The 72,089-nt window shown below is 33.1% G+C and overlaps 2 protein-coding genes across 13 annotated transcripts; one reads left to right on the forward strand and one right to left on the reverse strand.

The window, feature by feature from the left end:
- Positions 1–22,704: 22,704 nt before the first annotated feature.
- LOC139904624 (serine carboxypeptidase-like 13) lies at positions 22,705–38,558 on the forward strand. The gene is made up of 13 exons (XM_071886553.1): positions 22,705–22,911; positions 26,713–26,858; positions 35,250–35,320; positions 35,449–35,571; positions 36,394–36,534; positions 36,654–36,755; positions 36,837–36,923; positions 37,002–37,076; positions 37,254–37,319; positions 37,406–37,554; positions 37,668–37,781; positions 38,095–38,149; positions 38,327–38,558. Exons 1-13 carry the CDS (start codon positions 22,763–22,765, stop codon positions 38,420–38,422), a joined length of 1,374 nt encoding a protein of 457 aa, XP_071742654.1. The 5' UTR covers positions 22,705–22,762; the 3' UTR covers positions 38,423–38,558.
- LOC139904626 (glutamate dehydrogenase 1-like) lies at positions 25,391–33,142 on the reverse strand. 12 transcript variants are annotated; one of them, XR_011778917.1, is made up of 14 exons: positions 32,714–33,136; positions 32,454–32,602; positions 31,585–31,754; positions 31,422–31,460; positions 30,753–30,893; positions 30,022–30,074; positions 29,733–29,943; positions 29,390–29,406; positions 28,177–28,293; positions 28,033–28,098; positions 27,796–27,954; positions 26,271–26,398; positions 25,757–26,184; positions 25,391–25,624 (listed from the first exon to the last, which is right to left on the reverse strand). XR_011778917.1 is itself a non-coding variant. In XM_071886557.1 (11 exons), coding segments are annotated over exons 8-11 (489 nt in total). In that variant the 5' UTR covers positions 30,024–30,074; positions 30,753–30,893; positions 31,422–31,460; positions 31,585–31,754; positions 32,454–32,602; positions 32,714–32,801; positions 32,910–32,989; positions 33,104–33,142; the 3' UTR covers positions 27,430–27,900. The 12 variants fall into 12 exon arrangements, 7 of the variants coding, with proteins under 7 accessions (XP_071742658.1, XP_071742660.1, XP_071742657.1 ...); XR_011778916.1 differs by having other exon boundaries at positions 29,300–29,406; XR_011778918.1 differs by lacking the exon at positions 29,390–29,406.
- Positions 38,559–72,089: the final 33,531 nt, after the last annotated feature.

Here is a 72,089-nt window from a genome sequence, read left to right on the forward strand (position 1 = left end):
TATTTCGGTTATAATTCTGGTTTTGATTGTAAATAGGTCTTGGCGGTTGATAATTATTCTGATAATTATTTCCAGGCCTTTGGTTTATGTATGAAATATTCTCTCTTTGTTCCATTGTTAATTCAATACTGAGACAATCTTTTGTCAAATGTGGTCCTCCACACTGCTCACAACTAATTCGTATTGAGTGAATATCTTTAGTCATCTTTTCCATTCGTCTCTCCACAGCATCTATCTTTGCGGAAATGGAATCTAAGTCATGGCTAGAATCGGCTCTAGCTGCTTTAGATGATCTAACGATATCTTTTTCTTGGTGCCACTCATGTGAGTGGGAAGCAGTGTTATCAATAATTTTGTAAGCATCAGTTTCGGTTTTCTTCATAATAGAACCACCAGCTGCTATATCTATGTCTTTCCTTGTAGTGATGTCGCATCCTTGGTAGAATATGTGTACTATTTGACAGGTGTCTAAACCATGCTGCGGACATCCTCTTAATAACTTTCCAAATCTTGTCCACGCCTCATATAGAGTTTCATTTGGCTTCTGTGTAAATGTAACAATTTCTGCTTGAAGTCTTACGGCTTTAGATGCTGGAAAGAATTGTTTAAGAAATTTTTCAACTAAAACATCCCATGTATCAATCGCCCCTTCAGGTAACGATTCCAACCAATCTTTGGCTTCTCCCTTTAAAGTCCAGGGAAATAACATGAGATATATCTGTTCATCCTCCACTTCTCGGATTTTAAATAGTGTGCAGATCCTATTAAAGGTACGTAGATGTTCATTTGGATCTTCCTTCGGCGCACCACTAAATTGGCATTGATTAGTCACCATGTGTAGAATTTGTCCTTTGATTTCATAATCTGGCGCATTAATGTCTGGATGAGTAATTGCGTGACCTTGGCTAGTGCGTTTAGCTCTCATTCGGTCTTCCATACTTAAAGGTTCCAGATTCTCCATAATTGAATTTGTTGAATCGAAATCACTAGAGGATTCTGATTTAATGGTTCGTTCCTCAACAATCTCTGTTTGAATGATTGGTGGTTCCGGATGAAAATTTAGTGGTTCAGGATCTATGAATCGTCCCTGAATATTCTCCGGATTCTCAATTATGAGGTCGGGTTCAAAAAATGGATTATCGAAAATTTGAACTGGAGTACTTGGTCGACTGGATGACGATTCTACAGAAAAATCAACGGCGGTAATATTTGCTAAATGTCTTGATCTAGTTACAGGTGGTGAACGTACAAAAGGTGGTGAACGTCTTGCTCGGTGCATTCACTGAATATCCTATTAGTTTTTAAAAGGAAAGAAAAATTATAATAAGTTATCCAATCAATAGACTTTTCTGATTTTGCCCACGTTTCGAATAGCCAAAAGATGCAGCAGAGGGGCAGGATTCGTTTGGTCTTAATATAATTGAGGACTGTTTGGCTCCAATAACCTGGTCCACGTACAAATCCAACTATTACTACGAACCAGAAAATTTTGATGTCTATCAATTTAACCACTTAAAATAAATTTTCGTAATTTTAAGAAATTTAGATAAGAAGTAGAAAAAATTCTAAGTCCTAAAAACTAGAATGACGAGAAATAAGAAAGAAAAAGAGCGCGTCGGAAAAAGGTCGGAAAAGAAAAATGGTTGAAAAATAAAAGGTGACGGAAAAATAAAAGAAACTTATAAAACTTAAAAATACTTGACTAACCTAACCTTATTACTACAACTAACTTAAAATTATAATCGCAAATTGAGATTACTAATTGGAATGATAATTGATACATAGGTAAAAGTCGTCTAAAAATATTAAAGCTTACAAGAAAAACTATATCCCAAATGCAAATAACTTAAAAAGAAACTAAAACTTAAAAAGGCGTCGCAAAATTCTAAAGTACCTAAATCTTAGTCTAAAGAAAAAGCACTTAAGGAATTCTATGGCAAAGCCTAAAAATCTATAAATAAAAATAACTATGGCAAAAACTATGAATTAAAACTAAATACGAGCGAAAAATACAAATATTACGCTAAAACGATTAAAAAGGGACAAAATATAAAAATATACAAAAAGCTGTAAAAAGTACAATTTTTATAAAAATATTATTTTTATATTAATTATTTATTAAAACTATTAATTTTATATTTTATTAAACTAATTAAAACAAAATAAACTAATAAAAACTAAATATTATAATAAATATACCCTAATTAGGGTTTAAGTTTAAATATAATTAATAAAAACCCGTAATTAATGCTGCTACGGCTTCTGTGTACCCGTGTCAGACTGTCTTCGCGAGTCGCGGTATTCGAGGCTGCAAACTCCGCGAGTCGCGGGGTTCCAAAATTCAACTCTGGTACAGTTTTTTAATTCGACGTTTTTTTTCCTGTTTTATATTTTCTGTTTAAATCAAAATATTTATATAATAAAAACTTAAATTTAAAAACTAAAATAAAAATAGAACTACTTTATAATTTTAAAAATATCTTAAAAATAGATTTATATATATATTAAATTTTTTTTTTCGGTTTTTTTTTTATGTTCTAAATAAACACAAAATATTTAAATAAAACTTATATTTTTATAAAATAAAAATAAAGAAACTTTATAAAACTTAAATATTTAACAAACTCTTAAAAATATTTATATTTTTGTTTTCTTTTTATATTTTCGAATAATTAAAAACGTATTTTTTTACAAAAACGTATTTTTATTAAAGTAAACTAAAAATAAAAATCTTTTTTTTTATATTAAATATTTAGCGTTGCGCTTTCGGCGTTTAAGACTTTCCCCGGCAGCGGCGCCAAAAATAACTTGATAGTTAAAGCTAAGGGGTATAAAATACTATTAATTTTTAGCAGGAAATACTATTAAATACGATACAATTTTACACAAGATATTTATTTATTTAGAGAATGGATATACTTAAACCTTGCTACAACACTTATAGGCAGTGTACCTAATCGTACAGTAGTGTAGTTTTTAGTAAGTCCTGTTCGTTTCACAGGGAAAATCTTTAAACAAAGCTTAACGCTATATTAGTTTACTTTTATAAAAATACAAATGTATATATAAGTAATATTATTATTATAAAGGGGGGTTTTTACCGTTTAATGACCGGTTTGTCGATTTTAAAACTTTAGTCGCAGTTAAAACCAAATGTAAAATAATAAATAAATACAAGACTTAATTTAAAGCGTAAAGTAAATAACGATAATGAAATTGCGAATAATAAAAGTGCGATAAAATAAACTTGCGATAATTAAAAAGTACGATAATTAAAAGTGCAATTAAATACAATAACAATAAAAATGCGATAATTAGAAGTGCAATTAAATATAAAATAAAGGAAATTAAATATGAAATAAAAGAATTATGCTTATTTAAACTTCCGTAACCATGATCTTTGACGTGTTGATTTTAGTTTTATGCCCATGGGTTAATTGTCCTTTGTCCTGGATTATTTAATATGTCTGTCTGGTTTTTGTCCATAACAGTCCATCAGTCATAAATATAAAGTGCGAGTGTCCTCGTCAAATTATCCTTATACCCGAAGTTAAATATTCCAACTAATTGGGGACTTAAACTGTAACAAGATTTTAATACTTTGTTTAATAATTACACCAGGATGTCGACTGAGTGTAACCCAAGGTTTTAATATTTTGTTATCAATTATACCAAGTGTCCTTGTACATAATTTCACCCCTGTTTTAATTATTCTAGTGGCTATTAATCCATTCCCGTGACCGGTTAAATGAACGATTATTCGTACATATAAATACCCCGCCCATCGTGTCCGATCGAGTGTATATGGTAATTTATAGGGACGCCCAATTGTAAATCTTTATATTAACATTAACAAACTATCATTTAGTTAAACAAATATAAAGCCCATTAATAGCCCATAGTCTAATTTCCACAAGTGTCGTTCTTTTGTCCAAACCCCAATTCTGGTACAAAGCCCAATTACCCAATTTTAGTAATTAGCCCAACATCATGATTACTTCGGATTTAAATAAGCATAATAATAACTTAGCTACGAAACATTAAATTAAAAAGTTTGAACATAACTTACAATGATTAAAAATAGCGTAGCATTACACGGACAGAATTTCGACTTACACCCTTACAACTTTCGCTAACATACCCTTATTATTAGGATTAAAATTAAAATTAAAATTAAAATATAAATTATAAATATAAATATTACGTTTAGATAGATGGATGGATATATATGTTATTTTTTTACGATCAGAATGCGCGAGCTTTATAGGCAGTTTCTAAATTTGGGGCTCCGCGACTCGCGGCCCTTTTCTTCTTCAAACTCCGCGAGTCGCGGAGATCGTTTTCACAGCTCACCCACATTTGGCTCTTTGTTTGCTTACGATTTATTTTATAAATATAATATATATATATATATATATATATATATATATATATATATATATATATATATATATATAATTAATATAATTAATTATATATTATATTATATTTATATACATAGTTAACTTGTAATTTTTAGTCCGTTGCGTCGAGCGTTGAGAGTTGACTCATGTCCCGGTTCCGGATTTTCGAACGTCCTTGCGTACAATTTTATATTTTGTACTTTGCGTTTTGAATCTTGTACTCTTGTAATTTCGAGACGTTTCTTATCAATAATTGGAACCTCTTTGATTGTATTTTGTACTTTTGAGCTTTTTGGTCGTTTACGTCTTCAATTAGTCGAATCTGTCTTTTGTCTTCACCTTTTAATATTTAAACGAATATCACTTGTAAATAGAACAATTGCAACTAAAAGCTTGTCTTTCTTGAGAAATAATGCTATGAAATATATGTTCGTTTTTAGCATTATCAATTATTATGTTTGAAATTCAATAGTTTGTTACATGTAAATATTTATCTAGGTAATGTTAATATATAGTTATATAAAATATTAAAATAGTTATAATATATATACTAAATACGTTTTATACATAAAATTATTTATTTGTGAAAATAAAAATGATAGTTTTTGATATTAGTGAGTTACTAACAATAATAGCTTTATTAATAATGATCATACTAATAATAATAATGATAACCTTATTTAAAATGATAATATTAATAATACTACTTATGGTGTTAATACTAATAATAATCATAACACTGATAATAATACTAAAATGGTAAAATTAATAATCATAATGATATTAGTAATATTCATAATAATACTAATAATAATATTAAGAATAATACTACTTAATAATAATACTTGTAGTGATAATAATATATATTATATTAATGATAATAATTTTAATAATCATGTTATTAATAACAATTTTGATAATAACTAACAATACCATAATACTAATAATTAATAATAATAATAATAATAATAATAATAATAATAATAATAATAATAATAATAATAATAATAATAATAATAATAATCCTAACTAATAATACTTGATAATGATAATAATATTAGTAATAACAATGTTATTAGTAATTATAATTACTATAATTGTAATAATAATAATAATAATAATAATAATAATAGAAAATGATAATGGTAATAACAATAATAATAATAGCAATAACAATAATAATCATAGTAATAACAATAATAATATTAATAATAATAATCATAATAATTAATAATAATAATAGAAATAAAAGTATTTGTGTATACCCTTAAAGCTTTGTCTAAAAAGAATACTCCAGATGGGACTCGAACCCAAGACCTCCCGCTTAACCCGAAACACTCACAAACCATTACTCCGTAATTGCTTTTCTGTTATAACTTAAAAACCCAAACTATATAACCCATTCCATTCTGTTTACTCTATCTCTTCTTCCCTTTCACAAATTAAATCAACCGGAGATCGAACCCAACAATTAGAAGGTTTACTAAGTAGTTTTTAGGATTTACAACATAAACAGAATAATTACAGATAGTTTAAGTTGATCAAAACAGAATGAAGATTAAAATTTTAACTCGCTGAAGAAGAAGCTTGACTTAAAATCGAATTCGAACTTAGAGGCCGTTATAGCCCAACATTCCTTCATGAAAAAGGTTTTAAAACATCATTAGAAACTTTATAGACATTCAATTTAAATTAAAATATCAAAACGAACCCTAATTTTATGATGAACACTTCGGTTGACTTTTTAGAATATGAACTTTGACTCAAAAATTCTTACTCGATAAATAAAATTGGGATTTGAACTTTTGTAGATAGTTTTCATATGAGATTACTAACAGAACTGCATTAATACTTTTTGAATTTAAATTCAAATTCGAGGTTTTGATGATAATGTGAAGAACAGAGCTAGCGGACTGGGTTTCACTCAGTTACTATTTAATTCACTCGATACTTGCAGTTTAAATTGGTAATGGATATTAGGAATGAGAGAACTGAATGGGGTAATTCATATTACTGACCATTAGATTGATTGTATAGTCCAAGTGAATTCTACAGATTTTATTCGTTCGTACATAAAAAAAATATAAAAATAAAAGACGATAGCAATTGCTAACAGATTCTTGGATTATCTCCTTGATTGGATTGTGATTTGTACGAGCTGGATCATAAAGTGTCAATTACTACAGCTTGATATCGATTGAAAATAGAATACCATTGGTACTTTATATAAATATGTAAATTTTGTATTTATTTATTTATTTATTTATATAACATTATTTATATATAACCATATTTATATGTGACAACCGGGAAATTTCCGACCAAATTTAAACTTTAATCTTTATATATTCCCGACACGATAAGCAAAATTTGTAAGTTGAATCTCAAGAATTTTAAAATGTGTTCATACATTCATTTAACCTCGACCAAATTCCAAAGATTCACGAACCATTATATGAACGGATATGATTATATATGTATATGTATATATATATATATATATATTATAACTTGAAAACGTTGACAACGTATTAGACGTATAATACTTTACATGAACGTATTTGTTTCAATATGTTTATTTACGGAATTAAAAAGATAATATCAAATGATTGAATTATCAGATACATTGAATTATGATTACGAGTCTCTGTTATGAGGTCCACTTTGATTTAGAAACCCTTTCCTTTTTAACAGCATTCGGAATATTTGGTAAAAGTAATTTACAAAAATGTCATTAACGAGAGTTAGTCAAAAGTTAGTAATCATTTCCGTTTAAATTTCAAAAGTGTACCTTACTTTGATAAACTCGTGTTCCTTGATAAATCAACTATTTAGTTTTCATATTAAAAACATTATTTGGTAAAATAACTACTATTATTTAAAACGAGTTAAACAAACTTTGAAATGTAATTGGAATTGAAAGACTAAATATTATATCACTAAATAAATATTTCAAACATATATATATTATGTACAAATTTAGAATTTTAAATATATATATATATATATATATATATATATATATATATATATATATATATATATATATATATATATATATATATATATATATATATATTGACTTAGTCATAAAACGTCCTAATTTAAAATAAAATATTTTGATGAACAATGAGTCACTGATTTATAGAAGTAAATGACCATAACACTCAATTATATAAGCTACATTTTTACAAAGTAATTTATTGATAAAAAAAATCAAACTATTATTAAAGGTACACGTCGCGTAACGTAAAAGGCTAGTTTTCTGAACGTACGAAAGTGCGCTCGAAAAACCGAAAGTGGTACATGAGTCGTGAGACCACGTCCGTGTCATTTTAGTAAAAATTATATTTTTACCATGAACGAGAATATAATATAATATTTAATTAATTCAATAGATTAAATAATATTTATATTATGTTAACTAATAAAATACGTTGCTATTATGAAACAAAACGGTGTGCCAGTATTTGGTAAGTCATGCGCTAGCATGAGGTAGTTGGTGAGACTAATCCCTTTAAATATCGAACGTATCCAGTTTGTGATTTATATTCATTCATTCATCTATCTCGTCTCTTAATCTCTCTATATATCTACTAATTATAATTATTATTATTAATAATATTATTATTATTAAGATTAATATTAACCTTATGGTTAGGAGTATTATTATTATTATTAGTATTATACATAAAATACTACGACGGAGTGCTGCTCGAGTGATCTGAAACAAGTTTTAAAAACTGTTTTGTGAGTGGGATAGGGCTAAGGAAATTATGGGTTATAGCTATGGAGGTGATGGGTATGGTTCATGGGTATGCTCATGAGGTCAATCTAGTGTTTATCGTCTCTGTTGCGTCTACGTACCTTTCCTGCAATATTGAATCTCAATATTGATACGTGAGTATTCGTAAATAAATTTTTACATACTAATAGTGTATCCCTGACTAGTGCTCGAGAATATAGGATTATGCATGCTTGTATTTTTGATATTGCCCTTAGATAGGTTATGTTGAATCTTGAATTAGTTACACCTGTGGTTGAGATAAGGTATAAGATATGCATGTCCTTGAAAAGCTAGCAAAAAATTAAGAACTTTTCCTTTAGATATCGAATGGTTTCGATGAACGGATTAGAAGTTATAGTCAATTGAATTATTGTATTATTATTAAAAATGATTATTATTATCGTCGTTACTATCATCGTTATTACTTTTATCTAATTATTATTATTATTATTATTATTATTATTATTATTATTATTATTATTATTATTATCATTATTATTATTATTATTATTATTATTATTATTATTATTATTATTATCTTTATCAATAAAAAGTGTTAACATTCAAAATTGTTATTTTTATTACTATTATTATCGTATTTATCGTTAAAATTATAATTAGTATTGTTATTATTATCATCATTAAAATAGTTATAATTAGTATTATCATTAATATATTCAGAATATTTATTATCATTAGTATTATTATGATTAAAACTTATATTTGTAACACTTAATTATTATGATTACTATTATTATCATTAATATAATATGAAAACAATATAAAAGACGATTAAAAGCTATTAAACGAATCAATTAAGAAATAATGAGTATGAGTATCATGATGAAATTTAAAAATTGTAAGATAATGATTTAGATAAAATTAACGTTCTTATTATTTTTTTATCATTACTATTATTATTAAAAGTATCGTTATATTAAAACTATCATTTTAACAAAAATTACCATTTTAATAGAAATATCATTGTGACTATAAAATATCATTATTATTATTATCATTTTAAATAGAATTATTATTTTAAAAGATAATATTAAAAAGTATCATAAATATTAATGTTATCATAATTAGAATTATTATTTTATTTTAGTAATTATAAATATTGATATTTTAATTAATAGAATAATAATAATTATTATTATAAAATAATGCAACTTTTACTTACTATTATTATAGATATTATTTTATCAAATACATATGAGATACAAACATATTTTTACTACGTATAATAAAATTTCTTTAATAATACCTATCATATTATCTTTATGATATTAAATGAACTTTATAAAAAAAATTTACTTAAGATATATAAAAAGTATATTTTTTAATAAAGTTTTATTTATTAATAAATGAATTATATTATTTACTCTAATAGATCTTTTAAAAGATATTTAAAAATATAAAACGACGATATTTAAACTATATATTAATCATGTATAGATTTGGAAATCATTTTGAGTCAAATTGACTTTTGTTGATTTTTGCATATTAGTCTCGAGCATTAGGAATGTGGTACACTATGACTTGACCTTAATTGTTAGACAAATATTGACCAACATATAAATATATATAATTAATTTAGGTTCGTGAATCCGAGGCCAACCTTGCACTTGTTCAATGACGTTATATGTATTTTTACTACGAAATACAATAGGTGAGTTTCATTTGCCTTTTTACCCTTTATATTTTTGGGCTGAGAATACATGCGCAATTTTTATAAATGTTTTACGAAATAGACACAAGTAATCAAAACTACATTATATGGTTGAATGATCGAAGCCGAATATGCCCCTTTTTGCTTGGTAGCCTAAGAGTTAGGGAACATCACTAATTTTGAGAATTAGTGCACGCCTAATTGACGCGAATCCTAAAGATAGATCTATTGGGCCTAACGAACCCCATCCAAAGTACCGGATGCTTTAGTACTTCGAATTCGTTTTTATCATATCCGAAGGATTTCCCGGAATGATAGGGGATATTCTTATATGCATCTTGTTAATGTCGGTTACCAGGTGTTCAATCCATATGAATTATTTTTGTCTCTATGCATGGGACGTATATTTATGAGAAATGGAAATGAAAATCTTGTGGTCTATTAAAATGATGAAAATAAATGATTATGATAAACTAATGAACTCACCAACCTTTTGGTTGACACTTTAAAGCATGTTTATTCTCAGGATTGAAAGAAATCTTCCGCTGTGCATTTGCTCATTTTAAAGATATCACTTGGAGTCATTCATGACATATTTCAAAAGACGTTGCATTCAAGTCGTTGAGTTCAATAGAGATTATTATTAAGTAAATGACAGATTAGGTCATTTATAGTTAGATATTATGAAATGGTATGCATGCCTGCCAATTTTCGATGTAAAGAAAGTTTATCTTTTAAAAACGAATGCAATGTCTGAAAAATGTATCATATAGAGGTCAAATACCTCGCGATATAATCAACTATTGAGAATCGTTTATAATGTATATGAACGGGTCCTTTCAGTTGGTATCAGAGCGGTGGTCTTAGCGAACCAAGTCTGCATTAGTGTGTCTAACTGATAAGTCTTTAGGATGCATTAGTGAGTCTGGACTTCGACCGTGTCTGCATGTCAAAAGTTTTGCTTATCATTTCTAGTCGGAAATCATCTGCTTATCATCCTTAGGAAATTACACGTTTATCATTATTAGTCTAGACACGTCTTGCTACATTAATTGCATGAGTAGTGTATAGACAAAATTCATATCTTAGCGTATCTGCTAAATCATATCTTATCGTATCTATTACTGTAAACTTTGCCTGACACATTCCGCAAATTTCTCCGTAATCTACGAAATCTTTTACTCTATATATATGGATATTCTATGTAATTAGAATACCATCCGATAGCCGAAAAAATCATTTCATATCGAAAAATCCTTTATTCAATCGTACAAAATGGAATTTGTCATTAGTTCAAGTCCCTCATATTCCAAAATGGAATCCCACTCAAGCTCCGAAAGTAGTGTGACCGGAATGGACCAACCAATCAGCCATCATCTATTCTGGATGAATTGGGGATGGGTTCGTAGCCTCCTTAATTATTGGAGACAAGAAGAAGGCGATCCTTTCCATCCACCACATTGCTCTCTTGACGAAGAACCTGAAGCACTTACCGGTGAACCTGTCCGAAACACCATTTTTTTCTCTCATTTCCAGGGTATCTCGTCACGATTACATACTACATCAAATTTTAGATTTTATTTATCCGCTCGTTCGAACCGACAATCACCGCGGTGTAATAGAAGAAGTCAACGAGCTTCGCGCTCGGGTAGTGGCTTTGGAGAATATAGTGCAAAGGTTACAAACACCAGCAGCAGCACCAGCAGCATAACCAGTACCACCATCATCAACGCCAACAGTACCATTACTACCTCCAACCACAACCGCGTCGTAAACCTCAACTTCACAATCTGTCCCACGAGCATCAACGTCATATGCCCTATAGATAACAAGGAAGACAAACAACAACAAACAATGAAGTATTAATTCATAACTTCATCGGAGAAATATTTTACGGTGATTATGTAATCTCTAAAATTTTAGAGATTACTTATTCTAGACCTAACCATAAATCAAATGGGTGGACTGAAATGATAAAAAAAAAACCCTGACCAGAATTGTACACGATTTACAAGCTAGACTTGTTTTACCAACAGCATCAACAGTACCGTCAGCGTCACCAGCATCGTTAGTACAGTCAGCATCAGCACTGATAACACCTATGACATCACAAACTCCGTCAGTTTAAGAATCACTGTGGACATCATTACGAATCAACAACGAGTATATTGTATCAACGAGTTATGAAGAATTAACTCATTTCCACTGAAGGATTTATATGTATATTTTATATATATAAATCTTTAAACCATAATAAATTTTTCTGTACTAAGCTATTAGGTGTGAATCTTAACTACTCGGTTAATTCATATTACAAATATACAATGATGTACGTCCTTCGTCAGCAATTTAACTATCGTTAATTTCAACCTCTGTCTCAATTCAATAAATTCCAATTCATAATAAATAAAGAGTATTATTCAAATATATGTTTGATTTTACACTTTCAATATCGATGTACTCGAAACTTTTCCGATAACATCATTCGTACTTTGCGAAGTTCACAAGAATTTAATGAAAACCAACATCACTCCTCAACAAATAACGAAGTATTGATTCATAATTTCAATATTATTGAAGAAATACTTATGTAATCTCTAAATGCCTTCAAGGGATTATTCAATTCTAGTTCCAACCATAAATCGAATGAGTTTAATTTAGTGTTAACTCATTAAAATCTATGTTACATCTGAAGAGAATAAATATATATATATATATATATATTTTTTCATAAAGACTGTAATAAAATTCTTATGTACAAAATATTAATTGTGAAATTTTTTTAACGGGTAGGTAATACCCAAGAGATATATATATATATATATATATATATATTCACAATTAATATGATCTGATTAAGCAAATTATCAACTATACTTCCTACTTTCACAATAATACACATTCTTTCATAGAAATCAAAACAACCATACTCATTCAAACCCAATTACATATTCTGATTTTGAAACCTCAGAATTCAATTCGAGATATAACCGGTACCATCACTTTTAGATTCCTACATCTTTCAAAGCTATATTTTGACTTCAAAACTGTGTTAGAACATCAAATGTATTTTAACGATTAAAATCTGTGTTCAAACCCTTCGAAAATTTCTGAAGACACTTCGAATGATGAGCAATTGAGATTATGATCCAACCACATATTACCCACAGTTATGTACCCGAAAAATTATTTAAACCAAAGTAAAAGTTTAAACAACGTATTCGCGTCAGATTCTTTGGCATCTATTAGCAAAAATAACTTTACAATTCCTTTGCAAAGCAGCAAATTATATCACAACTCCAGCAAGACAACTTCGATTTTTTTTATTAGGAGTAGCTTTATCATAATCTTGATATATGTGATTACCCTTTTGTTACCGGAGAACCTTTCATATTCCGCCACATTAACAATAAACTTACCAACAACTTCACTGATCTTGGGCATTCTGAAGAATCATTATATTTATCGAAACCTCATCATTTACTCATTCACATCTTGTAACGAGAATTGCTATACGAATCATCGGGAATTAGCAATCAGTATTTTGAAATCTCCCAGCATGTCTACGCCAACAGTTATATGTGTACATATAATGTCTATCTCCTGGACTTACATACTTGAATGTGAAGTTTCTGAAAAACACTCCGAACTACGAATTGGTTCTCCGAAAATGGAAAAAATGCTGATGAAGCAGCAAAAACTATAAACGACTTTAAACGGTAAAAGCTGGATGATAATGAAGAAGTATGCTGGCAAAGCGCAGAAAAAGAGAAGTTTTGGAACTGGAAAATGGATTGAGCAAAGTATGAAGGAGACTGTGGACAAATCACAAAGACTGAACCTGACTTCAAAGAATCCAAATGATTCAGTATCTGCTGAAGTCATTAACAAATACCTTGCTCCTGACTCTAAACCCCTGCGGACAATATCCTTCATCATCCTCTGATATTATAAATTCTAAGATATCATCGTATCTTTCATTATAAATATCCTCCATATTTCTGAAGATATTTCCATAATTATTCTTATCTAAAATCATTTATCTCCTCGCGTTATCTGTGTTACATCATAAAAGAAACTATTTTAGTTTCTAAATTCTGAAACCTTCGAGTTTAAAATAAGAATATTTTGAAATAGTGTTGGGAACTGAAGCATGAATTAATATAATATAATGACACTTGATCAACGTGATTATATTACAGTAAGTCATGCTGAGTTTCTAAATGGAACGTGATGATTCACAGATCATAACATCATCATGTGCCATGTTATACGACTCTTGTATTCTATTTAACCTCTAAAATATCAAGAAAATATTTCTTGATGATTTGGCCTTTTCCAAGATATTCTGGTAATTTGACAAGTCAAGATCGTGCCATTGCAATTTCCTTCCTAGAACATTAACAATGTTTATTTCGAAATTCATATCTGCGAATTCTGGACCATTACAAGCGGTGCTTAATCGCAAGAAGAAGAAACGAAAGGACAAAACTCCGGAATAGAAATTGGGGTATAAATTGCAGCAAATAAAAGAAAGCATTAACTGTGGATGACAATGATTATAGAAGACAGAAGCAGAGACTTTGAAATATAAGGGAAGATATAAAGCCCAACGACAAACCAGAAATTATAAACCATATATATCGATGCATATAGCAATATAAAGACACGGGAGAACAAGAAACACTATAAAACCAAGTGTATAGTAGAAGTAAATAGATTCTTCCGGCGGTAAATGAAAAAGAAGAATGACCGATATAAAAGTTAGAAGTATATCGAGAATCAGAACTGGATGGAGCATATTGATGAATACTTTAAAATATGAGTTGAGGGGGAAAGAATAGAAGGTGATGAAACATGACTAGGAACTTAGAAATCAACAGATTTGACTCACATAATGGCAGAATAAGCGAATCAAACCCTCTAGTGAATAGGTTAAGCTTTTTGGGATTAATTTAGTCAAACCACAACTAAATCAAGTATGATTAGATCAACACCTAGAGCTATTATTCACCACCTAGGTGATTTGGGCTGAGTAAGGATCGGAGGAGCTCACCAGATCTGAGTGTGTGTAACAAATGAGAGGCTTAACCTAAAATGAAGAACATAAGACTTTATATACCCCTGCTATTGACTCACCTGTACGATTCATCCATCACACGCACGAGTTGGCTTCATCAGCCGTACGGGTGATCTCTCACTCGTATCTTCTCATTTAAGTTGTAATTGTGACTTAACTCAGTATCAACCGTGCGTATGATCCTGTCAGCCGAAGAGTGAGGCTTCCCTCGTACGTCTGACTAAGTCTAACATAGCCAAACATCCAAATATCGTTCCTGCAGTTCCTGTAACCACATACAAACATGGATAGGATTATAACGAGCGATCATGGTGGCCTGTAAACTGGTGTACCTGCAATGGATGTGGGTAGATGTCTAGGGACTTGCATAAAATGCATCAACAGAAGGTGTGAGTTGTAAGGAAACGAAGGAGGTGAATTTATAAAAAAAAAAAAAATCTCCGACAGAACAATTAAAATGGACGATCGCATTTAAAGCGGATCCTAATTCCCTTGGTTATCGGAGAATCAAATCTTATTACGAAGATTTTCTCTAAATCTCTTGAACTTGAAAATCAATTCTATCTACGTCAAAAGATATGACGAACCTTTACCTACTCATTTCACTCTTTTGATAATAGCTTCACTCGTACTCTTCACAAAATCAAATGGTTTTATCCATATTACTCACTGATGATAAAACCCTAATCTTCAGCTTATATGCGTCATGAAAACATACTTATTGTCAGCCATGACCATCCCAATCAAATTTCGGGACGAAATTTCTTTAACGGGTAGGTACTGTGACAACCCGGAAATTTCCGACCAAATTTAAACTTTAATCTTTATATATTCCCAACACGATAAGCAAAGTTTGTAAGTTGAATCTCAAGAATTTTAAACTGTGTTCATACATTCATTTAACCTCGACCAAATTCCAAAGATTCACGAACCATTATATGAACGGATATGATTATATATGTATATGTATATATATATATTATAACTTGAAAACGTTAACAAAGTATTAGACGTATAATACTTTACATGAACGTATTTGTTTCAATATGTATATTTACAGAATTAAAAAGATAATATCAAATGATTGAATTATCAGATACATTGAATTATGATTACGAGTCTCTGTTATGAGGTCCACTTTGATTTAGAAACCCTTTCCTTTTTAACAGCATTCGGAATATTTGGTAAAAGTGATTTACAAAAATATCATTAATGAGAGTTAGTCAAAAGTTAGTAATCATTCCGTTTAAATTTCAAAAGTGTACCTTACTTTGATAAACTCGTGTTCCTTGATAAATCAACTATTTAGTTTTCATATTAAAAACATTATTTGGTAAAATAACTACTATTATTTAAAACGAGTTAAACAAACTTTGAAATGTAATTGGAATTGAAAGACTAAATATTATATCACTAAATAAATATTTCAAACATATATATATTATGTACAAATTTAGAATTTTAAATATATATATATATATATATATATATATATATATATATATATATATATATATATATATATATATATATATATATATATATATATATATATATATATATATATATATATATATATATATATATTGACTTAGTCATAAAACGTCCTAATTTAAAATAACATATTTTGATGAACAATGAATCACTGATTTATAGAAGCAAATGACCACAACACTCAATTATATAAGCTACATTTTTACAAAGTAATTTATTGATAAAAAAATCAAATTATTATTAAAGGTACACGTCGCGTAACGTAAAAGGCTAGTTTTCTGAACGTGCGAAAGTGCGCTCGAAAAACCAAAAGTGGTACATGAGTCGTGAGACCACGTCCGTGTCATTTTAGTAAAAATTATATTTTTACCATGAACGAGAATATAATATAATATTTAATTAATTCTATAGATTAAATAATATTTATATTATGTTAACTAATAAAATACGTTACTATTATGAAACAAAACGGTGTGCCAGTATTTGGTAAGTCATGCGCTAGCATGAGGTAGTTGGTGTGACTAATCCCTTTAAATATCGAACGTATCCAGTTTGTGATTTATATTCATTCATTCATCTATCTCGTCTCTTAATCTCTCTATATATCTACTAATTATAATAATTATTATTAATAATATTATTATTATTAAGATTAATATTAACCTTATGGTTAGGAGTATTATTATTATTATTAGTATTATACATAAAATACTACGACGGAGTGCTGCTCGAGTGATCTGAAACGAGATTTAAAAACTATTTTGTGAGTGGGATAGGGCTAAGGAAATTATGGGTTATAGCTATGGAGGTGATGGGTATGGTTCATGGGTATGCTCATGAGGTCAATCTAGTGTTTACCATCTCCGTTGCGTCTACGTACCTTTCCTGCAATATTGAATCTCAATATTGATACGTGAGTATTCGTAAATAAATTTTTACATACTAATAGTGTATCCCTGACTAGTGCTCGAGAATATAGGATTATGCATGCTTGTATTTTTGATATTGCCCTTAGATAGGTTATGTTGAATCTTGAATTAGTTACACCTGCGGTTGAGATAAGGTATAAGATATGCATGTCCTTGAAAAGCTAGCGAAAAATTAAGAACTTTTCCTTTAGATATCGAATGGTTTCGATGAACGGATTAGAAGTTATAGTCAATTGAATTTTTGTATTATTATTAAAAATGATTATTATTATCGTCGTTACTATCATCGTTATAACTTTTATCTAATTATTATTGTTATTGTTATTGTTATTATTATTATTATTATTATTATTATTATTATTATTATTATTATCTTTATCAATAAAAAGTGTTAACATTAAAAATTGTTATTTTTATTACTATTATTATCGTATTTATAGTTAAAATTATAATTAGTATTGTTATTATTATTATCATTAAAATAGTTATAATTAGTATTATCATTAATATATTCATAATATTTATTATCATTAGTATTATTATGATTAAAACTTATATTAGTAACACTTAATTATTATGATTACTATTATTATCATTAATATGAAAACAATATAAAAGACGATTAAAAGCTATTAAACGAATCAATTAAGAAATAATGAGTATGAGTATCATGATGAAATTTAAAAATTGTAAGATAATGATTTAGATAAAATTATCGTTCTTATTTTTTTTTTATCATTACTATTATTATTAAAAGTATCGTTATATTAAAACTATCATTTTAACAAAAATTACCATTTTAATAGAAATATCATTGTTACTATAAAATATCATTATTATTATCATTTTAAATAGAATTATTATTTTAAAAGATAATATTAAAAAGTATCATAAATATTAATGTTATCATAATTGGAATTATTATTTTATTTTAGTAATTATAAATATTGATATTTTAATTAATAGAATAATAATAATTATTATTACAAAATAATGCAACTTTTACTTACTATTATTATAGATATTATTTTATCAAATACATATGAGATACAAACATATTTTTACTATGTATAATAAAATTTCTTTAATAATACCTATCATATTATCTTTATGATATTAAATGAACTTTATAAAAATTTTTTACTTAAGATATATAAAAGTATATTTTTTTATAAAATTTTATTTATTAATAAATGAATTATATTATTTACTCTAATAAATCTTTTAAAAGATATTTAAAAATATAAAACGACGATATTTAAACTATATATTAATCATGTATAGATTTTGGAAATCATTTTGAGTCAAATTGACTTTTGTTGATTTTTGCATATTAGTCTCGAGCATTAGGAATGTTGTACACTATGACTTGACCTTAATTGTTAGACAAATATTGACCAACATATAAATATATATAATTAATTTAGGTTCGTGAATTCGAGGCCAACCTTGCACTTGTTCAATGACGTTATATGTATTTTTACTACGAAATACAATAGGTGAGTTTCATTTGCCTTTTTACCCTTTATATTTTTGGGCTGAGAATACATGCGCAATTTTTATAAATGTTTTACGAAATAGACACAAGTAATCGAAACTACATTATATGGTTGAATGATCGAAGCCGAATATGCCCCTTTTTGCTTGGTAGCCTAAGAATTAGGGAACATCACTAATTTTGAGAATTAGTGCACGCCTAATTGACGCGAATCCTAAAGATAGATCTATTGGGCCTAACGAACCCCATCCAAAGTACCGGATGCTTTAGTACTTCGAATTCGTTTTTATCATATCCGAAAGATTTCCCGGAATGATAGGGGATATTCTTATATGCATCTTGTTAATGTCGATTACCAGGTATTCAATCCATATGAATGATTTTTGTCTCTATGCATGGGACGTATATTTATGAGAAATGGAAATGAAAATCTTGTGGTCTATTAAAATGATGAAAATAAATGATTATGATAAACTAATGAACTCACGAACCTTTTGGTTGACACTTTAAAGCATGTTTATTCTCAGGATTGAAAGAAATCTTCCGCTGTGCATTTTCTCATTTTAAAGATATCACTTGGAGTCATTCATGGCATATTTCAAAAGACGTTGCATTCAAGTCGTTCAGTTCAATAGAGATTATTATTAAGTAAATGACAGATTAGGTCATTTATAGTTGGATATTATGAAATGGTATGCATGTCTGTCAATTTTTTATGTAAAGAAAGTTTATCTTTTAAAAACGAATGCAATGTCTGAAAAATGTATCATATAGAGGTCAAATATCTCGCGATGTAATCAACTATTGAGAATCGTTTATAATGTATATGAACGGGTCCTTTCATTATATATATTGGTTTATATATATCTGGTATATTTTGTAATATTGATCAGTAATATAAATTTATTAATAAATTTGTGAATGTGATAAATTTTAATATGATTACTAATTAATAATAATAATAATAATAATAATAATAATAATAATAATAATAATAATAATAATAATAATAATAATAATAATAATAAAAATATAATACTAGTAATATTAATAATAATTTTATCAAAAAAAAAATGTGTAATGACCCGAAAAATTTCGACTTATTTAAACCAATTCTCTATACGATTTATTATTTTGACACGTTAAACAAAGTCTGTTAGATTGAGTCTCAAAATTTTAGAACTGTTTCATATATACAATTACCTTTGACTACTCTCGACGATTCATGAACAATTATATGTATGTATATATATATATATATATATATATATATATATATATATATATATATATATATACGACTTTCCTACAGTAAAACCCTATTTGCTACAGTAAAAATTACTTTGCTACAGTAGAACACTATTTGCTACAGTGAAACACTATTTGCTACAGTGAAACCGTATTTTCTACAGTAAACACTATTTGCTGCAGTACACTATTTGATGTCGACGAACTAGCAAACAAAAACGGAAAAGGCGGCCATGCGATCGCATGGCAAAACCACTGAAAACTCATGCGATCGCATGAGCTACAGTAAATCGAAAAGTAATATAAATACGCAGTTTGTTCGACGAAGTTTTTTCACAATTATCTCACAATATTAATATTTATATTATAATTATAATTTTAAATTTAAGTTTAATAATAATAAGGTATATACGAGGGTGTTTTTAATTCGGGTTTCAAACCGCTTTAAGCTAAGGAAATATTGGGTATTGTTCGGGGTATTGTTCTTGAATCCAAGGCCAACCATACAGTCGTCTACCATCATTACGTCTACGCAATTTGCCTACAATATTGAGTCTCAATATTGAACTGTGAGTTTATAGTCTCCCTTTTTAAATACTTTAAATATTTTTGGGCTGAGAATACATGCAATTTATTTTAAACGCAATAAGACACAAGTACATACTAAATTCTACACTGAGTTAAACCGAAAATCCCTTAGCTTTGGTAACTAGTAGCTGCCAGTACATAGGATATGGACTGGTGGGCGCGAATAATTGTATATGGATCCATAGGGCTTGACATCCCCATCCGAGCTAGAGCGCTAGCCTTTTAACGGACGTATGTTATTTGAGTTTAAGACACGTTGGTTTGCGTGTATTAAAACGAATGGGGTAATTATCACTATAGCGTTAAGTTTAGTTACCAGGGTGCTCTGTTACGTAGAATCTATTGATAAACTTTTGATGAAATCTTGTGGTCTATCTTTATATATGTTTATGACTCGAGCAATTAAACCTATAACTCACCAACATTTGTGTTGACTTTTTAGCATGTTTTATTCTTAGGTCCTTAGAATGCTTCCACATCTAGAATGCTTCCGCTGTGATGTGCTTGTTACCTGCATGGAGTCTCTCATGCTTTGTACAAAGTTTATTGCATTCAAAATAAAACTGCGTTGTGTAATAAATAATTGGACTGTGATGTCAACCTGTAAATTAAAGACTTATGTATTTTGGGGTTTTGCTTATACCTAAGCACTCGCCCATATGTTTATAACTTTCTATGTTTAGAAAGTCACTTATTTTAATGAATGCAATATTTTATCAAAACGTATCATATAGAGGTCAAAACCTCACTGTGGAATCAATGATTAACGTGTCGCGTCAATAGCGATTTTGACGGGTCGTTACAAAATGCTACTAAGAATAAGAGTAATAAAAATGATAATAATAATATTAGTAATGATATTAATAATAATACTAACTATAATAATATTAGTGATAATAATAGTATAACAATATATATATATATATATATATATATATATATATATATATATATATATATATATATATATATATTCACATTAATAATACTAATTTAGATGTTAATACTGAAGATATTACTATAACAACTATAATTTAATATGCAATTAAACTTATTAATATTACATATTATTATTATATAATATATACTAACATACATTGAATATTTAATATTCAAACATTATAATATATAGAATTAACATATATATATTCATTTTAATAATAACTTTAGTAATACTATTTATTATCTTACATTTTTTTTTAATTCAAATGATTAAAGTGTACTTTTTCAATTTAAAATATTATATATATATATATATATATATATATATATATATATATATATATATATATATATATATATATATATATATATATATATATATACATACACACAATTTTTCGTGAATCGTCGGGATTTGTCAAAGGTTAATTGAGTATATAAATACAGTTCAATATTTTTGAGTTTCTATTTAACAGACTTTGCTTATCGTGTCGAGATCATTAAAAGATTAAGTTTAAATTTAGTCGGAAATTTCCGGGTCATCACATAAGACACATGACCTACGATCCTCCAATCGTACACTTTATCATGGTGTTCATGTATATTTAGAAGTTCGACCTCGTTGGCTACATATTAACCTACAATTTCATTCATGCCATGAAGTTCCACCCATGGCACCATTTTCACATCGCATTGGAGGTAAAGCGGAGGGGTTTTACCGTCCATGCCTCATATGTGATTGATGCGGGTTTCCTCCTAAACACGTAGTTGGGGGACGATTATAACTATGTGATTAAGCCCTCTTGGATAATTCTAACAGTTGTAAAAAAAATCTTTAGGAGTTTTGGATGGTAGTAAGAAAATCAAGGCAGTGAAAGAAGCACACTATGCACCGAACCAATTAAAAAATACCAACATGCATAAACAATAAAACAAAAAGGATTAATTTCGTCCAATGAGAAGCTTAACACGTGGCAGTCATTTGGGTTGCTAGAGTAAAATGGATGGTTTCCTTATATATACCGCTACTATCTTACTAGCATCATTTGGGTTGCTACTACAGGCATGCAATACATCTTGGCATATTAACAAACCTTACCAAAATTGAAGCTACATATCATATGAAAATGACGTTGAAACACAAATCTTTGATTCTTTTGTTAGCTTACGTTCTCATCGTTCAATCTTACCTACTAAAATCGCATTCCAAATCAATCATCAAAAGACTTCCGGGATATCATGGTGATCTTCCTTTCAAACTTGAAACCGGGTACGTGACGTAATTCAATTTATTCACATGTAAAAATCTCAATGATTTAAAATTTCTTAGTTATAACTGTACCTTTTTATTTAACTCGTTATATATCATCTTCATCTTCGATTATAAGAATTATCTGTAAGATAGTTTTGTACGAGAAATAAGTTTTTTTTAAAGGTGAAATTAATTTAGAAGTGTCTTATATTTCAACCTCATTTAAAACATAGCACGTTTTTATGTAATACTCTCCGGAAGTTGTTTTTCAAAGGTGAAACATCAAGTCCTTGGAAGGAATTTTTTTGCATATTATTCCGCTTTCTCATTTTCTGTAAAAACGTTGGGGGTGATGTGTGTAGAAATATGTGCGAAGTGTTGAGCTTTATTCTCAACTATTAAATTTATATTTTCTAATTTACTTATCACTTTTAACACCCTAATGAGCAACAAAACTTTATCAAGGTAGTATAGACTCTCCCCGTTCTATTTAAGTGTCCACATATCCATTTTAAAATGTCCCATTTGAATTGTCCAACTTGAAATTTCAACCAATCAAATCAAAATGAGTTATTATAGAGAGAGGAGATTTTTTATTGGTGGAGAACTGTGTGCAAAAAGTAATTGAACACTTATAATGGGACGGAGGGAGTAATTAATAAGTTATTATCATACCAAGAGACTATTGTCTTTTAAAATTATAGTTTAATCCTTAGGAAATAATTAGAATGATTTACTCACTCCGTCTCACATCTATTGTGCTCAGACAAAAAATACACAGTTTAAGAAAAAGTACATGTCACATGTACTTTTTCTGTTTACTTTGCAGTTTTAACCCTTACTTTTTACATATCTTTTTGTCATACATGCATAAAGTAGGGGCACAAAAATTTTTTATCACAATATTCTTTTTTATTTATGGATGTAGAAAATTAATTTGAAACATTTTAAAATAGAATAACTTACTATACATTTGAAAAGAACAGAGTATCATTAATTTATTATAGTCTAAAACATAGCACGTCTAATAAGTGAGGTTTTATGAATCCAAAAGACCATTGGACCCACCCAAAATTTATGAATCTAAAACATAGCACGTCTAATAAGTGAGGTTATATGATATTGAACTTATTTACTATTAATATATTTTTTTAATTTTTTAACTTACAACTAGGACACCAAAACTTAATGAGATTTTTCTTCTTTAGCACATGGGTCACCTGACATGTTTTTTTATAATCGTTTCCTTTTACTTTGTACATATCCTTTTCATTTACTCCCTCCGTCCCAGATTAACTGTCCCCAGACAAAAAATACACAGTTTAAGAAATATCATTATCACACTGTACTTTTTCTGTATTTTTTTCGTACTTTACTGTTTTACCCTCAACTAATTAATTAGAAATCTCTCTCACCTTTGTAATTTAATTAATTCATTAGGGACAATATTGTAAACTTTATCAAATTTACTTTTCATATTTGGAAGTGGAAAATTAATCTGGGACGTCCCAAAAAGGAATACTGGACAATTAATCCGGAACGGAGGGAGTATCATATAGGAAAAATTAATATTCAATCCACGATAAATGATTGTGAAAAAAAACACTTAACAATAGCCTGACAACTCTACAGTAAAGCGCGTGGTGATTCACTAGTTATAATATTAAAGATTATCTTATTTTAACTGTAATAAAACTATCTCAACTCTTAAGAAAGATAGAATATGAATTAAATTGAATTGCAATAGATTAAAGAAAAATGGTTAGTTAGACTTGTTGATTATGAGAGATTTACTATTAGATAGTTTCATTACTCATATTAATAAATAGAAAAATAATAATCATAGACCAATTATTATCCATAAAAAGTTAAGCTAAATATCACATAAAGTTCACAAAGTATGACTTAAAGCATATATTAACTAAAGGATAAAACCCGGACCAATCTGAGGGCATGACCGGTAAACCCGCCCCCAACAGCTGCCTTGGAGGAAACTCGGACCAATCTGAGGGCATCTTCCGCAGTTGCATAACCCTCCCCCAACTGCTGCATTGGAGAAAACCCGGACCAATCTGAGGGCATGACCGATAAACCCTCTCCCCGTGACCCCTGCAACGCGATATGCGAAGGACGGCCTTGGGTGGAATTCAAGATCAAGGGATATCATTGTGTGCAATGTTGGCGGCCCAGGGAATCGAACTCCCAACCTCTATTAAAGAGGTATGGATCATTACCACTGGACCAACAACACCATGATACGTCGATACCATAGTAAAGGATAAAACCCCATCGGTTATTATGTTTTATTGATGCTATATTTATATTTATATATTTATAAACATTATAAGGTAATCTATGAACATAAAAAAAAAATTTAACAATCACAATTGAACTTGACCAACTAACATAATTTCTAGTCTAATTAATAGAGTATAATTAATAGCATATTGTCAAGATATATATGTCATGTATAGTCACGATATAGATTTTAGATTGTCACAATATTTAGTCAGTAACAGAATACAGAATACTAGCTAGTCAACTAGATAGAGCTCATCTCCTAAATTAGCTCATACTCAGTTATAGGGACTCTGTATTTATACGATTGACTGATGAATGAGAATTCACGAATTCACTTACTTTTATGGTATCAGGCCTATTATCCTCCTTAACCTTCATATCTCTTATCACTTTTCTCTGATTTCTTCAATGGCTGCCGCCAAATTACACCCTGCCATAACCGTAAACAACATCAGAAATTTCATCCCTATCACCCTTGAACTTAACACAAGTCATTACTCATCATGGGCAGAATTATTTAAAATTCATTGTCAAGCCTTTGATGTCATTGATCACATCATACCTTCCGCAGATGACTCATATTCTTCAACACCTACAACAACTCAGCAAACTAATCCTACAGATTGGGCCAAACTTGATGCAATTGTGCTTTCTTGGATATATGGAACCCTCTCAAACGAATTGCTGCTCAATATTCTTTCTCCAGATTCCACGGCTCAACAGACGTGGGACCGAATCAAAGGAATTTTCCACGACAATCAACATTCACGTGCTGTTCATCTTGCTACCAAATTCGCCAACACTAAACTAGAAAACTTCTCAAGTATGTCCGCCTACTGTCAAGAGATGAAACATATCGCCGATCAACTCAGCGATGTCGGACCCAAATTGAAGATGACCGCCTCGTTCTTCAATTAATTACAGGACTTGGTAATAGCTATGATACAGTTGGCTCTCTTCTTGCTCATGCCAAAAAGCTTCCATCTTTCTCTGAAGCTCGTTCTATGTTAATTCTTGAAGAAACAAGAAAAGAAAAACAATCAGCTACACCTAATCCCTAATCCTGTTGCACTTACTTTTACTAATGTTAATTAGTTACTTTAGTTGTTAATTACTCTTCATATTTTTTCATCGCACTCCAATATACTTTCCGACCTACAACTTCGTCGTCTCTTTGATTTCGTTCCAGAGAGTTTTTGTATTGCTGGAGTGCGGAACACAGAGAAAAATGAAATGAGATCAAGGAAAAAAAATGCATACTATGTGTTAATTAAGTAAATGAATTAGCTTATATTTTAGGATACATTTACATTACAAAACCAAATATATTTATTAATAAAGTGATTATTAAATATATATTAAATTGATTACTGAAAAACATAGATTTGATCATGTATATATATTGCCCAGCTGCTACCTGAATTGTGGCTGGTTGCTTTTCAGAAAAAAAGAAAAAAAAAAGAAAAAAAAAAAGATCATGTATATATACTAACATATATTGCTTTGTTTGTATGGTAGTTATGTAGGAGTAGGTGATAAGGAAAAGGTTCAATTATTTTATTATTTTGTTGAGTCAACAAATAATTCAGAAGAAGACCCTCTCATTTTTTATATTCCTGGAGGTCCCGGAGCCTCTGCATTGGTAACCTTCTTTCTTGAAATAGGTATGTTTTCTTGATAATTTAATACGAGTAACTAATAATTAAAGTTAAAAATTAACGAATTTATATATTACTAGTTAAAGACTCACGAATTCGCGGGTTTCTTTAAAAAAAAAAATTAATAACCTCAATCTTGTGAGGTAGTTGTGAAACGTGAGTAATGCCGTCAATGTTTGTCTTATAATGAATATATATGTTGGATTTTTTTTTCAAATATAAATATGTAATTCCGGCCTGTAATAAAAGTGAAGTTAATTCCATGAGAAATCGTTACTATTGAACAATTTGATTATAATGTATTTTAAATGTTTGGAGTATAAAGTAACAATACTAAAATACAAATACTATCACAATATAATATTCAACATCTATATTTACTTCATCATTGTACGTACCACTTGCAAGAATTTATAATATTTGCTTAGTATAATTTTCAATAATTTCGATATGTATAATTTTCAATAATATTTTTATTTTTCACCGTAAAAAATAAAATAAAATAATTTCCATATGTTATTAAACTGAAACAACATACAAGGATTTATCTACATAGCAATTAAGATACATGGCCATTTTTATCAAGAATTTGTACAATTTCTTATTACATAAAGAATAAGAAAATTACAACAAGGCCCATTTGAATAAGTACATGCTTTTGATATTTAACAGACCAGTAAACAGTTCATGTGCCAATTATGACTGTTAACAAAATAAATAGCCATTTTCTGTAATTTAAAGAACACATTGATCCATAAACTTATGTTAACTGGCATTATTCGTTTATTCCTCGACTGATCACTGATCAGACAGAGTATGTTATAATTAGGATTTATAAACTTTGAATCGATATCACACAATACTATACCAGGAATGTATTGGTTAGATGTCAAATTCAATCAACAAAACGTATCGAAACTCAAGCTAAAATATGGAAAAATACCTGTTGATAACGCCACCAAGTGCAGCTGGAATAAGAATATCACAATCTTGAACCAAAACAGATTCGGGATCAATCGCATTCTCATCATCAAAACCTTTAACTCCCTTATTTTCCTCCACTAGGAATTGCCCAATTGAGTAATGGGAAGCGGGATACTCCCTGAAAAGCGAGTAATTTCAACAAATGAGGAATATCAAGGCCATTATCGTCTTTTATCGCTCCGCTCATATCACTCACCGCCAAAAAATTTCCACCACTTTCATGAATAAGTTTGGCAGCCCATGATCCAACATTACCAAACCCCTATTCAAAATTCCATTAGTACAATAATAAATTTTTTTAACAAATTAATAATTTTTAAAAAATTATTGATTTAGAGACCTGTATGACAAATCGGTGACCGTTGATGGTTTTTCCAAATTCATTGAGAAGAGCCTCGGTTGCAAAGAGCACTGCTCGGCCCGTTGCAGCATCTCTACCCAAAGATCCACCTAGATCCTATTGTTTCCAATAAACACAATTAGCTTAATAATGTTAACAAATATACTTTAATTACCCATCTTCCTATAGAGATATTTGAAAAAATGTATATAATTTTTAAAAAAAATGTTCATATACATTGAGTTCTTTATATGCGATTAAAAATGGAAACAATGAAAATTATAAAATGGCTTTTCATAAGCGTAGTTATATACGGTTTTTCATTTTCAATATAAATATTGTGAAAACTTCTATTTTTTATGTTCATTGGACATAATTTTTAGTGTTTGCATGTATACTTGCAGTAGGTTTTCCAGTAACTACAGCTGGTGAGTAACCATGAAACTTGGGAGTACTCATCTAGAATCCATGCCATTGTCTATTTCAACACAAACACAAATAATAATCAAGTTGAACTTTATAAAAGAAAACAGAGAAATATTACAAAATTAATTAGGACATGATGACAACCCACATTTCGAATAGATTTTTTATATAGCATGGGTAAATTAGTTGTGACATTCTATACTCTACAATGACCCTAAAACAACCCTAGAAATATTGATTAGGTAAACACTTGCGAACGCAATATTTGTATCTAGGATAAAATGACCTTTTTTGTTCGATTTTCTCATTGATTATTGTAAGGTTGTAAGGTATGGGTTATTCGTCACGATTTAATCAAAAAATGGTTGCTAGCTAAGATAAATTCAAAAAGGAACTGTAATTACTTTTACCTTAAACTCTTCTAAGTAAAGTGCAAATGAAACCTATTGACATTATTATAAAGTATAGTAGCAAAATCTAATAAAAGACAAGTATGTTTATGTGGATCAAGTCAATCTAACCGACTTTGAAGCACATTAATATGTTACCCATTTAGCCAATTAACCAAATTCAACCCGTATAAATGGCCACATTTAACTTTTGTACCAACTGACCTGCAGCCTAACACTCCTAATGTTGCACACACATAAAACATACTTGTCTAGTGTTAACAAATTTGAACATTTAACTTCTGTACCTTGACACGTATGTATGGCCACATGATTCTACCACGTTACAATTTAATTTGAGGTGCCAACAAAAAAGGGTAATGCTACCGATCACGTACCATTCTTCTTGGATTTCCTATAAAAAGGGAAAAAATTAAATATTCATATTATAATTAGTCGGATCTTCACTTGATATTGAAGAGTCAACTATATTTAGATGTGGTAAATTGGACCCATTTACCCATGAATCATATGTTTTGGTTAACCAATAGCAATTTTTGTCCAAGTGAAGTGTTCCATATTACAGTACGTTTTATGTGTGGTCAACTATGTTTAAACCTTCCATACAAATTGCCATTTGTCCAACATATAGATCTATCATGATGTGTTTAGAATGAATGACACACAACCTATCATGATGTGTTACCCACCTCCTCAGTTTAGTTTTAGAGTTGTGTTTACCTTATTCGAGAGGCTTTCTAGTGCTTCGAGCCCCTCAATCACCGACTTCATACGCGTGTCATAGTTTCTACCTTCCGTTATATTATTCGGAACACATTGAGCAAACAATTGTTCAAGTTTTTCACTTCCTTGACTCAATGCATCTTCTGCTTGACGACAAGTGTGTTTCAACCTGTGTATTCGTTAAAGGCTCAAATATTGGCATAAGTATCTACCATAACAGCATTATTGTTAGAACATAAACTATAAATAACTTTTCTTACAATCAAATAATGAGAACAGAACATACATATAGAATTTGTGATGGTAGAATTCCACCTAGCCATTGGAACAAACGCTCAACTGGATATCTCCACGACACAAAAATTCATTAATTTATTCAGTTCAATACAAATTAATTAAATCTGATCAAAAATGTATGTACATTCAATCCAAATACCCTTCAATTCAATACAAATTAATTTAATTGAATAACATTTGAATTTAACCTAGAAATATAGATTCTGTAGCTCCTTGCATGTATTGAATTAAAACGAAGCAATCAGATTCATGGACGAATTTCTTCCCTTTCAATAGAAAATCGATCACTAAGTGGTAATGATTTATGAAACGGACGTTAATGAGATCAAAATCAAACCATATCTCCGATTGATATTATTGTTTAATTGAGATCATAATCAAACCATATCTTCTTCTTGTGCTATTACGGTATGGGAACTCGATTTAGGTTGATGAAGATGTAATTTCGATTTTGAAGATAGTCATGTTTTTGCGAGAAAAAATTGGGGTGTTTATTCTATGTTTGATCGTAAATGAATTCAATTTTTCAGAACCCCTATTTCACCATTTTGATCCCGTCTTTTATTTAACATAGTTTATTTAAAGGGTAATTAAGGAAGATTAAAGCCAAAAAGATATTACCCATTTTGACCATTTCACCCATGGCTAAAAATTAGACACTTTCCTCGTTACCCAACCCATCCATTGATAGATTATATCAGAATATGAGGGTGCTTCTACCTGTGAATCTGAGGAAAATTAGGTTGTAATATTGGATAAGGCATCAGATTTGACTGTAGATCCAGATCCTTGTGCCGAACTCGATCCAACTTCAACTTCATCATGATCAAAGAAAGCCACCATTCTCTCTCGTTGAGTTCCCTACAACTCAAAAGTTCATTCTCATTATGCTTGGCAACCGTAGAAGACAACGATCACAATCCCAACATAATAAGTTACTACCAGCAATCTACTTAAATATACCTAGGAGATTATTACAAAGTTCATTTTTTTTACTAGAAAATACTAATGAGAACCTTTAGGACTGTCTTTAAGAAATTATTACATGTATATTATAGTTGTTCAATTTAAGTAACCATCCACTTCCTAGGAAAAACTAACTTTAACAAATAAAATGTACCACATTTTTTTGCATAAATTATTTCTTAAGACGGCCCCCTTAAGATTGTCATTAGCATTTTCCTTACAATATTTGAAACATATCTTAAATTTTGCAAAGAATATTAATGAGGTCCGGACCGGCCCGCGTGTTACGGCGGGGAAAGTCGGTTTTGCACCATTTGAATTCAATATTTACATACATAAAATAGCTATTGCGGGGATAGTCCGGACCGGCCCGCGTGTTACTGATGCATCAAAACATAAAATCGAAAAAGGATAAAAATATACATGCTTTATAATGGCCGAAAGGTTCTTCGTCACAAACTCCTGTCAAACAACAACAACAACAACAACAATGAGAGAAAAAAAAAATATCAGTAAGCGAACAACATTACAACAATATCATATGATGATCAATTTAAAAAAATAAATAAATAAACAGTAAGGGTACCTTTAGCAAAGGTAAATTGAAAGATGCCACAATTTAAAAGACGGTGATCTTTAAATGACCGAAAATATGTTTGTAAGACAGTTGATCCAGTCCCCACTTATAGTCAAGACCCGAGAAACTGAACAGTCAACGATGACTACCCACCCACAACAAAGCAGATAAACCGTCACCTGTGATTGAAATATAATATAACGCATAATAAAATAAGGAATATCTACAATTCTGATACAGCAGGGAAAAATTTTTCACAAATTTACAGTATTTACCAACCTAATCCAGTAAGAGAAAGTACCTGCAATTATACTCATAGTGACAGAAAAATGTTTATCCATAAGAAGTCAGTCATCACAAACCATTTTAGGCTATTAGTCTACTGTATATTGTGATACAAACAGCGACAAAAACATGTTTGACCATAAAAGTCAGTCATTTATAAACCATATTATGCTGTTAATAGAAGCTGATAAAACATTTCCATAATTCAATTTTATTCAGATTGTATTCCTTTCATATACAATAATCCATGTGGAAATTTTCACCCATCTTAGTCAACCTATAAAGATCTGTGCTTATACCATGCCTTCGTGTATTCAAAGCACAATTTATTATATCTTTCATATTATAAGGTTAAAAAATTGTCAATGATTACGATAAAACAACTCTTGAGAAGCGTCGAACTCCTTTCATAACTTCAATGCCTTATAAACTTGAAAGTATGATTTTGACCCAACCATGTTGACTGGCATATCAAATATGTGATCAATAGACAAATCATACTATATGTAATGGAATGGCGTATTGACTACAATAGATGATCACATGTTAATTAAACTAAACACCTATATAAGAGAAATAACCACTTCACTAACCTGAACTTTATTTCCGAGGCTTCCCCCTTAGGCCCTCACAAACAACTTTATATCCATCCATCCATCTTTTAATTAAGATAAATGTGGGAGAAGTCTAGGTGCTGAGCTTCTTTCCTGAGCGTGTTGATAATGTATAGTTGTTCACCTGCCTACATATACCACAAAATATCTATTATTATGTATACTTATATCAATGTTTTCTTACCTTATATAATCATCTAACATCATATAATAACCATTCAGAGTCATGGATGATGTACCTTATCCAAATTGAAAAGATAGTTATTTTATCCATATTGTCTCGCAGTCCTTGTTGTGGCTGATCAAACTCTTAAAGTACGGTCGATCCTGCTAATTTATGAGCTCCCTAACTAAATTATTTTCCAAGTATAAACTGTAACTGAGACTCAAAAGTAAACATCAGGTGGTTCAACAAAAATATATATAAATATTTACCATATTAAATGATTATATTTGTTTGTTGACTTATTTGAGATAACACATGATTCGAATCAACCAAGTGACCAAAACTACCGCTGTTCCAAAAAAACTGATTATGAGCATTAGAGTATATCATATCGTGAGCCTATCAAAAGAAACTGAAATGAGCTCGAATTTATAATGGGAACATAGCAGAACTTGATGCTTACCAAGCTGGTTCCAAATTTGTGTCAGAAAGTACCTTGGAATGCTTCATTGTAGCATCTGGAAATGGAAACCTAAATTCAACGATTCTACATGTAGGTAAAGTTCAATACTCTAAAATACAGCCATCAATAACAAACATGTGAAACACTTAAAAAAAAAAAAAAGATATCAGCAATACCAGTACTGGCATACCTTGCTCCTCCCAACGGCCATGTTTACAGTTCAGCATTACTCTGACATAAGAGAATGTTACTAATACAACAATATACAGTCTCACCTTAGCCAAAAAGATGAGTAATTGCGCTGTGACTCAGTCCAAACCCATAAGACAAAACAGCGAGAAGATATATTTGTAATAATAGTATACCTGGTAAAAAATTTCAATACAACCATTGATGTCCATGCAGTATCTCTTGATTCATAAAGTTATGAAAGTATCTTCTACATCCTTCTGGCCCGAGTTACAATAAAATACAAAATATACTATAGGATGCATCATCAAACCAATAACATGCTTATATAAGGTGTTGCTAAATGATAAACTGATGCTTCCTTGTTCCAGAACAAGAAAGTAGACTTCCATTTAAATGCTTTCTTGTTCGAACGGTATCATCAGGTCACGTCTAAAGCAGAAAAAATTATCTCTAACCGTTTATAATTTTGGGCAAAACTTGTGTATCTATATAAGTTTTAACGACTAAAAACATGATTAAGCCATAAATAATAAACAAATCAAAATGGAATACAGCATCAAATACAATATCAGAATTTTTGGGCAAAACTTGTGTATTTATATAAGTTTTAAGGACATACAATTTGTATGTAGTCTTTGATATTGTGTTGCATATCAATCAAAAAATATCATAATCATAATCATAATATTGAACATACCGAAGACAGTAATAGAAAAATAATTAGGTAAATACAAAATCAGATATTAAACGACACTTATGATGATTAAGAGATTGAACACGATACCTTTCTTCATGGTGGGTCAAGTCGGTAGGTGGATTCAGGTTTCAATTGGGTAAAAGGATTTTAGTTTTTGAAGATGAAATCAAAGATGAATGGGGATGGCGGTAGGTGTAATTAGGTGAAGCGAGAAGAAATTAGGGTGTTTGTTCTGTCTTTGATCGTGAATGAATTCAATTGTTCAGAACCCCTATCTTACCATTCTGATCCCGTCTTTTATTTAATTAACAAAGTTTATTTAAAGGGTAATTAAGGAAGATTAAAATCAAAAAGTGATTTATTTATTAGCTAATAATAAAAGAGAATAAATATGGACCATTAGATTAGATTAAAGGATTAGATTAAAGGGTAAATTAATGTCTTTTGTTAATTAAATGATCTTAAAGAGGTTTTGTAAAGATTTATTAGCTAATAAAAATCATCTTTTAAAGTATAGAGTGATGATGTGTTTCGTCAATGTCAAGTGGTAAAGTGGAAACTAATAATATATAATATATTTATTAAATTTCAAAAGAACAAACTAGTTTTACATCGTCCGTGTAGATATCTATACACATTGTAGATATCTATACACATTGTAGTGCAATTTTTTAACGATGTTTTTTTTGTATAGAAATAGTCTTTTTGATGTAATTAGATTATTGTGTTTTCGTTAGATTAAACACAGGAGCCATTTAATTTCTAATTAGAACTCATGGCTTTCTATGCCTTTGTAATTTCTCCCTTAGCGCTTTGCTAGAGAGCGTTTTTTAATGTAATTATTTGAAACTCGTGGCTTTCTATGCCTTTGTAATTTCTCCCTTAACACTTTGCTAGGGAGCGTTTTTTAATGTAATTATTCTTTGGCCGTAAAAAAAAGTGCAATGTCTGCACTTTTTAATAATCTATATATTATTAGATATTAGATATTATAATTAGAGATACAATGCGTAATAGTTATAATCGTAAATACGTTTGTATGTATGAATTGAAATACTTTCTTTCATTGGGTAGACAGAACATTAACAACTTAATTTATATATCCATTTCATAAAGAAAAAATAACAGCTAAAAAGTTTTCCTCCACTGCAACTAATTAGATCGTTATATAGTAAATAGTACATATATGTTATAGTAAATAGAACTATAACTGAGATTAAAACCTAAGCACATCGGCTTTTAAATTGTTTCGAATAGGTCCAGTTAGCTCGACATCAGATGACAATAATAATCTCACATTAGCGTTGAATCAATACGCATGGACACAGGTAAATTTACAAATTCAGCTTTTATATTTATTTCTCTAGCTAAGGTATATATGAAGTATTTATGTTGAATGCCGTGAAACAAGATTTAATACAATTAAATTAATATTTGAAATAATATTTATTTGCAGATGGCTAACATCATATTTATTGATATACCTGCTGGAACCGGCTTTTCTTACTCCGAAACTAAACAAGGATGGATTAGCAGTGATACCAATTTAGCTACTCTAGCCACAGATTTTATCAAAAAGGTTCAACTTAGATAGATTATCACAAAATCAATTTCATTTTAGATTTATTGAATCATAATTTTGTTGATGAAATTAAATTATTTGTTTTTAAATAATGGTTAACTAGCAAACACACTGTGAATTCACGAAATAATATACTTATTATTAATATTAATATTAATGTTAATATTATAATAATATTCGGCGGTAACAGTGGTGGTAGTGGGTGTTAGCGGAAGTGGTGGCGGTGGTTAGTGGTAGGTGGTGGTGGTGGTGGTGGTAGGTGGTGGTGGGTGGTGGTTGAGAATTAGGTGTGTTTGTTAGAAATTAATAGATGAGATTCAAATAAACAATTAATGTTGAAATGAGGGGAGAGATAATTATGATAGTTAATAACTATCAAAATGATCAAGATTTAATCTTTTCGAAAAGGATAACATAGTTACTACTTTTTATATATGTAGTTAGATTAGATTAGACTAGATTAGGTTATATTAGAAGACTATAGTTATATTAGATTGTCGTGTTGGTTCAGGTCTTAAGGGTCAGATGATCACTCCATACAAGATACTAGACACGAAGAGAGGTACTATTGTCGGAGTAAGAATTTACCTAATTGGACCTGATTAATGAACAAGGATAACATATTTATGTACAAAGATTGCAGGGTTGGCTAGTCAATTAACTTATATTTATAATATTGTGGAATTGTTTCATGCTCTTAAATATATAATATACGATAAGTTAACAAATACTTTGTGGGATTTTTGAATTTTACCGGGTTAATAAATAGTACTTGTGTTTGTTTTAGTAATTACTTTGAGTTTTAAATCCAATGAACAGTTTCTCATGGAACATCCTAAGTTTAAGAAGAATCCATTATACATAGCAGGAATTTCTTACATTGGTATTATTGTTCCCAAAATCACTCTGGATTTATATGAAAGTAATGAACGAGAAGATCAACCAAAATTAAATATTCAAGTAAGTATTTAAATATTTTTAACTTAAATACTCATGATTGCATAAAGAACTTGAATAATCTTATTCTATATGGAAGGACGTAATTTTTTCTCATGTGTTTTCAAATTAAAATCATGTAGGGATACATTCTTTGTAGTCCTTTCACCAATAAGTTCAAGGATTTCAATTCTAGATTCGAGTATGCTCATCGTAACGCACTTATATCAGACGATATCTACATGGTAATTATAGTAGTTTAATAAATCTACATACCTACATTTTGAATTCAAATTCTATAGATGTGTTATAATTTAATTTTGCAGTCCGCGATAAAAAATTGTCAAGGAAATTATGTAAGTACTGATTCGGCCAATTCATTTTGTGCAAGTAGCCTTAAGAGGTATGAAGAGGTGAGAAGTATATATGAACATAAGTTTGAAAACATTTGATATTTTAGAACTTTCTTACGTGTAAATTTTTGTTTGTAGTGTACAAGTCGTATTACGCTGGATAACATTTTGGAACCTTTTTGTGACGAAAATGATCCAACGCTGGATTGTGATGTAATTCCTTTTTCTCAGTCTCTAATAAATAATATATTTTTGAACCTTTTGAGTATCTTATATGAATCCAAAATGAGAAGTTTTATGTCATGAGATTAGCTTATACCCGACATGATTTGTGTTTATGATTTTGGTAAATTCCGGTTTACAAATAAAATTTATATTTCATACATTCAGAATAACCGCTACATAGAGACATGGGCTAACATTGATATTGTGCAACAAGCTCTCCACGTTCGTCAGGTACGCCATTAAAACTATCATCTTGAATACATAAACCGCAAAAAACTATATACACTATTCACCTCATTCCTACATTTTATTTATAGGGAAAAATCGATAAATGGGAGTTGATTAACCAAACGTTGCATTACAATCAAGGAAAGAATGACACGTTTTGTTATTCGTATGATATATTTAGTAGTTATTCTTATCATAAGAAACTCTCTACCAAAAATTGTCGAGTTTTGATTTTCAGGTAATTTAAAAATACCCTCGAATCGATCTCTTGCTTGCAATCTTTTTATTCCACGATATATCATTGAAAATTAAGTTACATGAACGAACATTAACTGTTTTATTGATCTACAGTGGTGATCAAGATATGACATTTCCGTACGTTGGTGTGGAGGAATGGATAACCGCACTGAATGTTGGAGTTGAAGTCCCATGGAAACCGTTCTATGTTGATGGTCAAGTAGGAGGGTGAGTTAATCTATTTATCAGTAATTTGCATACTGTTTATTTATGGATTTTTCTTATTCATATATCTTGAACATACATGGACTAGTCTCCGGTGGTGGTCTGAAAAAGGAAAACCATATCTGTTTATTTATTCATATTTTTTTTACAGCGAAAATTTTATTCTTCTCCATTTACGTATTCATATATCATCATTGGATCATAGAGTTAAAAAAAAAAATATAAACAAATAAAACATGTGTCAACATTCTTGAAATAATATTGTAGCTAATGTTGAATTTTAAGATTGTTGTTCTCATAATGTTGTATTTTGCAGATACGAAACAAAATACGCAGAAAATGAATATTCGTTAACATTTGCTATAGTTAAGGTAAGAAATTCTAAATCTTGTTTCGGTATATATCACGTATATTCATTTTAGTTTCCTTTTTGTTTGTGAGTGAAACAGCATTTCTTCAGCCAATTTTCAGATTTCATTGTTTGGGTATATCACATAAATCATATATTGTATATCATATCTTATAGTAGTATTTTTGGATGTTTACAGGGGGCAGGACATCTGGTTCCATTGACCAAGCCTAAAGAAAATATTGCATTGGTGCAGAGGTGGTTTAATTCACAACCTTATGTAAGCGATTATTAACAAATCTAGCATTGTGTGTTACGTCATGATATGTATCCAAAACAAGAAATACAATATAACTATTTTATCTCCTGTAATTAAAGAATCTAAAGAAAACTGTACTTTGTGAAGTCACAACAAATCAATTGAATTCTCAAAGGCTTATTCTATTAATTTAACAAGGGCCTTCTTAAGTCTCCTTTTAGCTAGTGTTGTTGGCGCATAATGACTATTTCAGTTAAGTGTACTCCATCCCACTAAAGTAGGTACGCATCCGGATTGGTAACAAGCTTTCAACGGGTTCACAAATCCTGTAAAAAACTATTTAACCATACCACTTTCAAGTCAACAAATAGATTTGAAGTACTTTTGCCCATAATCTTCACCTTGTCAATTATGTCCATGAAAATAATGTTATTATTTCATAGAACCTTTAACTCAACTTTTTTCACACTTTTAGAGTTTGGCGGTTCAATTCATTTTTTCAACCTCATTTAATCTTTTGTAAATAAAAAGAAGCAGCGAAGAAAACAAGACCGTAAGTCATCGTGTTAACTCGATAGCGGTAGTGCTCTAGTGGCTCAACTAGTAACCAATGGCGAAAACTAAAAATTCCATGATTTTCCGATAGAACCCTATTTCGCCCTAAGTTGTTTCAGAACTAAAAAAGTTGTTTTTCGCACAGCTTGCACATAGAGCAGGTCCCACTTGTAATCGTATTTGGCCTAAGAAGCATCAGGTTGGAGTTTTCACCTTCTTGGGATTTCATTGACCAAGAGATGTTTATATTATAAGGGCAATACTGATCTACTAAAGTAGATCATATGGATGTAGAAAATGCTTCTGATTTTGATGAATTGGAGACATCTCTTTTCCATTTCTATTTACACAGTTCATATTTTTGTTTCGTGTGCTCCCCTAAAAAATTCAATCTCGAGATATTAACACGTATATAGTGTTGAGAAACCATAAAATGACCAAAATCATGGGTATTAGAGTAACATTTTAAGTCATTGTTTGGGTGGCCTAATGTGTAACGACGCTGGAATTTCCAACGTTTATTTATTAATAATTATTATTATTAACACGTGTGATTAAACGAATGTATGTTATTACATTTACATGTTGCTATGATTGCCCGTACTTGACTTTTAAGTGCCCGAAACGTCTTTGTGACACCCGGAACTTTCACGAATAATATTTTTAGATATTATTTACATTCATGATTAGTTTATTAATCATTTTAATTAACTAAGACTATTAGTTAGTTACTTGGGCTTTAATTGGATTAACTTGTGAATTACTTGAACTTGGGCTTTGTTAGTGTAATGGACTTATGACTTTGGACTTTAGAAGCCCACCCTACATTATTAATGGACCTAACTAGCCCATGTTACACATGTAAGTATCACTTTGAGGATTAACTAGTTAGTTATTTCATTAAGAATCTAGTTGCTTGTTCTTTCCCATAAACAACCATTCTTTATCCATCTTTTGTAAGCTTTTCAACCAAGTAACCATTGAACTTCTCCATCCATCCTCTTATTCAACTGCAGTCGTGATCTTTAGGGTGCCAAGAGGGTTCAAAATCTTTTTCTTTCATTACTACTTCATCACTTGTTACTCTCTCAAACACACACACAAAAATACTTCCAAGTTTTCTCTCTTTTCTCTCTAGTTGTAGTAAGTAACAAGCTTTAATTTCTCTTCTTTTTCTTTAACCAAAACTGAATTTATACACACTTAATCATCATCAACATCTTTTGTTACTTGCTTGTTTGATTTCTTGTTTGTTGTTGTTACTTGTTTCATCTTGTTGTTGTAGTTACTTACTAGCTTTCAAGAACCTAACTTTCTAGTTTTGGTTCTTCTATTATCTTGTAAGTTCAAGAACACAAGAACATAAACTCACTAGTTTATGATTCTACTTCAATTGTTTCAAAAGTTACAAGTTCCATGTGTTGATTAAAGACATACTTGAAGCTCATGAAGTAAACTTTAAAGTTTACTTTCTAAAGATCAAACTTTGGTTTGAATCTTTAAAGTATGAACAACCATGAACCTTTTCTTGTTTATTTAAGTTTACTTCTTCAATTTATGCACTTTAATTTCATGTAGTTAGTTTATATGGTCAAGTACTACAAGTTAGTCTTGATCTCATATCTCTTGAACAAATTAAGTTAACCTTGGATCTTCAAGAACACACAATTAAGTTTTCTTTAAATATAACTTTGGATCTAGACTTTTGAGTCTTGGATCTTCAAGATCAAACTAAGAACTATGTTCTACTACTTATGATCTTGATTAGTTAGTTAACTTTTAAGTTTATAGTTCAATATTTCTTTTAAAGTTCATGTATGTGTTAGATCTAAGACTTTGATGTAACTTTGGTTCATCAAACTACATGCAACTCTTAAGTGAGTTGTGCTTCATGTCTTAGACTTGCACTAGGGTTATGATGGTTAAGACTTGGCTAAGATGATGTAGATACATCAATGAGTTGTACACTTGAAGCTATATGCATCAAGGATGAGAACCATGATGAACATCAAGCACCAAGACCACCGGAACCCTTTTAAACTCACTGCTTCTGTCCAAAACCTACTGACCTGATGCTTCTGGAACAGACCAGTAGACCTGGGCTGTTCTAACCTTGATTTTTAGATAGAACTTTTCGAGTAGATAACTTTTTATATAGGACTCGTCTTAATCCGAGTTACGGTTTAGGATTTATGGCCCTCCGATCGTTACTATGTCCTTTAACGTTGTGCAGAAATTTCTGACCTACTCGCACTTAGACCGTCGCCACGGTCAAACCAAGACGAGTTTGCTTCTGTAAATTTTACCACACTTAAGGGACTCATAGACGGAGCCATGGCCACTGGTCTCACCTTAATTCAGTAAGGGTAGAGGCCGTGGTGACTGACTGAAGTCAGACTTTGTTTTAAACTACTTTCATAAACGAAACCTACCTTACGCCTTTTGTTTAATGATGAATGATGATGACCCTTAAGACCTTAATTACATACTTTTAAACCTATTAAGACGATTTACTGACTTAGTACTATTTGACTTAGGTTGAGGACTTCGGACCATTTACTTGCACACCTTTCCCGACTACTACTTTACCGCTACATATCATTGTGAGTTATAGCATTCCCTTTTTACTTTAACTTATTTTGGGAACTGAGAATACATGTGGATTTTATGTTTTACATACTAGGCACGAGTACTTAAACTTATATATGTGTGGGTTATACAACGGCATAAACATTCCCTTTAGCTCGGTAACGTTTAATCATTGGTTTTTGAACCGTGAACGCGAATCTTATATATGGATCCATAGGGTTTGACATCCCCACTCGGGCTAGTCACGCTAGCATTTAACGAGTGTTTAATACTTCGTAGACATACGCACTTGCCAAGTGTACTTTCAGGGGGTATAAACGTTAAGTTAGTTACCAAGTGCCCACGGTTAACATATACTTTATCATACTGTTTTGAAACGCTCTTTGTAGCACTGAAATCTCGTGGCCTACCTTACATACTGTTATACTTAAGCTATAGCTCACCAACCTTTGTGTTGACGTTTTTAAGCATGTATTTCTCAGGTGCTTGAGGTTGCTTCCACTGTCTTACTTGTTGTGCTGTAGACACCTGCTGCTTAGAGTTGTCCACGCATGAAACTACTTTACTTTGCATTCAAACATTAGTACTTTTGAATTATGACTTGTAACGACCATTTGGGGTCACGTACACTTATTATTTGCTTCTACTTAGTGAAGCATGCTTTTGAAATGTAAAACATTTTATGTCGGTTATGACATCACCTTTTTATCGTGAATGCAACTTCTTTAATTACAGCATATAGTACTTAACCTTGTAATGATCCTGTTGTTGATGATTCGTACACGATGGTTTTGTACGGGGCATCACATTTGGTATCAGAGCATTGGTTGTAGGGAATTAGGTTGCATTAGTGAGTCTAAGACCGACCCGAGTAGGATTCACTAATAGGACTAATCTACAACTTGCTAGTTTACTTGTTTCCGCTGAATTTACTGCATGCTACTGCTTACTTTTTCCGCTATATGCCGTATGCTACTACATGATTTCACTACTGCATGATGCTACTTGCTTTCGATTGCATGCTACTTTCATACGAATTACTGTTATTGCCCTGCTAGTTACCGTTATACATGATTTAAACTGTTGGCTTATTATTTGCTTGCTTTATGACATACTGACATGGAAAATTTATTTTTTCTTGTTCAGATGTCGGATGTTTCACCTGCTGGCATTTCGGGTAGTACAGACTCATACCCCGTCGCCCTACCTACTGCTACACCTGCTGCTGCTACTGCCGATACACCGGCCCCGACACCCACTAGTGATCCCGGCGCTTCTACTTCCGGAGCTGGTACTAGTGCACCTGCCCCAGTGTCTGCTCCCGGACCCTCGAGGTCACAGCCCCGCATTGGTGGTATTGAGATCCCCGCGGAGTTCGGGGAAGTGCCGTTTCGTAACCACATGCGCACGCCTTGCCGACGCACTCCCGACGGACGTTTAGTCGTGATTCCGCCAGGTAGACACAGACAGATGTTGGCCGCCTTCGGACGCTTCGGATTACCAGCTCAGCCACCAGTGTCACCACCACACGATTCGGATGACTCATCATCCACCGATTCTTCATCATCAGACGACTCCAGCGATGATGAGGATCCTGCTGATAGACCTATTCAGGCACCCTCCACCCCGCCGAAGAAGCGGTACCGTTTCGACAGCACCGTCATTCCAGGGGTGAATGGAGGTCGTGCTTTTACTGACGCTTTTGGCCATCGTCGTAGGGTTATCGCTCGTAAACGAGTTGTGCCATACCCTGCCGACCCACAGATACGTAAGGTTTCCCGTTACGTATTGACTATTCCTGAAACCGTACCACCTAGATTTAGATACGGACCACTTACATCTAGGGACGTACCGTCTACATCCGGAGCCGGACCATCTACATCAGCACCACCGACACCACTCGCACCACCCGCCCCACATGCACCGCCTGCCCCACCAGCTCCATCTAACGAGGAACTGATGAGGGAGGTTGAGATCCTTCGAGCTCGAGTCACTGAGCTCGAGGAGCAGTTGGCTCGAGGAGCAGTTCACCCGCCTTCACCGTAGGACTTTGTATTTAGATTTCATGATGTAATCTAGATATAGTTTCATGTATTTCATATGTATTGTACGAACTTATTCAGATGTATGAAACTTATTATTATTAATGAATGGAACTTTGCGTTATTTAATTCTTGCACGATGTTCTATTTACATTGATGTACGATGATTCTGTGGTATTTGTACCTAGATGCATTATTTAATAACATGTGATGTTTTGATTCCATGTTGGTCACTATATACTGTATTATTACTACTTACATACTGGATTTTGACTTGAGTCAAAATTTTTGTTTAGAATACCATGGCCAACGGAAGAACCACACCTACCGCAGCCCAGATTGAGGACATGATCAGCGAACGGGTCGCTGCAGCCCTAGCAGAAAGAAATCTCGAAGCTCCATTGCCACCACCACCGGTTATTCCACCCGTTCGAAATGGGTGTACATACAAGGAATTCCAGAACTGCAAACCGCATAACTTCAGCAGCACCGAGGGACCGGTTGGTCTCACCAGATGGTTCGAGAAACTTGAATCAGTATTCCGAGTTAGCAACTGTTCGGAGGATAATAAAACCAAGTTTGCTTCTTGCACGCTATCTGACGGTGCGCTAACGTGGTGGAACACGTTAGCTCAAGCGAAAGGTATCGATGAGGCGTATGCTACGCCATGGGAGGAATTCAAGGCGGCTATGATTGATGAGTATTGTCCGAGAACTGAAATTCAGAAGATGGAAATTGAATTCATGCAGTTGAAGGCCGTAGGGAACGACCTTAACAGTTACAATCGTAGGTTTTTGGAGTTAGCACTGATGTGTCCGACCATGGTTGAAATGTCCCGTTCTTATTGATTAAAAACGTTCCATATTAATTGATTTCGTTGCGAGGTTTTGACCTCTATATGAGACGTTTTTCAAAGACTGCATTCATTTTTAAACAAACCATAACCTTTATTTCATCAATAAAGGTTTAAAAAGCTTTACGTAGATTATCAAATAATGATAATCTAATATATCCTGTTTACACACGACCATTACATAATGGTTTACAATACAAATATGTTACAACAAAATAAGTTTCTTGAATGCAGTTTTTACACAATATCATACAAGCATGGACTCCAAATCTTGTCCTTATTTAAGTATGCGACAGCGGAAGCTCTTAATAATCACCTGAGAATAAACATGCTTAAAACGTCAACAAAAATGTTGGTGAGTTATAGGTTTAACCTATATATATCAAATCGTAACAATAGACCACAAGATTTCATATTTCAATACACATCCCATACATAGAGATAAAAATCATTCATATGGTGAACACCTGGTAACCGACAATAACAAGATGCATATATAAGAATATCCCCATCATTCCGGGACACCCTTCGGATATGATATAAATTTCGAAGTACTAAAGCATCCGGTACTTTGGATGGGGTTTGTTAGGCCCAATAGATCTATCTTTAGGATTCGCGTCAATTAGGGTGTCTGTTCCCTAATTCTTAGATTACCAGACTTAATAAAAAGGGGCATATTCGATTTCGATAATTCAACCATAGAATGTAGTTTCACGTACTTGTGTCTATTTTGTAAATCATTTATAAAACCTGCATGTATTCTCATCCCAAAAATATTAGATTTTAAAAGTGGGACTATAACTCACTTTCACAGATTTTTACTTCGTCGGGAAGTAAGACTTGGCCACTGGTTGATTCACGAACCTATAACAATATATACATATATATCAAAGTATGTTCAAAATATATTTACAACACTTTTAATATATTTTGATGTTTTAAGTTTATTAAGTCAGCTGTCCTCGTTAGTAACCTACAACTAGTTGTCCACAGTTAGATGTACAGAAATAAATCGATAAATATTATCTTGAATCAATCCACGACCCAGTGTATACGTATCTCAGTATTGATCACAACTCAAACTATATATATTTTGGAATCAACCTCAACCCTGTATAGCTAACTCCAACATTCACATATAGAGTGTCTATGGTTGTTCCGAAATATATATAGATGTGTCGACATGATAGGTCGAAACATTGTATACGTGTCTATGGTATCTCAAGATTACATAATATATAATACAAGTTGATTAAGTTATGGTTGGAATAGATTTGTTACCAATTTTCACGTAGCTAAAATGAGAAAAATTATCCAATCTTGTTTTACCCATAACTTCTTCATTTTAAATCCGTTTTGAGTGAATCAAATTGCTATGGTTTCATATTAAACTCTATTTTATGAATCTAAACCAAAAAAGTATAGGTTTCTAGTCGGAAAAATAAGTTACAAGTCGTTTTTGTAAAGGTAGTCATTTCAGTCGAAAGAACGACGTCTAGATGACCATTTTAGAAAACATACTTCCACTTTGAGTTTAACCATAATTTTTGGATATAGTTTCATGTTCATAATAAAAATCATTTTCTCAGAATAACAACTTTTAAATCAAAGTTTATCATAGTTTTTAATTAACTAACCCAAAACAGCCCGCGGTGTTACTACGACGGCGTAAATCCGGTTTTACGGTGTTTTTCGTGTTTCCAGGTTTTAAATCATTAAGTTAGCATATCATATAGATATAGAACATGTGTTTAGTTGATTTTAAAAGTCAAGTTAGAAGGATTAACTTTTGTTTGCGAACAAGTTTAGAATTAACTAAACTATGTTCTAGTGATTACAAGTTTAAACCTTCGAATAAGATAGCTTTATATGTATGAATCGAATGATGTTATGAACATCATTACTACCTTAAGTTCCTTGGATGAACCTACTGGAAAAGAGAAAAATGGATCTAGCTTCAATGGATCCTTGGATGGCTCAAAGTTCTTGAAGCAAAATCATGACACGAAAACAAGTTCAAGTAAGATCATCACTTGAAATAAGATTGTTATAGTTATAGAAATTGAACCAAAGTTTGAATATGATTATTACCTTGTATTAGAATGATAACCTACTGTAAGAAACAAAGATTTCTTGAGGTTGGATGATCACCTTACAAGATTGGAAGTGAGCTAGCAAACTTGAAAGTATTCTTGATTTTATGAAACTAGAACTTTTGGAATTTATGAAGAACACTTAGAACTTGAAGATAGAACTTGAGAGAGTTCAATTAGATGAAGAAAATTGAAGAATGAAAGTGTTTGTAGGTGTTTTTGGTCGTTGGTGTATGGATTAGATATAAAGGATATGTAATTTTGTTTTCATGTAAATAAGTCATGAATGATTACTCATATTTTTGTAATCTTATGAGATATTTCATGCTAGTTGCCAAATGATGGTTCCCACATGTGTTAGGTGACTCACATGGGCTGCTAAGAGCTGATCATTGGAGTGTATATACCAATAGTACATACATCTAAAAGCTGTGTATTGTACGAGTACGAATACGGGTGCATACGAGTAGAATTGTTGATGAAACTGAACGAGAATGTAATTGTAAGCATTTTTGTTAAGTAGAAGTATTTTGATAAGTGTATTGAAGTCTTTCAAAAGTGTATAAATACATATTAAAACACTACATGTATATACATTTTAACTGAGTCGTTAAGTCATCGTTAGTCGTTACATGTAAGTGTTGTTTTAAAACCTTTAGGTTAACGATCTTGTTAAATGTTGTTAACCCAATGTTTATAATATCAAAAGAGATTTTAAATTATTATATTATCATGATATTATGATGTACGAATATCTCTTAATATGATATATATACATTAAATGTCGTTACAAAGATAAACGTTACATATATGTCTCGTTTCAAAATCATTAAGTTAGTAGTCTTGTTTTTACATATGTAGTTCATTGTTAATATAATTAATGATATGTTTACTTATCATAATATCATATTAACTATACATATAACCATATATATGTCATCATATAGTTTTTTTTTTACAAGTTTTAACGTTCGTGAATCACCGGTCAACTTGGGTGGTCAATTGTCTATATGAAACCTATTTCAATTAATCAAGTCTTAACAAGTTTGATTGCTTAACATGTTGGAAACATTTAATCATGTAAATATCAATCTCAATTAATATATATAAACATGGAAAAGTTCGGGTCACTACAGTACCTACCCGTTAAATAAATTTCGTCCCGAAATTTTAAGCTGTTGAAGGTGTTGACGAATCTTCTGGAAATAGATGCGGGTATTTCTTCTTCATCTGATCTTCACGCTCCCAGGTGAACTCGGGTCCTCTACGAGCATTCCATCGAACCTTAACAATTGGTATCTTGTTTTGCTTAAGTCTTTTAACCTCACGATCCATTATTTCGACGGGTTCTTCGATGAATTGGAGTTTTTCGTTGATTTGGATTTCATCTAACGGAATAGTGAGATCTTCTTTAGCAAAACATTTCTTCAAATTCGAGACGTGGAAAGTGTTATGTACAGCCGCGAGTTGTTGAGGTAACTCAAGTCGGTAAGCTACTGGTCCGACACGATCAATAATCTTGAATGGTCCAATATACCTTGGATTTAATTTCCCTCGTTTACCAAATCGAACAACAGCTTTCCAAGGTGAAACTTTAAGCATGACCATCTCTCCAATTTCAAATTCTATATCTTTTCTTTTAATGTCAGCGTAGCTCTTTTGTCGACTTTGGGCGGTTTTCAACAGTTGTTGAATTTGGATGATCTTCTCGGTAGTTTCTTGTATAATCTCCGGACCCGTAATCTGTCTATCCCCCACCTCACTCCAACAAATCGGAGACCTACACTTTCTACCATAAAGTGCTTCAAACGGCGCCATCTCAATGCTTGAATGGTAGCTGTTGTTGTAGGAAAATTCTGCTAACGGTAGATGTCGATCCCAACTGTTTCCGAAATCAATAACACATGCTCGTAGCATGTCTTCAAGCGTTTGTATCGTCCTTTCGCTCTGCCCATCAGTTTGTGGATGATAGGCAGTACTCATGTCTAGACGAGTTCCTAATGCTTGCTGTAATGTCTGCCAGAATCTTGAAATAAATCTGCCATCCCTATCAGAGATAATAGAGATTGGTATTCCATGTCTGGAGACGACTTCCTTCAAATACAGTCGTGCTAACTTCTCCATCTTGTCATCTTCTCTTATTGGTAGGAAGTGTGCTGATTTGGTGAGACGATCAACTATTACCCAAATAGTATCAAAACCACTTGCAGTCCTTGGCAATTTAGTGATGAAATCCATGGTAATGTTTTCCCATTTCCATTCCGGGATTTCGGGTTGTTGAAGTAGACCTGATGGTTTCTGATGCTCAGCTTTGACCTTAGAACACGTCAAACATTCTCCTACATATTTAGCAACATCGGCTTTCATACCCGGCCACCAAAAATGTTTCTTGAGATCCTTGTACATCTTCCCCGTTCCAGGATGTATTGAGTATCTGGTTTTATGAGCTTCTCTAAGTACCATTTCTCTCATATCTCCAAATCTTGGTACCCAAATCCTTTCAGCCCTATACCGGGTTCCGTCTTCCCGAATATTAAGATGCTTCTCCGATCCTTTGGGTATTTCATCCTTTAAATTTCCTTCTTTTAAAACTCCTTGTTGCGCCTCCTTTATTTGAGTAGTAAGGTTATTATGAATCATTATATTCATAGATTTTACTCGAATGGGTTCTCTGTCCTTCCTGCTCAAGGCATCGGCTACCACATTTGCCTTTCCCGGGTGGTAACGAATCTCAAAGTCGTAATCATTCAATAATTCAATCCACCTACGCTGCCTCATATTCAGTTGTTTCTGATTAAATATGTGTTGAAGACTTTTGTGGTCGGTATATATAATACTTTTGACCCCATATAAGTAGTGCCTCCAAGTCTTTAATGCAAAAACAACCGCGCCTAATTCCAAATCATGCGTCGTATAATTTTGTTCGTGAATCTTCAATTGTCTAGACGCATAAGCAATCACCTTCGTTCGTTGCATTAATACACAACCGAGACCTTGCTTTGAAGCGTCACAATAAATCACAAAATCATCATTCCCTTCAGGCAATGACAATATAGGTGCCGTAGTTAGCTTTTTCTTCAATAATTGAAACGCTTTCTCTTGTTCATCATTCCATTCAAATTTCTTCCCTTTATGCGTTAATGCAGTCAAGGGTTTTGCTATTCTGGAAAAGTCTTGGATGAACCTTCTGTAGTAACCAGCTAGTCCTAAAAACTGGCGTATGTGTTTCGGAGTTTTCGGGGTTTCCCACTTTTCAACAGTTTCTATCTTTGCCGGATCCACCTTAATACCTTCTTTGTTCACTATGTGACCGAGGAATTGAACTTCTTCCAACCAAAATGCACACTTTGAAAACTTAGCGTACAATTCTTCCTTCCTCAATACTTCTAACACCTTTCTCAAATGTTCACCGTGTTCTTGGTCATTCTTTGAGTAAATAAGTATGTCATCAATGAAAACAATGACAAACTTGTCAAGGTATGGTCCACACACTCGGTTCATAAGGTCCATGAACACAGCTGGTGCATTAGTTAAACCAAACGGCATGACCATAAACTCGTAATGACCGTAACGTGTTCTGAAAGCAGTCTTTGGAATATCATCTTCTTTCACCCGCATTTGATGATACCCGGAACGTAAGTCAATCTTTGAATAAACAGACGAGCCTTGTAGTTGATCAAATAAGTCGTCGATTCTCGGTAGTGGGTAGCGGTTCTTGATGGTAAGTTTGTTCAACTCTCGGTAGTCGATACACAACCTGAATGTACCATCTTTCTTCTTAACAAACAAAACAGGAGCTCCCCACGGTGATGTGCTTGGTCGAATGAAACCACGCTCTAAAAGTTCTTGTAATTGGCTTTGCAGTTCTTTCATCTCGCTGGGTGCGAGTCTGTAAGGAGCACGAGCTATTGGTGCAGCTCCTGGTACAAGATCTATTTGAAATTCAACGGATCGATGTGGGGGTAATCCCGGTAATTCTTTCGGAAATACATCGGGAAATTCTTTTGCAATGGGAACATCATTGATGCTCTTTTCTTCAGTTTGTACTTTCTCGACGTGTGCTAGAACAGCATAGCAACCTTTTCTTATTAGTTTTTGTGCCTTCAAATTACTAATAAGATGTAGCTTCGTGTTGCCCTTTTCTCCGTACACCATTAAGGGTTTTCCTTTTTCTCGTATAATGCGAATTGCATTTTTGTAACAAACGATCTCCGCTTTCACTTCTTTCAACCAGTCCATACCGATTATCACATCAAAACTCCCTAACTCTACTGGTATCAAATCAATCTTAAATGTTTCGCTAACCAGTTTAATTTCTCGATTCCGACATATATTATCTGCTGAAATTAATTTACCATTTGCTAATTCGAGTAAAAATTTACTATCCAAAGGCGTCAATGGACAACTTAATTTAGCACAAAAATCTCTACTCATATAGCTTCTATCCGCACCCGAATCAAATAAAACGTAAGCAGATTTATTGTCAATAAGAAACGTACCCGTAACAAGCTCCGGGTCTTCCTGTGCCTCTACCGCATTAATATTGAAAACTCTTCCACGGCCTTGTCCATTCGTGTTCTCCTGGTTCGGGCAATTTCTAATAATGTGGCCTGGTTTTCCACATTTATAACAAACTACATTGGCATAACTTGCTCCGACACTACTTGCTCCGCCATTACTCGTTCCGACACCATTTGTTCCTTTCGTTCTATTAACCCCTGGTCCGTAGACCTCACACTTCGCCGCGCTATGACCATTTCTTTTACACTTGTTGCAAAATTTGGTGCAGAACCCCGAGTGATTCTTTTCACACCTTTGGCATAGTTGCTTCTGATTGTTGTTGTTGTTGTGGTTATTATTGTTGTTGGGATGATTGTTGTAGTTGCTGTTGTTGTTGTTGTTGTTGTTGTTGTTGTTGGGCCGTTTGTTGTAGTTGCGATTGATGTTGCGATTGTTGGGATAATTGTTGCGATTATTGTTGTAATTGCTGTTGTTGTTGTATTGGTGATTCTTATCACCGTTTTCCTCCCACTTTCTTTTGACTTGCTTCACATTGGCCTCTTCAGCAGTCTGTTCTTTAATTCTTTCTTCAATCTGGTTCACTAGTTTGTGAGCCATTCTACATGCCTGTTGTATGGAGGCGGGCTCGTGTGAACTTATATCTTCTTGGATTCTTTCCGGTAATCCTTTCACAAACGCGTCGATCTTCTCTTCCTCATCTTCGAATGCTCCCGGACACAATAGGCACAATTCTGTGAATCGTCTTTCGTACGTGGTAATATCAAATCCTTGGGTTCGTAACCCTCTAAGTTCTGTCTTGAGCTTATTGACCTCGGTTCTGGGACGGTACTTCTCGTTCATCAAGTGCTTGAATGCTGACCACGGTAGTGCGTACGCATCATCTTGTCCCACTTGCTCTAGATAGGTATTCCACCATGTTAACGCAGAACCTGTAAAGGTATGCGTAGCGTACTTCACTTTGTCCTCTTCAGTACACTTACTTATGGCAAACACCGATTCGACCTTCTCGGTCCACCGTTTCAATCCGATCGGTCCTTCGGTTCCATCAAATTCCAAAGGTTTGCAGGCAGTGAATTCTTTGTAGGTGCATCCTACACGATTTCCTGTACTGCCAGATCCAAGGTTATTGTTGGTATATAGCGCAGCCTGTACTGCGGCTATGTTTGAAGCTAGAAAAGTACGGAATTCCTCTTCATTCATATTCACGGTGTGTCGAGTAGTCGGTGCCATTTCCTTCAAAATAGTTAAATGGAACAAGTTAATCATACAGAATATTAAGAGTAGTTAATAGTATTTCGTAGCATAATATGAACTCATTTATAAAAGCTTTTTCTTCATATTAGCGTTTTATAAGTTTAAATTCGGGTAGTACCTACCCGTTAAGTTCATACTTAGTAGCTAATATACAATTCAACTACTACAATTCTATATGAAAAACTGATTGTAATAATATTTCGCGTTCAAACTTTTACACAATATTTTACAAACTTACAATACCGCTTATTTTACATATAGCATGAAATATAGCACACAATAAATTTGATACAAGATGGTTGTGAAGATAATTCTAGCTAGTACACAAGTCGTTCAGCAAAGGCAATAAAGACACGTAATTCATACGTCCAGAAACAAGTCATGCATTCTGGTTTTACTAGGATTACTTCCCATCCTTGGTCTTGTGGAACATAACCGTTATGGCCGTTGATAAGACAGCGTGTTGTAACGTCGTCAAAGGGACGAGGGTTACGTAATGACCAACAGTCTCGTAATAACCTAAAAACCTCATTTCTTACCCCAATTACCGACTCCGTCACTTGAGGGAACGTTTTGTTTAATAGTTGTAGCCCGATGTTCTTGTTCTCACTTTGGTGAGAAGCGAACATTACTAACCCGTAAGCATAACATGCTTCTTTATGTTGCATGTTAGCCGCTTTTTCTAAATCACGAAGTCCTATATTTGGATATACTGAGTCAAAATAATTTCTTAACCCGTTGCGTAAAATAGCATTTGGGTTCCCCGCAATATATGCGTCAAAGTAAACACATCGTAACTTATGGATTTCCCAATGTGATATCCCCCATCTTCCGAACGAAAGTCTCTTATAAACCAAGACATTCTTGGAACGTTCTTCGAATGTCTTACAAACTGATCTCGCCTTAAATAGTTGTGCCGAAGAATTCTGGCCGACTCTAGACAAGATTTCATCAATCATGTCTCCGGGTAGGTCTCTTAAAATATTGGGTTGTCTATCCATTTTGTGTTTTTAAACTGTAAAATAGACAAGAGTTAGATTCATAAAAAAATACTTATTAATACAAGCAATTTTTACATATATCATAAAGCATAAGAACACTATATTCCATATATTACACCACACGAATACAACTATCTTATTCCGACTCGCTCGTTTCTTCTTCTTCGGTTTTGGTTCGTTTTGCCAAGTTTCTAGGGATATATGATGTTCCCCTAATACGAGCCATCGTTGTCCACATTGGTTTAGAAAAACCTGGTGGTTTAGAGGTTCCCGGGTCATTGTTACAACTTAAGGACTTCGGGGGTTGACGATACGTATAAAGTTCATCGGGGTTGGAATTAGATTTCTCTATTTTTATGCCCTTTCCCTTATTATTTTCTTTTGCCTTTTTAAATTCAGTTGGGGTAATTTCTATAACATCATCGGAATTCTCGCCGGAATCCGATTCATCGGAGAATTGGTAATCCTCCCAATATTTTGCTTCCTTGGCGGAAACACCATTGACCATAATTAACTTTGGTCGGTTGGTTGAGGATTTTCTTTTACTTAACCGTTTTATTATTTCCCCCACCGGTTCTATTTCTTCATCCGGTTCCGATTCTTCTTCCGGTTCCGATTCTTCTTCTGGTTCCGACTCTTCTTCCGGTTCCTCTTCGGGAACTTGTGAATCAGTCCACAAATCATTCCAATTTACATTTGACTCTTCATTATTATTAGGTGAGTCAATGGGACTTGTTCTAGAGGTAGACATCTATCACATAATATCAAACGCGTTAAGAGATTAATATATCACATAATATTCACATGTTAAAAATATATAGTTTCCAACAAAATTTGTTAAGCAATCATTTTTCAAGTAAACACGGTCGAAGTCCAGACTCACTAATGCATCCTAACAAACTAGATAAGACACACTAATGCAAAATTCTGGTTCTCTAAGACCATCGCTCGGATACCAACTGAAATGTCCCGTTCTTATTGATTAAAAACGTTCCATATTAATTGATTTCGTTGCGAGGTTTTGACCTCTATATGAGACGTTTTTCAAAGACTGCATTCATTTTTAAACAAACCATAACCTTTATTTCATCAATAAAGGTTTAAAAAGCTTTACGTAGATTATCAAATAATGATAATCTAATATATCCTGTTTACACACGACCATTACATAATGGTTTACAATACAAATATGTTACAACAAAATAAGTTTCTTGAATGCAGTTTTTACACAATATCATACAAGCATGGACTCCAAATCTTGTCCTTATTTAAGTATGCGACAGCGGAAGCTCTTAATAATCACCTGAGAATAAACATGCTTAAAACGTCAACAAAAATGTTGGTGAGTTATAGGTTTAACCTATATATATCAAATCGTAACAATAGACCACAAGATTTCATATTTCAATACACATCCCATACATAGAGATAAAAATCATTCATATGGTGAACACCTGGTAACCGACAATAACAAGATGCATATATAAGAATATCCCCATCATTCCGGGACACCCTTCGGATATGATATAAATTTCGAAGTACTAAAGCATCCGGTACTTTGGATGGGGTTTGTTAGGCCCAATAGATCTATCTTTAGGATTCGCGTCAATTAGGGTGTCTGTTCCCTAATTCTTAGATTACCAGACTTAATAAAAAGGGGCATATTCGATTTCGATAATTCAACCATAGAATGTAGTTTCACGTACTTGTGTCTATTTTGTAAATCATTTATAAAACCTGCATGTATTCTCATCCCAAAAATATTAGATTTTAAAAGTGGGACTATAACTCACTTTCACAGATTTTTACTTCGTCGGGAAGTAAGACTTGGCCACTGGTTGATTCACGAACCTATAACAATATATACATATATATCAAAGTATGTTCAAAATATATTTACAACACTTTTAATATATTTTGATGTTTTAAGTTTATTAAGTCAGCTGTCCTCGTTAGTAACCTACAACTAGTTGTCCACAGTTAGATGTACAGAAATAAATCGATAAATATTATCTTGAATCAATCCACGACCCAGTGTATACGTATCTCAGTATTGATCACAACTCAAACTATATATATTTTGGAATCAACCTCAACCCTGTATAGCTAACTCCAACATTCACATATAGAGTGTCTATGGTTGTTCCGAAATATATATAGATGTGTCGACATGATAGGTCGAAACATTGTATACGTGTCTATGGTATCTCAAGATTACATAATATATAATACAAGTTGATTAAGTTATGGTTGGAATAGATTTGTTACCAATTTTCACGTAGCTAAAATGAGAAAAATTATCCAATCTTGTTTTACCCATAACTTCTTCATTTTAAATCCGTTTTGAGTGAATCAAATTGCTATGGTTTCATATTAAACTCTATTTTATGAATCTAAACCAAAAAAGTATAGGTTTCTAGTCGGAAAAATAAGTTACAAGTCGTTTTTGTAAAGGTAGTCATTTCAGTCGAAAGAACGACGTCTAGATGACCATTTTAGAAAACATACTTCCACTTTGAGTTTAACCATAATTTTTGGATATAGTTTCATGTTCATAATAAAAATCATTTTCTCAGAATAACAACTTTTAAATCAAAGTTTATCATAGTTTTTAATTAACTAACCCAAAACAGCCCGCGGTGTTACTACGACGGCGTAAATCCGGTTTTACGGTGTTTTTCGTGTTTCCAGGTTTTAAATCATTAAGTTAGCATATCATATAGATATAGAACATGTGTTTAGTTGATTTTAAAAGTCAAGTTAGAAGGATTAACTTTTGTTTGCGAACAAGTTTAGAATTAACTAAACTATGTTCTAGTGATTACAAGTTTAAACCTTCGAATAAGATAGCTTTATATGTATGAATCGAATGATGTTATGAACATCATTACTACCTTAAGTTCCTTGGATGAACCTACTGGAAAAGAGAAAAATGGATCTAGCTTCAATGGATCCTTGGATGGCTCAAAGTTCTTGAAGCAAAATCATGACACGAAAACAAGTTCAAGTAAGATCATCACTTGAAATAAGATTGTTATAGTTATAGAAATTGAACCAAAGTTTGAATATGATTATTACCTTGTATTAGAATGATAACCTACTGTAAGAAACAAAGATTTCTTGAGGTTGGATGATCACCTTACAAGATTGGAAGTGAGCTAGCAAACTTGAAAGTATTCTTGATTTTATGAAACTAGAACTTTTGGAATTTATGAAGAACACTTAGAACTTGAAGATAGAACTTGAGAGAGTTCAATTAGATGAAGAAAATTGAAGAATGAAAGTGTTTGTAGGTGTTTTTGGTCGTTGGTGTATGGATTAGATATAAAGGATATGTAATTTTGTTTTCATGTAAATAAGTCATGAATGATTACTCATATTTTTGTAATCTTATGAGATATTTCATGCTAGTTGCCAAATGATGGTTCCCACATGTGTTAGGTGACTCACATGGGCTGCTAAGAGCTGATCATTGGAGTGTATATACCAATAGTACATACATCTAAAAGCTGTGTATTGTACGAGTACGAATACGGGTGCATACGAGTAGAATTGTTGATGAAACTGAACGAGAATGTAATTGTAAGCATTTTTGTTAAGTAGAAGTATTTTGATAAGTGTATTGAAGTCTTTCAAAAGTGTATAAATACATATTAAAACACTACATGTATATACATTTTAACTGAGTCGTTAAGTCATCGTTAGTCGTTACATGTAAGTGTTGTTTTAAAACCTTTAGGTTAACGATCTTGTTAAATGTTGTTAACCCAATGTTTATAATATCAAAAGAGATTTTAAATTATTATATTATCATGATATTATGATGTACGAATATCTCTTAATATGATATATATACATTAAATGTCGTTACAAAGATAAACGTTACATATATGTCTCGTTTCAAAATCATTAAGTTAGTAGTCTTGTTTTTACATATGTAGTTCATTGTTAATATAATTAATGATATGTTTACTTATCATAATATCATATTAACTATACATATAACCATATATATGTCATCATATAGTTTTTTTTTTACAAGTTTTAACGTTCGTGAATCACCGGTCAACTTGGGTGGTCAATTGTCTATATGAAACCTATTTCAATTAATCAAGTCTTAACAAGTTTGATTGCTTAACATGTTGGAAACATTTAATCATGTAAATATCAATCTCAATTAATATATATAAACATGGAAAAGTTCGGGTCACTACAGTACCTACCCGTTAAATAAATTTCGTCCCGAAATTTTAAGCTGTTGAAGGTGTTGACGAATCTTCTGGAAATAGATGCGGGTATTTCTTCTTCATCTGATCTTCACGCTCCCAGGTGAACTCGGGTCCTCTACGAGCATTCCATCGAACCTTAACAATTGGTATCTTGTTTTGCTTAAGTCTTTTAACCTCACGATCCATTATTTCGACGGGTTCTTCGATGAATTGGAGTTTTTCGTTGATTTGGATTTCATCTAACGGAATAGTGAGATCTTCTTTAGCAAAACATTTCTTCAAATTCGAGACGTGGAAAGTGTTATGTACAGCCGCGAGTTGTTGAGGTAACTCAAGTCGGTAAGCTACTGGTCCGACACGATCAATAATCTTGAATGGTCCAATATACCTTGGATTTAATTTCCCTCGTTTACCAAATCGAACAACAGCTTTCCAAGGTGAAACTTTAAGCATGACCATCTCTCCAATTTCAAATTCTATATCTTTTCTTTTAATGTCAGCGTAGCTCTTTTGTCGACTTTGGGCGGTTTTCAACAGTTGTTGAATTTGGATGATCTTCTCGGTAGTTTCTTGTATAATCTCCGGACCCGTAATCTGTCTATCCCCCACCTCACTCCAACAAATCGGAGACCTACACTTTCTACCATAAAGTGCTTCAAACGGCGCCATCTCAATGCTTGAATGGTAGCTGTTGTTGTAGGAAAATTCTGCTAACGGTAGATGTCGATCCCAACTGTTTCCGAAATCAATAACACATGCTCGTAGCATGTCTTCAAGCGTTTGTATCGTCCTTTCGCTCTGCCCATCAGTTTGTGGATGATAGGCAGTACTCATGTCTAGACGAGTTCCTAATGCTTGCTGTAATGTCTGCCAGAATCTTGAAATAAATCTGCCATCCCTATCAGAGATAATAGAGATTGGTATTCCATGTCTGGAGACGACTTCCTTCAAATACAGTCGTGCTAACTTCTCCATCTTGTCATCTTCTCTTATTGGTAGGAAGTGTGCTGATTTGGTGAGACGATCAACTATTACCCAAATAGTATCAAAACCACTTGCAGTCCTTGGCAATTTAGTGATGAAATCCATGGTAATGTTTTCCCATTTCCATTCCGGGATTTCGGGTTGTTGAAGTAGACCTGATGGTTTCTGATGCTCAGCTTTGACCTTAGAACACGTCAAACATTCTCCTACATATTTAGCAACATCGGCTTTCATACCCGGCCACCAAAAATGTTTCTTGAGATCCTTGTACATCTTCCCCGTTCCAGGATGTATTGAGTATCTGGTTTTATGAGCTTCTCTAAGTACCATTTCTCTCATATCTCCAAATCTTGGTACCCAAATCCTTTCAGCCCTATACCGGGTTCCGTCTTCCCGAATATTAAGATGCTTCTCCGATCCTTTGGGTATTTCATCCTTTAAATTTCCTTCTTTTAAAACTCCTTGTTGCGCCTCCTTTATTTGAGTAGTAAGGTTATTATGAATCATTATATTCATAGATTTTACTCGAATGGGTTCTCTGTCCTTCCTGCTCAAGGCATCGGCTACCACATTTGCCTTTCCCGGGTGGTAACGAATCTCAAAGTCGTAATCATTCAATAATTCAATCCACCTACGCTGCCTCATATTCAGTTGTTTCTGATTAAATATGTGTTGAAGACTTTTGTGGTCGGTATATATAATACTTTTGACCCCATATAAGTAGTGCCTCCAAGTCTTTAATGCAAAAACAACCGCGCCTAATTCCAAATCATGCGTCGTATAATTTTGTTCGTGAATCTTCAATTGTCTAGACGCATAAGCAATCACCTTCGTTCGTTGCATTAATACACAACCGAGACCTTGCTTTGAAGCGTCACAATAAATCACAAAATCATCATTCCCTTCAGGCAATGACAATATAGGTGCCGTAGTTAGCTTTTTCTTCAATAATTGAAACGCTTTCTCTTGTTCATCATTCCATTCAAATTTCTTCCCTTTATGCGTTAATGCAGTCAAGGGTTTTGCTATTCTGGAAAAGTCTTGGATGAACCTTCTGTAGTAACCAGCTAGTCCTAAAAACTGGCGTATGTGTTTCGGAGTTTTCGGGGTTTCCCACTTTTCAACAGTTTCTATCTTTGCCGGATCCACCTTAATACCTTCTTTGTTCACTATGTGACCGAGGAATTGAACTTCTTCCAACCAAAATGCACACTTTGAAAACTTAGCGTACAATTCTTCCTTCCTCAATACTTCTAACACCTTTCTCAAATGTTCACCGTGTTCTTGGTCATTCTTTGAGTAAATAAGTATGTCATCAATGAAAACAATGACAAACTTGTCAAGGTATGGTCCACACACTCGGTTCATAAGGTCCATGAACACAGCTGGTGCATTAGTTAAACCAAACGGCATGACCATAAACTCGTAATGACCGTAACGTGTTCTGAAAGCAGTCTTTGGAATATCATCTTCTTTCACCCGCATTTGATGATACCCGGAACGTAAGTCAATCTTTGAATAAACAGACGAGCCTTGTAGTTGATCAAATAAGTCGTCGATTCTCGGTAGTGGGTAGCGGTTCTTGATGGTAAGTTTGTTCAACTCTCGGTAGTCGATACACAACCTGAATGTACCATCTTTCTTCTTAACAAACAAAACAGGAGCTCCCCACGGTGATGTGCTTGGTCGAATGAAACCACGCTCTAAAAGTTCTTGTAATTGGCTTTGCAGTTCTTTCATCTCGCTGGGTGCGAGTCTGTAAGGAGCACGAGCTATTGGTGCAGCTCCTGGTACAAGATCTATTTGAAATTCAACGGATCGATGTGGGGGTAATCCCGGTAATTCTTTCGGAAATACATCGGGAAATTCTTTTGCAATGGGAACATCATTGATGCTCTTTTCTTCAGTTTGTACTTTCTCGACGTGTGCTAGAACAGCATAGCAACCTTTTCTTATTAGTTTTTGTGCCTTCAAATTACTAATAAGATGTAGCTTCGTGTTGCCCTTTTCTCCGTACACCATTAAGGGTTTTCCTTTTTCTCGTATAATGCGAATTGCATTTTTGTAACAAACGATCTCCGCTTTCACTTCTTTCAACCAGTCCATACCGATTATCACATCAAAACTCCCTAACTCTACTGGTATCAAATCAATCTTAAATGTTTCGCTAACCAGTTTAATTTCTCGATTCCGACATATATTATCTGCTGAAATTAATTTACCATTTGCTAATTCGAGTAAAAATTTACTATCCAAAGGCGTCAATGGACAACTTAATTTAGCACAAAAATCTCTACTCATATAGCTTCTATCCGCACCCGAATCAAATAAAACGTAAGCAGATTTATTGTCAATAAGAAACGTACCCGTAACAAGCTCCGGGTCTTCCTGTGCCTCTACCGCATTAATATTGAAAACTCTTCCACGGCCTTGTCCATTCGTGTTCTCCTGGTTCGGGCAATTTCTAATAATGTGGCCTGGTTTTCCACATTTATAACAAACTACATTGGCATAACTTGCTCCGACACTACTTGCTCCGCCATTACTCGTTCCGACACCATTTGTTCCTTTCGTTCTATTAACCCCTGGTCCGTAGACCTCACACTTCGCCGCGCTATGACCATTTCTTTTACACTTGTTGCAAAATTTGGTGCAGAACCCCGAGTGATTCTTTTCACACCTTTGGCATAGTTGCTTCTGATTGTTGTTGTTGTTGTGGTTATTATTGTTGTTGGGATGATTGTTGTAGTTGCTGTTGTTGTTGTTGTTGTTGTTGTTGTTGTTGGGCCGTTTGTTGTAGTTGCGATTGATGTTGCGATTGTTGGGATAATTGTTGCGATTATTGTTGTAATTGCTGTTGTTGTTGTATTGGTGATTCTTATCACCGTTTTCCTCCCACTTTCTTTTGACTTGCTTCACATTGGCCTCTTCAGCAGTCTGTTCTTTAATTCTTTCTTCAATCTGGTTCACTAGTTTGTGAGCCATTCTACATGCCTGTTGTATGGAGGCGGGCTCGTGTGAACTTATATCTTCTTGGATTCTTTCCGGTAATCCTTTCACAAACGCGTCGATCTTCTCTTCCTCATCTTCGAATGCTCCCGGACACAATAGGCACAATTCTGTGAATCGTCTTTCGTACGTGGTAATATCAAATCCTTGGGTTCGTAACCCTCTAAGTTCTGTCTTGAGCTTATTGACCTCGGTTCTGGGACGGTACTTCTCGTTCATCAAGTGCTTGAATGCTGACCACGGTAGTGCGTACGCATCATCTTGTCCCACTTGCTCTAGATAGGTATTCCACCATGTTAACGCAGAACCTGTAAAGGTATGCGTAGCGTACTTCACTTTGTCCTCTTCAGTACACTTACTTATGGCAAACACCGATTCGACCTTCTCGGTCCACCGTTTCAATCCGATCGGTCCTTCGGTTCCATCAAATTCCAAAGGTTTGCAGGCAGTGAATTCTTTGTAGGTGCATCCTACACGATTTCCTGTACTGCCAGATCCAAGGTTATTGTTGGTATATAGCGCAGCCTGTACTGCGGCTATGTTTGAAGCTAGAAAAGTACGGAATTCCTCTTCATTCATATTCACGGTGTGTCGAGTAGTCGGTGCCATTTCCTTCAAAATAGTTAAATGGAACAAGTTAATCATACAGAATATTAAGAGTAGTTAATAGTATTTCGTAGCATAATATGAACTCATTTATAAAAGCTTTTTCTTCATATTAGCGTTTTATAAGTTTAAATTCGGGTAGTACCTACCCGTTAAGTTCATACTTAGTAGCTAATATACAATTCAACTACTACAATTCTATATGAAAAACTGATTGTAATAATATTTCGCGTTCAAACTTTTACACAATATTTTACAAACTTACAATACCGCTTATTTTACATATAGCATGAAATATAGCACACAATAAATTTGATACAAGATGGTTGTGAAGATAATTCTAGCTAGTACACAAGTCGTTCAGCAAAGGCAATAAAGACACGTAATTCATACGTCCAGAAACAAGTCATGCATTCTGGTTTTACTAGGATTACTTCCCATCCTTGGTCTTGTGGAACATAACCGTTATGGCCGTTGATAAGACAGCGTGTTGTAACGTCGTCAAAGGGACGAGGGTTACGTAATGACCAACAGTCTCGTAATAACCTAAAAACCTCATTTCTTACCCCAATTACCGACTCCGTCACTTGAGGGAACGTTTTGTTTAATAGTTGTAGCCCGATGTTCTTGTTCTCACTTTGGTGAGAAGCGAACATTACTAACCCGTAAGCATAACATGCTTCTTTATGTTGCATGTTAGCCGCTTTTTCTAAATCACGAAGTCCTATATTTGGATATACTGAGTCAAAATAATTTCTTAACCCGTTGCGTAAAATAGCATTTGGGTTCCCCGCAATATATGCGTCAAAGTAAACACATCGTAACTTATGGATTTCCCAATGTGATATCCCCCATCTTCCGAACGAAAGTCTCTTATAAACCAAGACATTCTTGGAACGTTCTTCGAATGTCTTACAAACTGATCTCGCCTTAAATAGTTGTGCCGAAGAATTCTGGCCGACTCTAGACAAGATTTCATCAATCATGTCTCCGGGTAGGTCTCTTAAAATATTGGGTTGTCTATCCATTTTGTGTTTTTAAACTGTAAAATAGACAAGAGTTAGATTCATAAAAAAATACTTATTAATACAAGCAATTTTTACATATATCATAAAGCATAAGAACACTATATTCCATATATTACACCACACGAATACAACTATCTTATTCCGACTCGCTCGTTTCTTCTTCTTCGGTTTTGGTTCGTTTTGCCAAGTTTCTAGGGATATATGATGTTCCCCTAATACGAGCCATCGTTGTCCACATTGGTTTAGAAAAACCTGGTGGTTTAGAGGTTCCCGGGTCATTGTTACAACTTAAGGACTTCGGGGGTTGACGATACGTATAAAGTTCATCGGGGTTGGAATTAGATTTCTCTATTTTTATGCCCTTTCCCTTATTATTTTCTTTTGCCTTTTTAAATTCAGTTGGGGTAATTTCTATAACATCATCGGAATTCTCGCCGGAATCCGATTCATCGGAGAATTGGTAATCCTCCCAATATTTTGCTTCCTTGGCGGAAACACCATTGACCATAATTAACTTTGGTCGGTTGGTTGAGGATTTTCTTTTACTTAACCGTTTTATTATTTCCCCCACCGGTTCTATTTCTTCATCCGGTTCCGATTCTTCTTCCGGTTCCGATTCTTCTTCTGGTTCCGACTCTTCTTCCGGTTCCTCTTCGGGAACTTGTGAATCAGTCCACAAATCATTCCAATTTACATTTGACTCTTCATTATTATTAGGTGAGTCAATGGGACTTGTTCTAGAGGTAGACATCTATCACATAATATCAAACGCGTTAAGAGATTAATATATCACATAATATTCACATGTTAAAAATATATAGTTTCCAACAAAATTTGTTAAGCAATCATTTTTCAAGTAAACACGGTCGAAGTCCAGACTCACTAATGCATCCTAACAAACTAGATAAGACACACTAATGCAAAATTCTGGTTCTCTAAGACCATCGCTCGGATACCAACTGAAATGTCCCGTTCTTATTGATTAAAAACGTTCCATATTAATTGATTTCGTTGCGAGGTTTTGACCTCTATATGAGACGTTTTTCAAAGACTGCATTCATTTTTAAACAAACCATAACCTTTATTTCATCAATAAAGGTTTAAAAAGCTTTACGTAGATTATCAAATAATGATAATCTAATATATCCTGTTTACACACGACCATTACATAATGGTTTACAATACAAATATGTTACAACAAAATAAGTTTCTTGAATGCAGTTTTTACACAATATCATACAAGCATGGACTCCAAATCTTGTCCTTATTTAAGTATGCGACAGCGGAAGCTCTTAATAATCACCTGAGAATAAACATGCTTAAAACGTCAACAAAAATGTTGGTGAGTTATAGGTTTAACCTATATATATCAAATCGTAACAATAGACCACAAGATTTCATATTTCAATACACATCCCATACATAGAGATAAAAATCATTCATATGGTGAACACCTGGTAACCGACAATAACAAGATGCATATATAAGAATATCCCCATCATTCCGGGACACCCTTCGGATATGATATAAATTTCGAAGTACTAAAGCATCCGGTACTTTGGATGGGGTTTGTTAGGCCCAATAGATCTATCTTTAGGATTCGCGTCAATTAGGGTGTCTGTTCCCTAATTCTTAGATTACCAGACTTAATAAAAAGGGGCATATTCGATTTCGATAATTCAACCATAGAATGTAGTTTCACGTACTTGTGTCTATTTTGTAAATCATTTATAAAACCTGCATGTATTCTCATCCCAAAAATATTAGATTTTAAAAGTGGGACTATAACTCACTTTCACAGATTTTTACTTCGTCGGGAAGTAAGACTTGGCCACTGGTTGATTCACGAACCTATAACAATATATACATATATATCAAAGTATGTTCAAAATATATTTACAACACTTTTAATATATTTTGATGTTTTAAGTTTATTAAGTCAGCTGTCCTCGTTAGTAACCTACAACTAGTTGTCCACAGTTAGATGTACAGAAATAAATCGATAAATATTATCTTGAATCAATCCACGACCCAGTGTATACGTATCTCAGTATTGATCACAACTCAAACTATATATATTTTGGAATCAACCTCAACCCTGTATAGCTAACTCCAACATTCACATATAGAGTGTCTATGGTTGTTCCGAAATATATATAGATGTGTCGACATGATAGGTCGAAACATTGTATACGTGTCTATGGTATCTCAAGATTACATAATATATAATACAAGTTGATTAAGTTATGGTTGGAATAGATTTGTTACCAATTTTCACGTAGCTAAAATGAGAAAAATTATCCAATCTTGTTTTACCCATAACTTCTTCATTTTAAATCCGTTTTGAGTGAATCAAATTGCTATGGTTTCATATTAAACTCTATTTTATGAATCTAAACCAAAAAAGTATAGGTTTCTAGTCGGAAAAATAAGTTACAAGTCGTTTTTGTAAAGGTAGTCATTTCAGTCGAAAGAACGACGTCTAGATGACCATTTTAGAAAACATACTTCCACTTTGAGTTTAACCATAATTTTTGGATATCGTTTCATGTTCATAATAAAAATCATTTTCTCAGAATAACAACTTTTAAATCAAAGTTTATCATAGTTTTTAATTAACTAACCCAAAACAGCCCGCGGTGTTACTACGACGGCGTAAATCCGGTTTTACGGTGTTTTTCGTGTTTCCAGGTTTTAAATCATTAAGTTAGCATATCATATAGATATAGAACATGTGTTTAGTTGATTTTAAAAGTCAAGTTAGAAGGATTAACTTTTGTTTGCGAACAAGTTTAGAATTAACTAAACTATGTTCTAGTGATTACAAGTTTAAACCTTCGAATAAGATAGCTTTATATGTATGAATCGAATGATGTTATGAACATCATTACTACCTTAAGTTCCTTGGATGAACCTACTGGAAAAGAGAAAAATGGATCTAGCTTCAATGGATCCTTGGATGGCTCAAAGTTCTTGAAGCAAAATCATGACACGAAAACAAGTTCAAGTAAGATCATCACTTGAAATAAGATTGTTATAGTTATAGAAATTGAACCAAAGTTTGAATATGATTATTACCTTGTATTAGAATGATAACCTACTGTAAGAAACAAAGATTTCTTGAGGTTGGATGATCACCTTACAAGATTGGAAGTGAGCTAGCAAACTTGAAAGTATTCTTGATTTTATGAAACTAGAACTTTTGGAATTTATGAAGAACACTTAGAACTTGAAGATAGAACTTGAGAGAGTTCAATTAGATGAAGAAAATTGAAGAATGAAAGTGTTTGTAGGTGTTTTTGGTCGTTGGTGTATGGATTAGATATAAAGGATATGTAATTTTGTTTTCATGTAAATAAGTCATGAATGATTACTCATATTTTTGTAATCTTATGAGATATTTCATGCTAGTTGCCAAATGATGGTTCCCACATGTGTTAGGTGACTCACATGGGCTGCTAAGAGCTGATCATTGGAGTGTATATACCAATAGTACATACATCTAAAAGCTGTGTATTGTACGAGTACGAATACGGGTGCATACGAGTAGAATTGTTGATGAAACTGAACGAGAATGTAATTGTAAGCATTTTTGTTAAGTAGAAGTATTTTGATAAGTGTATTGAAGTCTTTCAAAAGTGTATAAATACATATTAAAACACTACATGTATATACATTTTAACTGAGTCGTTAAGTCATCGTTAGTCGTTACATGTAAGTGTTGTTTTAAAACCTTTAGGTTAACGATCTTGTTAAATGTTGTTAACCCAATGTTTATAATATCAAAAGAGATTTTAAATTATTATATTATCATGATATTATGATGTACGAATATCTCTTAATATGATATATATACATTAAATGTCGTTACAAAGATAAACGTTACATATATGTCTCGTTTCAAAATCATTAAGTTAGTAGTCTTGTTTTTACATATGTAGTTCATTGTTAATATAATTAATGATATGTTTACTTATCATAATATCATATTAACTATACATATAACCATATATATGTCATCATATAGTTTTTTTTTTACAAGTTTTAACGTTCGTGAATCACCGGTCAACTTGGGTGGTCAATTGTCTATATGAAACCTATTTCAATTAATCAAGTCTTAACAAGTTTGATTGCTTAACATGTTGGAAACATTTAATCATGTAAATATCAATCTCAATTAATATATATAAACATGGAAAAGTTCGGGTCACTACAATGGTCACCCCCGAATTCAAGCGCATGGAGAAATACTTCTCGGGACTTCCTAAGTCCATCAAGGGTAATGTCACCTCATCCAAGCCACCGAATGTCCCCGAAGCAATGCGCATGGCGCATACTCTCCTGAATCAAATCATCCTTGACGAGCCGGAGAAGGCTAAGTTTGAAGCCGGTAGTAGTGAAAAGAGGAAATGGGACAACAACCATAACAACCACAACAACCACAACAACAACAACAACAACAACAACAGGGGGAGAAACTACGATCAAACCCCCGCCAAGAGGCACAACAACGGTGGAAATCCTAATCCCAACAACAACACCAACACCAACCCGAACTACAAAGGAACCTTACCACAATGCAAGAGGTGTTACAAGCACCACACTGGGTATTGCAATGTTGTCTGTGAGAAGTGCCAACGGGCTGGGCACATCGGGAAGGACTGCAAGGTCACTACTTTGAATGGGAAGCCAAACACCAATGGACCGAAGAAGTGCTACGAATGCGGGCAGACGGGCCATTTTAGAAATGCATGTCCAAACAAGAGAAAAGACGGAGGACCACCCCGAGGTAGAGCCTTCAATGTTAATGCAAGGGATGCACGCGATAACCCCGACTTGGTGATAGGTATATTCAAAATCAACAATCTTTTAGCTTCTGTCTTGTTTGATACTGGTGCGGATAGAAGTTATGTATGTAGACATTTTTGCGATAAGATTAATTGGTCATTAGTCCCGTTAAAAGAGAGTATGCTTGTCGAGGTCGCCAATGGTAAACTTGAAAAGGTTGACCATATTAGTCGTGGAGCTGTTATCAACATAGCTGGTGCAGATTTCGAAATTAATTTGATACCTATCAAACTGGGAAGCTTTGACGTGATCATTGGTATGGATTGGTTGAGCAAGATAAAGGCCGATATTATCTGTGGAGATAAGGCAATTCGCATACCACAAGGAGATGGCAAACCACTGGTTATCTATGGAGAGAGATGTACCTCGAAGATGAACCTCATTAGTTGCGTGAAAGCGCAAAAGATTATGAAGAAGGGACGTTTTGCTGTCCTAGCACATGTGAAAGCGGTAGAAACTGAGGTGAAGAGCGTGAACGTCGTTCGAATTGTGAACGAATTTTCCGATGTCTTCCCAGAGGAATTGCCTGGATTGCCGCCGCAGAGAGCCGTAGAGTTTCAGATTGATTTAGTGCCAGGAGCTGCACCTGTAGCTCGCGCACCTTATAGACTCGCACCTTCCGAGATGCAAGAATTACAGAGTCAACTACAAGAGCTGTTAGACCGTGGATTTATCCAACCAAGTTTCTCTCCTTGGGGCGCACCTGTTCTGTTTGTGAAGAAGAAGGACGGATCTTTCCGTATGTGTATCGACTACCGTGAACTCAACAAACTGACTATCAAGAATCGGTATCCTCTTCCACGAATTGACGATCTTTTTGACCAACTACAAGGATCGAGTGTCTACTCAAAGATCGATTTGCGATCCGGATATCACCAGCTGAGGCTGAAGGAAAGTGACGTGATGAAAACTACATTCAGGACCCGTTATGGTCATTATGAGTTTCTCGTGATGCCATTCGGTTTGAAAAATGCACCTGTCGTGTTCATGGACCTCATGAATCGTGTCTGCAAGCCTTACTTGGACAAGTTTGTTATCGTCTTCATAGATGATATCCTCATCTACTCTAAGACGAAGCAGAACATGAGCCACACCTCCGATTAGTGCTTGAACTCTTAAGACAAGAGCAACTTTACGCCAAATTCTCCAAGTGTGAATTTTGGTTAAAGGAAGTACAATTTTTGGGTCATGTTGTAAGCGACCAGGGTATCAAAGTTGATCCCGCCAAGATTGAAGCCATCAGCAAGTGGGAGACCCCCACTACTCCGATGCATATTCACCAATTCCTAGGTCTCGCCGGTTATTACTGAAGATTCATCGAAGGATTTTCTCTGATTGCGCGTCCTTTGACCGCACTGACTCACAATGGCAAGAAGTTCATTTGGGAACCCGCACACGAATCGGCATTTCAAACTTTGAAGGAGAAGTTAACCACCGCACCTATCCTATCACTTCCTGAAGGCAGTGACGACTTTGTTGTTTATTGTGATGCTTCGAAGAGTGGTTTTGGTTGTATACTGATGCAACGATCAAAGGTTATTGCCTATGCCTCTCGCCAATTGAAGATTCACGAGCGGAACTACACTACACATGATCTTGAACTTGGAGCCGTTGTCTTTGCACTCAAATTGTGGAGACATTATCTGTATGGAACTAAGAGCACTATCTTCACCGACCATAAGAGTCTCCAGCAAATCTTTGATCAGAAGCAACTAAATATGAGACAGCGTCGATGGATCGAGACGCTCAACGACTACGATTGTGAACTCCGTTATCACCCTGGCAAGGCCAATGTTGTAGCTGGCGCTTTAAGCCGAAAGGAGAGGACGACACCTCTTCGTGTTAGGGCTCTGAACATCATCATCCATTCGAACCTCAACAGCCAGATCAGAGTAGCCCAAGTTGAGGCTCTTAAGGAGGAGAATATATCTCACGAACATTTGAACATACTTGTCTCTCAATTCGAGGTTAGGGAGTCTGGACTCCGATGTTATGCCGGAAGAATTTGGGTACCTTATTATGGAGATCTACGAAACCTGATACTTGATGAAGCACACAAATCGAGATATTCGATTCACCCTGGAGCAGGCAAAATGTACCACGACCTTAAAGAACAGTATTGGTGGCCGAATCTTAAGAAGGACGTTGCAACTTATGTTGGGAAGTGTTTGACTTGTTCGAAAGTTAAGGCCGAACATCAGAGACCTTCTGGGTTACTTCAACAGCCGGAAATCCCACAATGGAAGTGGGAAAGGATCACAATGGATTTCATTACTAAGCTACCGAAGACGGTGGGCGGATGCGATACTATTTGGGTTATTGTTGACCGCCTTACCAAATCTGCACACTTCCTAGCGATGAAGGAAACTGATACAACGGAAAGACTTGCTCAGCTGTACATCAAGGAGGTTGTATCTCGTCATGGTGTACCTTTATCGATCATCTCCGATCGCGATCCCCGTTTTGCTTCTAGATTTTGGCGTTCTTTGCAAGAAGCCATGGGAACTCGTCTCGACATGAGCACTTCTTATCATCCCCAGACTGACGGGCAAAGTGAACGAACGATTCAGACCTTGGAGGACATGCTGCGTGCATGTGTCATTGATTTTGGAAAGGCCTGGGAAAGACATTTGCCACTCGCCGAATTCTCCTACAACAACAGTTATCACTCTAGCATTAATGCTGCACCTTTTGAAGCATTGTATGGCCGTAAGTGCCGATCTCCTATTTTTTGGGCTGAAGTAGGCGAAAAGCAAATCACCGGACCCGAGGTAGTCCATGAAACAACGGAGAAGATTGCTCAGATTCAAGCTAGACTTAAGACTGCCCGTGATCGTCAAAAGAGTTATGCCGATCTTAAACGTAAAGACTTTGAATTCAACGTTGGTGATCGTGTAATGTTGAAGGTTGCACCTTGGAAAGGTGTGATCTGTTTTGGAAAACGTGGAAAGTTAAACCCACGATACATTGGTCCTTTTGAAATCTTGGAACGTGTTGGACCCGTTGCATACCGTTTAGATCTACCAGCACAATTGAGCTCAGTTCATCCTACCTTCCATGTGTCAAACTTGAAGAAGTGTCTTGCTGCACCAGAACTTATCATACCACTGGAAGAACTTACAATTGATGACAAACTCCACTTTGTGGAGGAACCTGTTGAAATTATGGATCGTTAGATCAAAACTTTGAAACGCAACAAGATTCCGATCGTCCGAGTACGATGGAATGCCAAACGAGGACCTGAGTTTACTTGGGAACGAGAGGATCAAATGATGCGGAAGTATCCTCACCTTTTCCCGACTCCTCCATCTACCTCAGCTTAAATTTCGGGACGAAATTTTCTTTAACAGGTGGGTAATGTAACGACCCTGGAATTTCCAACGTTTATTTATTAATAATAATTATTATTATTAATACGTGTGATTAAACGAATGTATGTTATTACATTTACATGTTGCTATGATTGCCCGTACTTGACTTTTAAGTGCCCGAAACGTCTTTGTGACACCCGGAACTTTCACGAATAATATTTTTAGATATTATTTATATTCATGATTAGTTTATTAATCATTTTAATTAACTAAGACTATTAGTTAGTTACTTGGGCTTTAATTGGATTAACTTGTGAATTACTTGAACTTGGGCTTTGTTAGTGTAATGGACTTATGACTTTGGACTTTAGAAGCCCACCCTACATTATTAATGGACCTAACTAGCCCGTGTTACACATGTAAGTATCACTTTGAGGATTAACTAGTTAGTTATTTCATTAAGAATCTAGTTGCTTGTTCTTTCCCATAAACAACCATTCTTTATCCATCTTTTGTAAGCTTTTCAACCAAGTAACCATTGAACTTCTCCCTCCATCCTCTTATTCAGCTGCAGTCGTGATCTTTAGGGTGCCAAGTGGGTTCAAAATCTTTTTCTTTCATTACTACTTCATCACTTGTTACTCTCTCAAACACACACACAAAAATACTTCCAAGTTTTCTCTCTTTTCTCTCTAGTTGTAGTAAGTAACAAGCTTTAATTTCTCTTCTTTTTCTTTAACCAAAACTGAATTTATACACACTTAATCATCATCATCATCT

Source organism: Rutidosis leptorrhynchoides, chromosome 4 (genome assembly GCF_046630445.1).
Source record: "Rutidosis leptorrhynchoides isolate AG116_Rl617_1_P2 chromosome 4, CSIRO_AGI_Rlap_v1, whole genome shotgun sequence".
In the NCBI taxonomy this organism is placed as follows: Eukaryota; Viridiplantae; Streptophyta; class Magnoliopsida; order Asterales; family Asteraceae; genus Rutidosis; species Rutidosis leptorrhynchoides.

Bases quoted from the DNA above. Each gene is read 5' to 3' on its own strand.
- LOC139904624 (XM_071886553.1), top strand. From the start codon at position 22,763: ATGAAAATGACGTTGAAACACAAATCTTTGATTCTTTTGTTAGCTTAC. The intron at 37,320-37,405 runs GTACGCCATTAA...TTTTATTTATAG, and splicing joins AAGCTCTCCACGTTCGTCAG to GGAAAAATCGATAAATGGGA. The intron at 38,150-38,326 runs GTAAGAAATTCT...GGATGTTTACAG, and splicing joins TAACATTTGCTATAGTTAAG to GGGGCAGGACATCTGGTTCC.
- LOC139904626 (XM_071886557.1), bottom strand. The intron at 28,294-29,732 runs GTAAACACAACT...TGGAAACAATAG, and splicing joins TAGAAAGCCTCTCGAATAAG to GATCTAGGTGGATCTTTGGG. The intron at 28,099-28,176 runs GTCTCTAAATCA...AATTTTGAATAG, and splicing joins GTCACCGATTTGTCATACAG to GGGTTTGGTAATGTTGGATC.